The sequence below is a fragment of the Dipteris shenzhenensis genome, chromosome 2 (assembly GCF_047967505.1).
Source record: "Dipteris shenzhenensis isolate YYH24624 ecotype China chromosome 2, Dip_SZ_1.0, whole genome shotgun sequence".
Classification (NCBI taxonomy): domain Eukaryota; kingdom Viridiplantae; phylum Streptophyta; class Polypodiopsida; order Gleicheniales; family Dipteridaceae; genus Dipteris; species Dipteris shenzhenensis.
The window spans coordinates 8694232-8766320 of record NC_141597.1 but is presented as its reverse complement, the minus strand read 5'-3'; the positions used below and the strand labels follow the sequence as shown (position 1 = coordinate 8766320).

At 39.6% G+C, this 72089-nt stretch overlaps 1 protein-coding gene across 1 annotated transcript; it reads left to right on the top strand.

The window, feature by feature from the left end:
• Positions 1 to 26807: 26807 nt before the first annotated feature.
• LOC147904299 (uncharacterized) lies at positions 26808 to 31637 on the top strand. The gene is made up of 9 exons (XM_087385717.1): positions 26808 to 27730; positions 27864 to 28746; positions 28865 to 28947; positions 29098 to 29106; positions 29228 to 29316; positions 29482 to 29555; positions 29682 to 29732; positions 29850 to 29926; positions 30115 to 31637. Exons 1-9 carry the CDS (start codon positions 27451 to 27453, stop codon positions 30933 to 30935), a joined length of 2367 nt encoding a protein of 788 aa, XP_087241843.1. The 5' UTR covers positions 26808 to 27450; the 3' UTR covers positions 30936 to 31637.
• Positions 31638 to 72089: the final 40452 nt, after the last annotated feature.

Genomic DNA, 72089 nt, shown 5'->3' with positions numbered 1-72089 from the left:
TGTAATAGTTTTGAAAATATGATATAGTTTTTGAAGTGTGTTGTAATAGCACTTGAATAAATGTAAAAGTTTTGAAACTGTGATGTAATAGTTTTTGACTAAATGTAATAGTTTTTGTTAAGTGTGATGTCGTTTGTACTAACATAGAGCCCTCTAAATTCTTTAAAAAAATCCATTATTTTGGGTGGCGGGGGGAGGCAAGAGTGGAATATGATGGCAAATTATCTAGGCCAGTATATTACTTTGTCCAATATTTTATTACCTAAATTGTAGTTAGACTTTTAAGGTATTTAAAGAGTCTGAAGTCAACTATATAAAGGGTATGAATAGACAAGGTCAAAATTGCTGATGAACTTTAATCAAGATAGCAACAAAAGGTTAAATTGGATGCACAATCTCAAACCCTTCCATATTTAGATTCATCTTGGGACTAGGAATGTTTTACATCCCAAACCATAAGGAAAATAGAACAATAATATGGTGGCTAATCTAGTTATGTGCATGGTTAGTTGGAAGGAATAACCTAAAATAAGAGGATATATGCTCCATGATTGAGATGGCAAGCTCTCACTTATGCCAATGGTTCCACATGGAGATGGCAATAATCCACACGTATACTTGGTTGGTGTTTGTGTATTATCAAATTTGGATAGGGAACAAGCATATGTCTGACTCAATCTTAGCATAGGAGATTGGGTTTTGACTTTTATGGAAATTGGGGCTAAGGGGTGCCACACACAATTGAAGATGTAGGCCCTATGGTGTAAAATATTGTGCCTTCATGTTGTTTCAATATTACAAAAACAAGCACTACAACACTTACCAAATGTAAGACAACATATTAAGAAAATACTTACATTATAAATACTATTAGAAACTATTAAAAGATATTTTTTAAAATAAAGTATGCTAGGAATGGCCAAAATCGCTTTAGAACTATGCCTTGATATTCTAAAGACATTGGTGATGACTGCAATGAAGTTTGATACAAAATGGTAAGGTATGCTCATATATGTTAACAAATGCATTGATAGCTATGAGCAACAATGGGTTATAAATTGGGACACATTTCAAGCATGAAGCAGCAAATTGATTTGGGCAAAATTTTTGCCTCTTTGTCGAAAGGTGGTCATGCCATGATGGGTGTGTGTGTGTGTGATGGGGGAAGAATCCCCCCAAAAGAAAAACATAAAAAAGCCCCCGAGTGTCCCTAGTGCATGCAAGCATGACTTTGGGCCGTCTCGAGGGTCCCTAGTGTGCGGAAGTGTGACTTTGGCCCAAAGTCGTGCTTGCACGCACCAGGGCCCCTCGGGGGCTTTTTTATGTTTTTTTGGGGGGGATGCATCCCCCATCACACACACACACTCCCATCACACATACAAGAAACAAAAAGACAAAAAAAGCCCTCGAGGGGCCCTGGTGTGTGTAGGCGTGACTTTGGGTCAAACGGGGACCCAGAAAAAAAAAGCCCCCGAGGGGCCCTGGTGCACACAAGTGCGACTTTGGGCCAGATGGGGTCCGTGCACACAGGTGCGACTTTGGGCCAGACGGGGACCCCGTCTAGCCCAAAGTCGCACCTGTGTGCACCAGGGCCCCTCGGGGGCTTTTTTTTTTGGGGGGGGGGGATGCATCCCCCATCACATACTAGTGCCATCAACGATCAATTAGCCATCAACAATCAATTACATAGAATGTAATGATTATTTATCATCAACAATCAAGTACATTCTACCATGATTATTGGTGTGCATACATCATTTGTGGAACTAAATAATACACTGGAAGATTCCACTTGAAAATAAAAGCTCAAAGTTGAAAATCTAGAAGAAACATAGTTTCCAAAGGTATTCTATTACAAACAATATTTACAACTATCTCTGCACAAAATTGCTTTTGACAACCAAAATTGGTGTCCATAGTGAATACAACAAAAAATCAGATATATGGCCTAAGTTGTGGGTCTTCTCTGATCCGCCTTGCCAACTGCATGTCTTTTGCCATGATAACCCTCTTGGCATGGATTGCACACAAGCTTGTGTCCTCAAGAAGGGTTATGATTGCCACTTCTGCTGCTTCTTGTATGACGGCCAATGCGATTAATTGAATATGATAGTGGTTCCTGTATGACTGCATAATCTCTCTCACCAATCGAGTGAATGGAGCTCTTGGGATTAGAAGGTTCACACTACTTTGATACTTTCTTCTCTCTTGAAGTGCCTTCCTTTCAGGCTTTCTGTGGTGTCTTCCAGGGCCTCCTCCTCCACCTCCACCTCGCTTACTACGAGCTTTGCCTTTTCCTTTTGCTGTGATGCAATTCTCGCAAAGATTTTCCATCCTATCTAGAATGTGGAAAGTCCTAAGTGGCATTGTGTCATGCGGGTCGTCATTGTTGTCTCTCCATTTGTGCCCTTTGTTGTTGAGCCAATTGAATCCGCATTTGCCAGGCATCTTCTTGCCCTCTGGCCCATTCTTCCAATCTATGTGTTTTTTTGCGCTCTTGTTCTTCTAGTCTGCTTTCTGGCTCTTGAGGTGCCTCGGGCTGACTCTGAGGATTTGATTGCTTCCCATGATCTTCTTCATCGTCATCTGTTTGCTCATTGGTTTCTGTCCTCTCCTCCTCCTCCTCCTCCTCCTCCTCCCCTTGCCTCGTCTTTCTTCTCTCTTCAATCATTGCATTGTATACATTGGGAGGGATTGGGAGCTTTGTTCTGGAATCAACCGGTCTTCCAGTCTATTTTGTTCTTGCCATGTCAGTGATGGTGGGGCTATGGGAGATGTGACGGTAGGAAGGAATGTACTAGTATGAGAGAGTACTGGTGGTATTTGCATATATATAGGGGTATATTTATTTTGTGCATCATTATTAGTTAGCCCCCCCCCCCCTTTCCCCTTTTACTCCCCCTCAACCCCTCCTCCCCCCCCATTTGTCATAGCCCCCTTGCCGGAACCTCTCAAAATTTTACTGTACCACATGCATTGTAAAGAATGGATATTTCTCAAAAAAATTACTTAGTTCATTAAAACATTGGGTTTTTTCATTCAAGTTTAGGAAATAAGTACATAAAGAGGAGGGGTGTTTGTTTTGGGGAAAAAAACTTATTTAAGGGGTTTTTGAAATTCCCCTTGAACTCCCGTGAGGTCGCTCCCCCAACCTTTTCTCATCGCCGGCCCTTGTTGGGTCCACAAATACAAAATTTAACAGTTGTTTAAAAAACAAAAGAGCCAATTAATCAAATGTCCACAAGAAATATTGAAGTGCAATTTTAATTAACATCAAAGTACATTTGGTTTAGTGATCCAATGCTTTCCAACATGACTTCTGGTTGCTATTTAACTTCTATGTTTTTGGGAAGCTTGCGAAGATTTCCACGAATGCCTTCTTTTACTCATTTGAGTTTGACGAACTGCTCGGGCTAACTCCGTTTGCAAAGCTTTATTCCTTGCATAGGAGGACCCCACTATACCATGATAGAACCACTCGAGTATCTCATGAAGGGCATTACTTCCATTAATCCCCCCTCCATGTTGCTTACTCTTGAAATAAGCACCTCAAGCTCTATAATGAGACTTTTCCATCCCTTGTGCACTAGAAGCATTCAAGGAACCATATTGGCGAAGAAACCATGGACCATGAGCATAAAGAATGTGCTACATACATAGAAAAAACACATGAGGTAAACAAGAATAAATTGGTTGCATTTAAAATTTTGAAAAAAGCAAAGACCAAACACACCATGTAGTGAGTAATGTGTGATTCACCCCATCCATCTACCATGGCTTCAATGAACTCTTTCATGATGAGTTTATATAGTTGCACATTATCATCATCTATGGAAGGCTTCCTCAAGATCTTTACTAGATTATCCAATTCTTTCCAAACACGTATTCTCAAGGTTCTGACATGAGGATCAACTTCCAAATTAGTGGTGCAATCACATAACTTTTTCTGATAATTACAATGCAAATTTAATCGATGTTTTCCATGATTGGACAAAAACCTTCGTGCCTTAGAGCCTCCCATGGACACTTTATTTGTAAGATTTCTTGATTTTCTTGACAATTGTGCGTCTTTAATTAGCTTTACATTCCCCCCATGTAGACCTATGCTCAAGAGTAAAGCTTCGACCCTTGCTATACATGATGCCGCACTCTCCTCCAGTTTCATGTTCCATACATATACAATGTGCAAGTAAAGCAATTTATCAATGAGCCACATCTCCGCATGTAACACATAGAAATGCACTCTTTGTAATGGAATGTCTAAAATTGGATCCCAATTTTGATTGTTCTGATCTCTATTGGGTGTAGCTCTCTGATTGCAGCTCATTACTCCATTGCTCTAATACATCTGTTTGTTAGCATCATCATCTATGATGTCATTCATTACATCTTTAGCATTCCCAAAGTCTTTTCCTCTTTTTACTTGCTCTTTCCCTCTATGTATTCCTATGTTACTGCCTCGAATGTTACTGCCTTGAAGTTGGTGTGAGTGCATACAATAAAGACACGGATATGTCACATTTGCACTCAATTCCATTCCAAACATACACTTCAATGTCTTAAGATCTCTTGCCATGTGCCATTCAACTTTAAACGATCTGAACCCTTCAACTTGAAGCAACTCTCCTTTCGTTTGTGCATCTATGACACTTGGAATTGGAGATCTATGAAATACCCATTTCAATAATGAGTGTGTCTCTTTAGGAAGTTCAAACACAACAAGCCACCAAATGTGCTTTTCTGATTGCACACTAAAATCTTCCCTAATTTCCTTATCTTTAGCATGTCCGAGGGCTTGATTCACCAAAGTAATACTAACCCTCTCCAACTTGTGGCCTTTTACAACCTCACACTCATCCAATTTGATAACGAATACTAACTTTCCTTCACAATCTGAAAGATTACAAGATTTACAAGATTAGAAAAGATTTCAATAAAAATTGCAGCTCTCTAAATAATAAAATTTTAACCTACCCCATGCTTTCATGTTGTAAAACTCCACCGTTGTAGCTTGGACCCTACGTACATCCAAAAAAACATTATTATGCTCTATGTACTCAAAGGTTCTTGGTCCTTGCTTTGCCCCTTTGGTAGTTGGTCCTCCTTTCTTTTTGCTATGTTGGAAATTTGTCTTGTTTGCGCCTTCCAACGTCATGCTTTCTAAGATGTGTATAAATCCACCCAACAAATCTTGAACATCAGAATTTGTTTCTTTCCTTGCATTTCTAACATATATTGGTCTTGGTAATAGAGGATTCTTAATGCCTTGACCTCGAAGTGCATTTACAAAGACATTATACACAGCTAAGTACCCTTGCCGAATGCCAACAGCATCACATGCATGGACTACTTCCGATGGATCTACAAGATTCTCTAAATCAGTTGCAACCTCTTGTAATATTGCATGTCACAATGCATGCCGACGGGGTCCCTAAGAATAGAAATGAATTCTTTCTTCTTAACTACACTCTTTACAGCACAAAGTTTGTTAGAGGAATTTCTTCCAATAACCTCCTCCATAAAATTTCTACAAAAATCATGATAACATTAGAAAAATAAATGACTCATTTGTAAGTAATGCTTCATAATTACAAAGAGTCGAAATATACATACCTTGTAGCTTTCACCCTGCATTTCCTTGCTCCACCACCATATGCTGAGCTCTCCATTGGTTGCACGGGCTTGATCCTATGCTTGTAACCTAGAGGGGTTCTTTTTATCCTTTCTAATCTCCTAGTCAATGTAGCAAGCTCTTGTTGGATACACCAAGCCTTTTTCAATAGTTTTTTCTTCTCATCTATTAATCTTGTGATTGTCTCTTGAGACCTCTCTTTTGCAATTTTTGAGTCAACAAGTTTTTTTTGTTCTTGGGTTAGTTGTTCTTGGAGGTTATGCACGGTATCTCTAAGTATCTTTGTCTCTCCTTCCATTCTCAACAAGTGAACCTTTGCAAAGTGTGCTTCAACATTGGAATGGCCAATGCGTTTACTATATCCTAGTAAGCCTTGAAGACCATCTATGTATTGAATCACACTCGTCACATTTTCAAACAAAGGTGGAGCACCTGTCAAAGGATCAACTGGATAGAGTCCACCAACACTCTATAAGTTGACATGCTTTGTTCCTTGTTGTAATTGATCTAGTGTATCTTTGCCAGCAACCTTGTGGCCATAACTTGATGAGTCGTGGCATACTCTGGTGCAACTTCAATGTGCAAGGTGCTTTTTTGTGGCTTGTTGGTCCGATCTTCCAATGGAGCCATGAGAGGGATTTGGAAATAAGGCCTTGGATCAATTTAAAGAATAGAATAGAATCAATGGAAACAAGTTTGGTACAATGGAAAGATATAATAGGATCAATGGAAGCAAGTTGGGGACAAAATGATGAGAAGAAATTGGATTTGGGTGTTGCAAGTGCTTACAATAGAAGGAGTATGAATGTGGGATTGGAAGATGATTACAATGAGAAGGAGTAGGATTTAGATGTTGAAAAGTGATTTGGGTGCATAGGCATGGTTTGGGAAAAAGTTTTGAAGAGTTTTGGGCCATTTTGGGCACTTTTGAAAAATTTTAAATTTTTGGGCTAGGGTGTGCTCGCGAGATACATTAGATGTCTAGGAGAATGCCATTACTTGTAATTCCTATCTGGGCTACCAAACTTGATCTCTAGTGTTGTTTTATTGAAGTAAACTAATAGACTAAAATTCCTTTTGATGAAGTAGGATCGCCTTTTTTTTATTTTCACAAAAAAACGTTGTTATATTAGCATAAAAATATGTAGATGTTGTTCTTGATACTTCTAAATCTCATATAGAGATTTAGCAATTTATAAACCAAAACAATTCTCAAACATACTTCTAGATTTAGCAACATAAACCAAAACAATTCTGAGGCATACTTCTAGATTTAGCAACATAAGCCAAAACAATTTTGAAGCATAAGTCTTGTCTTCTAGATAAAACCATGTAATAACTTCTGGGCAAATAGAGAAACATGTAGGAGGTAACAGGTCATTGTCGAATTGCTAGTCCTTATATGAAGACGACTAGGGGTGGCAGTATAGCACATATGGCAAACCACCACTACAAGGCATAGGCCATTTTCCGATGGAAATACCGACGCTTTTTACATTAAAAAATTTTTTTTCACGGGCGCAAATGTCACTATAAGTGTCGCTAAAAGCATCGGAAAAGGACCGTCGCTATATAGCGACACTGGCAAACGTCGCTACATAGCGATGATGTAAACATCACTATATAGCGACACTGGTAAACATCGCTATATAGCGACGACTAACAGAAGTAAAAAAAGGGTTAGTGGGGCTAAACAGGGCTTCCTTTTGGCCCTGTTTAGCCCCACTAATCCTTTTTTTTTTTTGTAATTACAAAAGAAAGTTTTTTATAACAAGATTTCCCTTGCTTGCAGGGTGATACAAAATTGTTCTTGTGAAATGATGAGTAACAAATGCATATACATGTCGGACATATACAACAGTGTTTGTAACAAAATTACCCTTTCGAAAGGGCGATACAAAATTGCTCAAACGAGCGGATATATAAAATGCTACTACCACTACTACTCATCCGAATCCGAATCCGAATCATCTTCGTCTTGTTGGCCTGTTCCTTAGTCCTCGGCACCTGCGTCTTCTCCCTCGTCGTCGCCACCTGTGTCTGATCCTTGGCCCTGTTGATCGCTCACCTCCGATGATGGGACGCTTGAGCTTTGACCCTAAGAGTGAACCATATAAATCAAAATTAGATTGGAACTTAAATTAAAAAGTGAGATTACAAGTAAGAGTAAACTTATACCGTGCGAGCAGCCACCTTAGCCCAATCGACCGTCGCTCCCATTGCCTCTTGCTCAATGAACCACGGCTTTGTTCCTATCCGAAATGCGCGTCGCGTCTCTGCATCTATAGGAAGATGGCCCATCGCAGCTTGCTGTGGATCCAATTTACGAGAGTTAGAGTTAGCTAAAGTGCATGTAATATGTAAGTAAAACAAATAGAACAATACATTAAATGAGAAGAAGTAGACTTACCACGATTGCCTCGAATGCAGACCGTCTGCTTGCACCAAAGTGCGAAGTATCTACGACATCCAGCCATCTCTTTGCAGCCCTCCTCTGACCCTCGAACATTTCGGGATGGTCCCTATGTTGCTTCTTGAAGTACTTCCAATCAGCTTTGTCTGCCCAACTGGGTTTAGCCAAGCCCTTTGTGATGGAAGTACGCAAAGTTGATCTACGATGCTTCAGGACCAAACCCATGCGCTCTCGCATATAATTGTCATTAAACTCCACATTTGGCGGATTAGGGTATCTTTGTTTTAACTCATCGATCACCGCCTGCTTCTTTTGGGCATCTTGATACCGCCAATTGGTATTTATGCCGCTCTTGAAGTGATGACTCATCAACCTCCTCATGGTGGTCATCACTGCTTTGCCCTTTTTATCTTCTATTATCTCTCCGATAGATGTGATTTGATAGAAGAGATCCCCTGATGAGTAAGGGGGACTGACGGTAGCAGAGTCTGAAGGAGTGGAAGCTGCGCGAGCGCTTTCGGAGTGAGGAGTAGCAGTGGGACTAGGAGAGGGAAAGGGACGTAACTAATACTATGTCTCCAGACCAAGTGGAGACCTAAAGGAGCGTGAGTGTGCTGACTCGTCTACATCTCCCGAGTCAACACAACATGAGCCGCCCGTCCTAATCTTCCCTTGCGAGAGGCATGCGCAGGTGATGATCCCGCAACCGAAGGGACGTGAGGGGATGGCTGGGCAGTACGTCCACCCGTCGATGTAGGGGAAGGAATTGCTGAGGTCCTCTGAGAGAGCAGAGAGAAGAATCTCGCTGCCTCCTCATCACTCATCTGTGCTACAAACTCGTTGGGACTCCCGACAAAGCCATGCACGGCTAGCAAAGGAGTTCCCCGAGGGGTAGTCGCAGTGCTACATGGAAGAGGAGTCGGACCAAGGGTAGTCGTAATGCTAGGTCCGAGAGGAGTCAGACCAGGGGTAGTCCTCGGGGTAGTCACCTGAGAGGAATCAAAGTCCTCTGGAGCATATAGATCGTGAGCTCTCCTCCTGCGAGGCTATCCGTACTCGTCGGATGAGCGACGTGATCCCATGTCTAACATAGACACAAACACGAAAAGAGAAAGCAAAAAAACAAACATAAGCATAGGCATAGGCATAGGCATAGGCAAGAAGAAAGAAGAGGGAAAGGAAAGAAGAGGGAAAGGAAAGAGGGAAAGAAGATGGAAAGGAAAGAAGAGGGAAAGGAAAGAGAAGAGGAAGAAAAGGGAAATAGAGAATAAGAGTTAGAGAGAATAAGCTCATGCTTATGCTTATGCGGAAATAGAGAATGAGAGAAGGAGGAAATAGAGAAGGGGAAAGAGAGGAGGGGGAATGAGAGAAGCATAAGCATAAGCTTATGCGGAAATAGAGAATGAGCTTATGCAGAAATAGAGAATGAGAGAAGCATAAGCTCATGCTTATGCTTCTCTCATTCTCTATTTCCGCATAAGCTCATGCATAAGCATAAGCTTATGCGGAAATAGAGAATGAGAGAAGCATAAGCTCATGCTTATGCTTCTCTCATTCTCTATTTCCGCATAAGCTCATGCATAAGCATAAGCTTATGCGGAAATAGAGAATGAGCTTATGTGGAAATAGAGAATGAGAGATCTCATTCTCTATTTCTGCATAAGCTCATGCATAAGCATAAGCTTATGCGGAAATAGAGAATGAGCTTATGCAGAAATAGAGAATGAGAGAAGCTTCTCTCGTTCTCTATTTCTGCATAAGCTCATGCATAAGAGAAAGCTTGTGCAAAAATAGAGAAATAAAGAAGGGGGAAAGCTTATGCGAATGAGAGAAGGGGGAAAAAGATGAGGAGGAATGAGAGAAGCATAAGCATAAGCTTATGCGGAAATAGAGAATGAGCTTATGTGGAAATAGAGAAGGAGAGAAGCATAAGCTTATGCTTATGCTTCTCTCATTCTCTATTATGCTTCTCTCCTTCTCTATTTCCGCATAAGCATAAGCATGAGCTTATGCAGAAATAGAGAAGGAGAGAAGGGGGAAATGAGAGAAGGGGGAAATAGAGTGGGAAATAGAGAATGAGCTTATGCGGAAATAGAGAATGAGAGAAGCATAAGCTTCTCTCATTCTCTATTTCCGCATAAGCTCATGCATAAGCATAAGCTTATGTAGAAACTTAAGCATAAGCTCATGCTCATGCATGAGCATAAGCATGAGCTTATGCTTATGCTTATGCTTATGCATAAGCATATGCATAAGAATAAGCATAAGCATAAGCTCATGCTTATGCTCATGCGGAAATAGAGAAGGAGATTATGCGGAAATAGAATGAGTTTCCGCATAAGCTTCTCTCATTCTCTATTTCCGCATAAGCTCATGCTTATGCTCATGCGAAAATAGAGAAGGAGCTTATGCGGAAATAGAATGAGTTTCCGCATAAGCTTCTCTCATTCTCTATTTCCGCATAAGCTCATGCATAAGCATGAGCTTATGCGGAAACTTAAGCATAAGCTCATGCTCATGCGGAAATAGAGAAGGAGCTTATGCATAAGCTTCTCTCATTCTCTATTTCCGCATAAGCTCATGCATAAGCATGAGCTTATGCGGAAACTTAAGCATAAGCTCATGCTCATGCGGAAATAGAGAAGGAGCTTATGCAGAAATAGAGAATGAGTTTCTGCATAAGCTTCTCTCATTCTCTATTTCCGCATAAGCTCATGCATAAGAGAAAGCTTGTGCGGAAATAGAGAAATAAAGAAGGGGGAAAGCTTATGCGAATGAGAGAAGGGGGAAAGAGATGAGGGGGAAATGAGAGAAGAGGGAAATAGAGTGGGAAATAGAGAAATAAAGAAGGGGGAAAGTTTATGCAAATGAGAGAAGGGGGAAAGAGATGAGGGGGAAATGAGAGAAGAGGAAAATAGAGTGGGAAATAGAGAATGAGTTTATGCAAAAATAGAGAATGAGAGAAGCGTAAGCTTCTCTCATTCTCTATTTCCGCATAAGCTCATGCATAAGCATAAGCTTATGTGGAAACTTAAGCATAAGCTCATGCTCATGCATGAGCATAAGCATAGATCATGCTTATGCTCATGCGGAAATAGAGAAGGAGCTCATGCGGAAATCGAGAATGAGTTTCCGCATAAGCTTCTCTCATTCTCTATTTCTGCATAAGCTCATGCATAAGAGAAAGCTTGTGCAAAAATAGAGAAATAAAGAAGGGGGAAAGCTTATGCAAATGAGAGAAGGGGGAAAGAGATGAGGGGGAGATGAGAGAAGAGGGAAATAGAGTGGGAAATAGAGAAATAAAGAAGGGGGAAAGTATATGCGAATGAGAGAAGGGGGAAAGAGATGAGGGGGAAATGAGAGAAGAGGGAAATAGAGAATGAGCTTATGCGGAAATAGAGAATGAGATCCGCATAAGCTTCTCTCATTCTCTATTTCCACATAAGCTCATGCATAAGCATGAGCTTATGCGGAAACTTAAGCTCATGCATGAGCATAAGCATAAGCTTATGCTTATGCATAAGCATAAGCTCATGCTTATGAGCTTATGCTCATGCGGAAGTAGAGAAGGAGCTTATGTGGAAATAGAGAATGAGTTTCCGCATAAGCTTCTCTCATTCTCTATTTCCGCATAAGCTCATTCTCTACTTCCCTATTTCCGCATAAGCTCATGCATAAGCTCATTCTCTACTTCCCTATTTCCGCATAAGCTCATGCATAAGCTCATTCTCTCATTCTCTATTTCCGCATAAGCTCATGCATAAGCTCATTCTCTATTTCTCTCATTCTCTATTTCCGCATAAGCTCATTCTCTATTTCCGCATTAGCATGAGCATAAGCTCATGCTTATGCTCATGCATGAGCATGAGCTTATGCGAATGAGAGAAAGGGGAAAGACATGAGGGGGAAATGAGAGAAGGGGGAAATAGAGTGGAAAATAGAGAAGGAGCTTATGCGGAAATAGAGAATGAGTTTCCGCATAAGCTTCTCTCATTCTCTATTTCCGCAATAAGCATGAGCTTATGCGGAAACTTAAGCATAAGCTCATGCTCATGCATGAGCATAAGCATGAGCTTATGCTTAAGCATAAGCATAAGCATAAGCATAACCTCATGCTTATGCTCATGCGGAAATAGAGAAGGAGCTTATGCGGAAATAGAGAATGAGTTTCCGCATAAGCTTCTCTCATTCTCTATTCCCACATGATCTCATGTGGAAATAGAGATGAGCTTATGCGGAAATAGAGAATGAGAGAAGCATAAGCATGAGCTTATGCTTCTCTCATTCTCTATTTCCGCATAAGCTCATGCATAAGCATAAGCTCATGCATAAATAAATAGAGAATGAGCTTATGCGGAAATAGAGAATGAGAGAAGCATAAGCTTCTCTCATTCTCTATTTCCGCATAAGCTCGTGCTTATGCATAAGCTTATGTTGAAATAGAGAAATCATGCATGAGCATAAGCATGAGCTTATTATGCTTATGCTTAAGCATTAGCATAAGCATAAGCTCATGCTTATGCTCATGCATCAGCATGAGCTTATGCGAATGAGAGAAGGGGAAAATAGAGAAGGGGGAAAGAGAGAAGGGGGAATGAGAGAAGCATAAGCATAAGAGAATAAGAGGGAAAGGAAATAGAGAATAAGAGGGAAAGGAAAGAGAGAAGGGAAAAGAGATGAGGGGGAAATAGAGAAGGGGGAAAGAGAGAATAAGAGAAGAGGGAAAAAAGAGAAGGGGAAAAAAAGAGAATAAGAGAAGGGGGAAGAAGGAAAGAGTGGGAGGGGAAGAGAGGATTCCTACGCCCATCACTGCAGCTAGCTAGCTGCAGGCCGATGCAAATAACAAAAATAATAAATGGAAAAAAGAGGAAGCACTTACCTGAAATAGTATGTCCTGCTCGATGTAGTGGACTGGCCCTACAAAAGAGAGAAAACAACCCATTTTTTCAAATAAGATGTTAGTGGAAGGAGGAGATTACAAAAGCAACTTCTTGAAGGGAGGAGATTGAGGAGACAAGGAAAGAAGGAGATTGAGGAGACAAGGAGGAAGAGAAGGAAGAGAAATACAGAAAAAAGAGGTGAGTTTTCTTTCTTTCTTGAAATCTCATTTTTTGTTTCAATCCTTTCAAAACAAGCATGAAAACTAGTTTACAAGTTTAGCAATACAAGAAGAAACACTCACAAAACTAAAGCTAACAAACAAACCACCTACATTGTTGAAACAAACTCATCTCTTGAAGAACTTTCTTTCAAGAAACCAAAGAGGGAAAAGGATAGAGAGGGAGTACAAGAGGTAGGAGAAGGGTGAGGAGTGGAAAATAGAGTGGGAGGTTGCTTGGAATAGGTGGGAGGTCATCGAAAATAGGTGGGAGGAGATTTTGGGTTGCTTACTTGAGAGATTAGTGAATGGTATGAGCAAAACGCCGCGCGTTTAGCATTTCGGGTTTTAACCCACAGCGTCGTCGCTATATAGCGACGGAACAGAGGAAAGCATCGCTATATAGCGACGCTTACTGTCATTTTTTTGATGTGGCATCAAGAGAAGCTCAAACATGCTTTTTTATAATTGTCAATATGTCCTCCTCATGCTTATGTTGTGATTTTATAAGTGTAGATGGAAGGGACGAGTGGAAGCCCGATGATGCACCAACATCTGGGAGCACGAAGTGGCTTACAGAAAGGTTATACTGTCATTGCACTCATTGCAAGCGAGAAGTACGACATCAACGTCGTATTATCATGCGCCACTTGCGGATGTATGGGGAGGAACCAGAACCAGTACCCCCCGTTGGTGTTGCACATGTTGATGGATCATCGGTAAGTCAAAGCTATTTAAGTTCGCAATCTTATTGTATACCAGGAAATAGAAGATCTTATATTTACACGAAATCTTAAAACAGGATGAGAAGGGTGACGAGGGTACACATATACCTTCTCACTTTCAGCAAGACTATAGTCTCTCAGATGACGACGAGGGTATGGTCGACAGGATTCGATTTTTAGGGGCACTACATCCCACGTACACGTGATGTCAGAGTCTGAGGTCAAAATGTGAGAGTTGCAATCAACACAATTGTACGAGGGTGCTAGGATGTCTAAACTACGTGCTTGTCTCTCAATCTTGAATCTACAAGTATAGTATGGGTGGTCGGATACAAGTGTCTCGGCCTTAATGAGGTTAGCCCTTGCATTAATTTGACTCATTATTTGTATATTGTTTGTTTTGAGAATCATCATTTGGATACTGTCTTTGTCATAGGTTGCTCCAAAAGATGTTGCCTGCACCAATTACCATGCCGTCATCAAGAGATGAAGCGAAAAAGATGCTAACAACGGTGGGTATGGATTATGATACCATCCATGCTTGCCGTAATGATTGTATTCTCTTTCGTCGTGAGCATGGAGATTTGGCTAGTTGTCCAAAGTGTGGGGAACAACGATATAGAGATGACTTGCAGGGTGAGCGGATACCGGTGAAGGTCTTGAGACACTTTCCCATCATTGCAAGAATATAACACATGTTTCGATGCAAATCCATAGCGGAGTTGATGACATGGCATGCATCTCATCGGTCCACTGATGACACATTGAGGATTCCCGCAGATTGTGCAGTTTGGAAGCACATAGATAATCAGTGGCCGGACTTTGCGAGGGAGCCACGCAACTTACATCTTGGGCTAGCCATGGATGGCGTGAATCCTTTCGGGTTACGCTTGACATCTTGGTCGACATGGCCCATAGTCGTGGTGAATTATAATATCCCACCATGGCTAACAATATACAAGGGACACCTCATGCTTGCACTACTTGTGCCAGGAAAGTACAAGGCAAAAAACATGGATGTGTACATGGCACCTTTGATAGAGGAGTTACAGATATTATGGAGAGGAGTGCAGGTCTTTGATATTTCCAGAGCTCCTAGACATACCAATGATATTTTGGTCAGGGGTATCTTGATGTGGACCATGCATGACTACCCAGGATATGGAGAGTGCGCAGGTACGTGGTTGTGTCTTTACATGTACAATGAGGGATTATGCTTTTTTTACTCTCTTTTGCACGCATGTCTTGTACTAACACATTCATGCACGCGTGCAGGACTTGTTACAAGTGGGTACCATGCTTGTCCTGTTTGTGGACCGGCTCTGAAATCGCTTGCACGCTACTCCAAACATATGAGGAAAAATGTTTATGAAGGTCATGCTCGATACCTTCCGCTCGACCATCTCACACGTGGAGGTCAGCTTGATCCACCACCATCATATTTGAAGGCAAGTGATTGGATTCAAGCTTGAAGGGCGAATAGAGAGGAACCTCCTCCTAGTATGAAGAGGCTATCGATCTTTCACGAGCTTCCTTATTGGGGTCAGTTACAAATCAATCATCTCTTGGATCCCATGCATATCTTCAAGAATGTGGGGGCTACTATTTGGGCACACTTGGTTGGTTCCAAGGACTCGAGAGGAGTGCGAGAAGACTTGCGTGCTATGAATAGGATGTCTCGTTTGTGGCCCCAAGTGCATGCTTTAGGAAAAGTTGTCCTCCCGAAAGCAATGTGGATCCTCTCTACGAGGGAGGAGGCAGCGGTCAAGGCAGACATTGCCTCTTTTCAAACACTGATAGGGTACATGCGTTGCTTGAAAGGAGCATTTTCAAAGGACAATAAGCTTAGTGGCCTCAAGTCCCATGATTGGCACAAGGTCTTACAGGTATTCTAAGTAGAATTAGTGTACCAATAATAGTATGCTTGCTTGAGAAGCACTTTCCCTCGAGCATTATGACAACTCAAGTCCACTTGCTTGTGCACATAGTTAATGAGGTGGCTATAGCAGGTACCATTCATAGTCGATGTATGTTTTTTGCTCGAGCGGTTTATGAAAACTTTAAAGGGGTTTGTAAGACAAAGAGCAAGACCGGAAGCAAGCATGGTAGAGGGATGGCTTGTGCAAGAGTCATTAGTATATATCACAGAGTTTCTTGCATCCACGGATCCTGATATGCCTTAAGGAGCCTTAAGCTTAGCACAACAAGGATGATGATCGCATCGTTGGCGAGGTTCCCCAAGGAAAAGGGATTGAAAGAAAGATGAGCGAAGAGCAAATGGAGAAATTCAATAAGTTTTGTATCCTCAATAGCCCTGAGATGCAAAAGTGGATTGAGAGATATGAAGTGGCCAAAGCAGAAAGAATAAATGCAAGGACGAGATTCAGAGTAATGTACAGGCGATCATAACCATATCCACGAGATTTGGCTCTTCTCCCTACTCACATGTCATTTGATTGGCTACAACTGGCTCTATGTAAAGCCGAACGTGATGGAGAGACAATAAATGAGCGCGAGCGAGAGTTATCATCTGGATGTATGGTGCATGTAAGTTTCTTATCTCTTGACGTAATTAAGTAATTAATTATTTGTGGCAATATATGCTATCAAATAGGTGCATCTTCATTGTTTTAATGATGCTCTTTTACAGTACAAAAAGTACAATGCATTATGGTCATATGGATGACATTTCCGCGTGGAATGCATCAATTCAAAGAGAGTCACGTATGATTGTGGAGTCATGGCTAACTTCACACAAGATAGCCGAGCAAGTGCTTCGGATACCAATCTTCTCTCATCACAGTTGGATTATTGTGGAACCATACGCGACATCTATGAAATTGATTTCAGACGATTTACTTTTTTCATTCTTGATGTAAAATGGTTTAGAACTACTTACAACGGTCCCCATACGACAGTGAGAAAAGATAGTAGCGGCTCTTTGCAACAGACTCCACCAAACATTGGACCAATGAAAGTGATACTTTTGTTCTTCCCGAGCACTGTGAGCAGGTGCATACTAATGAATTAGTCGAAGCTTTCGTTTTTAAAGTCCATTGATATATATATAATTGACGACATTTGGCACCCATCTTCAATATAGGTGGTTTTTCATCCGGATCGTTTTGATCCAAGATGGTGGTACGTGATCCAAGTTGCACCACGAAGTAAGCAAATTTTTGAAGATCGAGATGTGGATATGGAGATGCCACTACCAATGCCGGATCCAATTGATGAATCTAGCGAAGAAGATGTAGATCACCATATGAGCCAAGAGGAAGATGCGCATAATGACATCGCACGGGAGGAGGATGGAGATCACGATATTGACGAAGAAGACAACAATCATCAAGATCAATCACCACACTTAAGCTTTATTGAAGAAGATGATCAAATACCTTTAGGTGAACGTACGATGCTAGAGTACGATGATGATATAGGAGATCAACTCGGTATAGAGTTGGAGATAGACTTGCTTGGCGCCTTAGACTTGGCTTAAGATGAAACACTTGATGTAAATGCTCTTATTTGTTTTTTCTCATCTCAAATTTGGACATGAATATATGAGCTTTAAAGGCTTGATGTACATGCTCTCATTTTTTCATTCTCTATGAGTTCAAACATGTATGAAAATTTAAAAAATTTTGTCATTGGAAAAAACTAACTTTAACGGCCTATTAAAAAAAAAAAAACCTCTCTGTAAAAACGTCGCTATAATATTTTGTCTCAGTGTCGCTATATAGCGACTTTTTAAAGTCGCTATATAGCAACTTTTAGCAACAGTCACTATATAGCGACGATTTACGAAACCCGCTTGTTATACCGACGATTAGCGCTAAGCGGGCGCTAAACCTCTCTGTAAAAACGTCGCTATAATATTTTGTCTCAGTGTCGCTATATAGCGACTTTTTAAAGTCGCTATATAGCAACTTTCAGCAACAGTCACTATATAGCGACGATTTACGAAACCCGCTTGTTATACCGACGATTAGCGCTAAGCGGGCGCTAAACGTCGGTACGTAAACATCGCAATAGGATCCGTGTGTAGTAGTGCACGGGGTAGAAGTAGCATCCGATAGGGTAGCACATCTAGCAGAACATGGGGTAGAGGGAGCATTCGGTAGCAAACTTGATCCAGTGCCAACTTGTTGACTTGCAAAAAAATTAAGACAATGAAGGAAAGAACCACGTTATCTAAAGTTCTTAGCTTTGTGAGGAGACATCCACATCATTGATTAGGACTAAGCCCAAAATAGTTCTCTAAAGCATGTGTGATCGTAGTAGGCCATGCTACTGTTTTTCCAAAAAGATTAAATATTTATGAATAGAAAAATGTTTGGGCATAAACGTTAAGAACTTTAAAAGCTTAGGCAAGGCATTATACCAAAGCTTCCATGCCGTGTTTTGGCCCTACTAAGGGTCTACGAAAAGTGGGGCGAGAATTTTACTAATCTTGACTGATGCTCTCTTTTCCTTTGCTTTTGGTCAAGCTGACCTACCTCAAAATGTGGTCAATCAATAATGATATGTTAAGTGTTGATCATCTTTTAGTATTTAAGAACTGTTCTTGGGCTCTCTACACACTGGAGCTTACATGCTCGCCTAACCAAAAGTGGGGATGACATGCCAAACATCAAAGCACAATTGGCCCTACGAATCCCACCTTTTGGACAAGTCAGAGGGGGCAAGACTTCTTGCCCAAGCACTTGGGTGGGGGATTTCTTCTTTAAGAAAATAAAATGCATGTCAAGTTGGTGGGGTTTGAACACAGGACCACTAGCCACGTAGTCATCAGCGTCACCTGCCAGAGCCTTATTGAGGCTTACATCTTACTTTCATTAAAAGCAAGGAAGCTAAGAGCCAATACACACACATTGGGTGGAGTGCCTCTTGTGCACAACCCAGGGGTGAGTTGGACACACTGTAGCCAAGTCCCAATTAAACTATGCTTGGTTCACGTAGTTTTGGAGGCTATGTTGCCACCACTCAACCAAGCAACCGAGTCTATATAGTCTGTCCACAATTCTCTCCCCCCTGGAGCTTTAAACAAGCTCAAGGTGGTGGTTTCTCTTTCTTTCCTTGACTGACCTTCCCAAACTGGGATGCTAGTTTGAGCAGTGAGGGAGCAACGATGCGCCCTCTTCAACACATTAGGAGTTTGCTATAAGAAGAGTGCTTGAAATGACTAAACAAGACTAGACAAGCGAATGCGTAGACTACCAAGACCCATATAGAAGGGCAAAAGGTTTAGGGAATACGCCATCATTTAATACGTTGCTCCTTCGTGCTCCAAAAAAGCCAAGGAGAACGTATGCGTTGTCCATCTAGAAACTTGTAGCGAGTTGGCACGCATTTGTGCGCTCATGGCTTAAGGAATTGATGGTGAGAAGCTGGTTCTCTCAGGTACATGACAGTTTTTGTCAAAAAGATTTGGAAGGAACGAATGCTTCTCATAAAAGCTCCGTTTTGAACTGAACCCAGTCCCCCGTAACGCATGCCCATATGCATGTGCAATAAAATGACAAACACAAAGCGGAAGACGCCGTGAAAATTGCGAAACTGCATCTTTCGTGCGCTGCGCATTTGCCTGAAACTGCAAGATTTTTACAGAAGAAGCGAAGATTTCCATATTTAAATTCTATATACATACCATATACAATGCAGTTCAGTTTTCTTCCTCCTTGGACCCCGACAAGGACTCAGGGGTTGATACACGAATTGAGTTCCTGTCAACCCCTTGCTTTGGAGTTGTTGAGCAGTGTGGTGTGGCCTACAAGCTACTACTGTTCTCAACCAAAAATCTGAACGCAGAATTACTTACAGCACCGAACTTTCCGTCTCTCTTGATAGCCTCCGTATGTTCCCTTCCCACCACCGAACTTAGTGTCTCGTCAATGTTTTCAAAGGCCTCCGTATGCCTCGCGATGGCGTTAGAATATTTAGCGCTGCCGGGACCCCCGTCCCTTTGAAAAATGTTTCTACGAAATCTTTCTGATCGTCTCTCTGACTTTGCTTGCTTCACTTTGTACATCATAACATGGAAGCATACGAGAATTAGCATATACTTCTGCTTCGCGCAAAAACAATTCGGATGTGCGTGTGGCCTACCCCTGCATATGACCTCATAGGGCCCCTTTTCATAGCTGAAGGCGCTTAGCAAATTGTTTTAGAACTCATTGTCGGTCATATTTTCCAATTTTTGGCCCTCGTGAGATCTCATTTAAAAAAGAGCACGCTCAATGAGGTGTATCTTGCCAATTCTCCACAAGTTCATCTTACCTAATGGGGTCCATGAAAACTAAATCTCCATAACATTGCGTAGGTTTATCTAGAGTTGTTGCATTAAGAACAAGTACTAAGTCCTTACGATGCAAATGGAGTTTTCTTGAATAGCAAAGAAGATTATAGTTGATCATACAAGTTAAGGAGAAGTAACAACAATGAAACATGCTATTATACTAGATCATACCATAAGAGTTTTTGAGGGAATGAGGAAAATGGAGAGAAATCATGACTTAAATACTCAATATGAAAAGTTTGAAAAGCACAAAAAGCTCAAAATAAAAAAACATAAACAAAATGCACTACTAGCCTTTCCATCCCACACCTTTGGAATCGTGTCCCATCCTCGATATTACTAGCTTAATGTTAAACTACCATGGCCTTTTGGGATGGCACAACATGCCTCTACTCCCACGACTACACCTAAAAATATGTAACATATGACATGGGTTCAATAGAGGGCATTTTTAAATCTTCTAGATATATACAAGAGACTTGTTTCAACTCCCAAAGTAAAAAGTGTCATTCTTTTCTTCTTTTTTTAAAAATAAACTTGCCGGCTTCTATTAATCAAAAAAGGAGGGGGGGTTAGACCCATACAAAATTTGGCCTAAAGGGGAGTTTTTCCCCAGGCCTACGCTGTGAGCACAGGATGACCTTCTAGCCTAACACGACTTGCTTTTCGACCTCGTAGATTGCATGACTGACCACCGGGTCCAGTGAGTTGAGGACTTTACCAAAGTCCCTGAGAAGCGTCTCCACCGTTGCCGTCATTGCCAGTACCCTAAAGCCCTGTTGGATTATGTGTTGGAAGGAGTTTTTGTTGTGGATCTCCCAGGCTCCAAGGATCACTGCTGTGCAGAGGTATTGTCATTCTTCTCTATATAAAGAGAAAGGTATGTAGGACCCATATGTAAGTACGGGTTTAAATACTACCATTGAATGCACGTTGAGCCAAGGATTTTCTGGTAGTAAAGCCCCCTCAAGCCCTCTTCTATTTTGGCCACCGCACTCATATAGCATTAGGCTCAATGCACACGACTCAAATAATGGGCGATTGGAGGCTCGGTTTGGAGGCCTGCGCATCTCTCGAGGTAAACTTGGAGCGCCACTAATGCTAATATTGGCACCTCCATTCTAGAGGTTGCTGATTTGAGCATTGGTGTACAATTATTACTCCAGCCAATTCTCATTCGTTGTGTGGCTCTGGATATCTCCAAAAAGATTAAGTTGCAACTTTGCAAATCTATTTAAAGTTGTCGTGTTGCTATGTTTGCTTCAAGTAATTCATGTGATAGGAAATGGAGCAGTTAGCTATGCTTTCTTTTGTGTGTGTGCAATGGCTCTTAGAGGTAGTGCACATGCCTCCCATCATGTGCCAGTAGTTGAGAATGTGCAAAAGTCTTGAGGGCTCTCATGTGCTAGTTGGCAATTTGTTTTGTTTCACTTGATAAGATTCATTCTTGGATTTGAAGTTTGTTTTTGATGTTGCACATTTTTGATGTGTGAGTTGTGCAATTGGTTGACAATTTTAGTTTTGCACTCAAGGGGTTGAGTTTGCATTGATTGATGATTCTATGATAGAGCAATTTAATAACCCTTGCATAACACCCAATTACACACCCTGGCTCAATGGATTTGAGCTTCGGAGCAATTCTCTTAGGGGCAGTTCCCATGCTGACAATGGTGTGTAACCCAGTTTGTAGCTAAAGTCCGTACCTTTTTGTACACTCGCTAAAGAGTAAGTTTCAACACTATTAGATATACACAGTAGTATCCATTCTAATACAAAGATACAGGGGAAGGGGAGCCTATGTCAAGCCTTTGTTGGTACTTACAGAGTTGCTCAGCACGAGCATCCCTATCATGTTTGCAGGCAAAGGGAGGTTGGAGATGACAATGTAGAGAGAGATGATTTTGTAAGACTAAAATGGTGCTAGAATGAGCGAAAGGAGGTGCCATTATGTGCATTAGTGTGTGTCAACATGCGAATAGCTTTGTTTAGATTTTTGAGCATGGCCTTTAAAAACAGCCACCAAGGGTGCATTGGAGCATCGAGGGCAGTGTGCTCTAGCTCATAGAAATGCGATTTCGATATGCAGCCTATAGCTCGGTGGAGCATGGCGTGCGCATAGCAAGGGACGGCGGACGAAAGGTGGGAACCGCCAGAGGGTGGTGTGTGCGCCATAGGGACCGGGAGAAGTAGAGTAATAGGCAACATATTGTTGGGCGGCCAAACGTCGAGGCCCGCGGGGTCGGCGAGGTGACCGGCGGGGGGCAGGAGAAGAAGGTGGACCGCACCTGGGACACGTGGTCCCCGCCGGGGGCAGCGGCGCGGCCTCTGCGGAAGGGTACAGTGAATGCGGACCCGTGCGGTCAGAGATGAGCTGGGCCCCGCCCCTGATAAGTCCATAGTCAGACTATGTATCTCTCTCACTCCTGCTTTTGGCTTATCTTTTCCGTCCGGTCCGCCGCCGGACAACCTGTTGGCTGTCGCTCTCCCCCGTATCTATACTTCTTCCACACCACGGCCTCCAGCCTGCTCCTCTTGACTACCCCTCCCGCCTTTTACCCAAGGTCTTTTACATCAACCGACCGTAGGTTAGGACACTACTTTCAATCCCATCACGTTTTGTTAGAGTGCGTTCTCCATGCTTTGCCACCCATCCATCAATCAATCAATCAACTCCACTCCCATCCTATGCTAAATAAAACCCAACCTCTGGCATAATGGGCCCATGCTTAGCGTGCATTCTCGTATGGTTGAATTTCTAACTTTTAGTGTGCATTCCTATGTGGTCTTATTATGTAATCCTTTGTTGAGCTTGCTCTTTCTCTCAAAAGGAGGAGAAGTTTTGCCATTCTTGAAAGACTCTCCAAGGCTTAGTAGATTTCAAGGATTCCATTTTCAAGGCTAACGTCAACCTTTTTGGGGATGTTAGCCTTAATAATAGGAAGTTAGAATCTTTTCCACCAATGAACTTGAGAGCTCACTTGAGATTTCCAAATGACATGAGCGAGAACTTAGTGTGGATCCCAACTATAGTTTAATCATTTATGATCTTATCATGATCCTGGTGGTTGAAACTTGTTATAGTTTAAATAATAGTCCGGTTATTGAACTTTTTATAGTTTAATTAGGGGAAATTTTTATTGCGAGCTTTTTGCCGCGAGCTTTTTCGGGAAATCTACAAGCTTTTGTTAGATCCCCAATCACACCACCATTAACCCAACACACATGCACACACACACAAAATGACTCTTTTTAGGCATGGATAAAAATCTCTTTGTGACTTTCTAGCAACACAGGAATGCACTCTTACATCCTAGTTTGTTGCCTATAAAGTTGGAGCTAAAAATTATTCCACTAACATTGGCAATTCGAGTAATGTTAAGTGCCTGTTCAGGAAGATGCTTGATTTCAGGCTCGTCTCATGTCGGTTTTCACCAAGTGTTGGCTTTATCTAAAAATTTTGGACTGAGCAAGGTGCAAGCATTAACAACGCATTCTCGTCTTGCCCAAAAACCAGCCCTATTTATACAATGGAGGATTTTGAATAGTTCCCATGCAGAGAGCCTTGGATTCTACCACTGATACTAGATATCAAATGAGCTCCACTATCATTGTGCTTTGCAATGATATTAAGTGTGATGATCGGGCTCCAATCTAGAAGCTACAATTGGTGACAAAATCACGCACAAGATGAGGAGAGGAGGGATCATAGCATGACAAAACGATGCAAGCAAAACCTTGGAAGAGGGCCACCACTATGTGGTGTTCACACAGTGTGGACAAAGACACAAGCTAGTTTGTAAATTTGCAAACCTCTACAATTGATTTGTTGCTCCAACGTGCCAAATTCTTACATTGGCTACTGCAATCTAGCATAGTTTTGACTAGGGGAAGGGACAACCTTCCTTGCTACTAGACAACCTTCTCTTGTAATAAATTTCAGCCATTTCAAGGAACACTCCTTTGGCGAGTTGGGCGTCCCCTTGGTCTTAGTGTACGCTGAGGATGCATTGAAGTGCTCTAACAATATCACTAACAAAACAGGATCCAAATAGGGTTCAAGCAAAAGGGGAGACAAGGGAGAAGCTTAAAGATGTGTGAATCACCTCTTATCATCCCAATCACTATTCAAATGTTGGTAAGGCTTAGTGCACAAGCCCCTATTGGTCTGTCAATGAAGTTGCATTTAGATTTAATCTGCGTTCACGAACAAAAACTATTGAACCCGATGAGGTGTTTGACGAGCTGCAGGGAGCTCTTTGCCTGCTGTAGAGGCCATAGGTGGCATCGTTTCATTAGGTAGGAGAAGCCATCTTGTCAAGTCTAGAGTGTTCAATGCGCATTGACGACAATAGCAAAGCCAGCAATGGCAAAGCCAAATGGTAGCTTTCGATTGGTTTCAAGGGCAATGGTGCTCTGGTGCTTCAAATGGCATCCTCCCAAAAGGAGGTTGCCATTCTCCATGCCAAAGGTGCTTCAAATAGGTGTGCTAGCCTCTACCATCGTCGCATTTTGGGCGACGTGTGCACTGACCCTAAGGGTTGAAGCAAAAGGGGTAACAAGGGAGAAGTTGGAAGACAACTCTTATCAACCCAATCACTATTCAACTCTATACTTGTTCATTTTTTATGCTAGGTAGCCTAGAGGCATGTTCTGGATCTTTGAGTCCTATAGCCATGTGTCATAATTGGAGATGTGGATTTTAAAAAGATCCAATGGTGTAACATTGTTTATTGCAAAATTAGAGGTGCTAGCTTTCTTGGGCTAAAGCATCGAGCTTTAAAAATCAAAAGCTAATGCAATTAGGAGCACTTCAACTCTTTCGTTAGGTGTTAGCTTGGATTTCTCCAAGAATGTTGCTTCTGTTGTGGAGCCATCATAGCTTCATCATCACAAAATGCTCTCCCTATAACTACGCAAGGGAATATTTGAGTCATTCCCATGTGCTGGACCTTCAATTTTACTGTGAGTGTAGGAGGTTCTAAGAGAACTCGTCCCATGAAGTAAATACACAATCTGTGCTGTTGAGAATCATATATTGAGGTGAGGATTGTGGCCTTATTGAGATCTTTGCGGAGGCTTGAAGAAGAAGACTGAATATTAGAGTCATCGCAGAGAGCACAAAGGGCATCAATTGGGAAAGGCGATGTTGGGAAACTAAAGCGATCTGATTTCAAGACTTTATTCGGGATAGGCAAGTCAATACGGGTACTAGACCTTTTTTTACAAGATTCTAGAGAGGAAGCTTGGAACCTCTTGACGCAACTGGGAGACAGGGAGAGACTGCTACGGAGGAAGATCTTGAGGACGTAGGCAAGTAAGGATGGCGGGCTTGAGGCCTTGAGATAGAGACTACTGAAGAGGCAAAATTGTAGGAGATGGCTGAAGGTCGAAATTGTTGAGAGGCGATCGACGAAACTCGACATATGGGACAACGTGCGAGGCTCTGAAGGCAGGGGAAGATGAACCAGCAACACGAGGGCTAGAGAAGAGAGAAACGGGAGAGCAAGGTTGAACGGGAGAGCATGGACGAAAGGGGGAGGCAGGGTCGACAACAGCGAGTTGCTCACGACCTTCCTCCTTCAGAATGTGCTCTTTTAGATCTCTCTGGATTGGGTTCGAGGAATGTAACACATTTAAAAACTAGTATCGTGCTTTTCCAATAGGACCACTACTTGCAAGCTCTCTCTGGAGGAAGCGGTAAATGCAACACATCAAATGTGTCGTTGTGGTCGGTCTCACTTGCTTGTAATCTATCCTTACAATACTAATGATTTGTTGCTCAATAATACCATATTTTAATATTGTTTCCATTTCAGACGTGTTTTTTGCATCTTTTCAAAAAGTGAAGTAGACGTACATACTTGGTGCGTACACGAATTTGGATGCTTAACTTGGAATACAAACACGTCCATTGAGATTTAGGTAACGTGTCATTCTCTTACATATTCGCGATACTCAATCTCGACGATTCCAATCTCGACGCACGGGGAAGGGCCCGTTCCCTCGGATTATAACTCTTTGGGGAAGGAAGCATGCCGCCTCCCCACCTACACACTGTGTAACCGGTTATATAAAGTATATTATATATATATATGTTTTGAATTTCACCTTGTTTGTTGAATTTTTCTTTTGCATGTTTAAAATTCTTATATGTTTCTCTATTGAGGTACTCTCAAGAAGGGAATACTTAAACACACACGATATTTGCTCGGACCTACTATTGCCTGCTTACTTTATAGTCAAGTATTTCCCTTTCTTGACTTCGAAAACTTACAAAAATCATTTTTTTTTGTTTTCTTCCATCTCCTTGAGCCAAGTGTAACGAATATGAGCCCTAGATTGATTTTAGCCCTTAGGAATATGAGCCCTTAGATTGATTTTAATTAATGTCAATCATGAAGGTTTTATTCAAATAGGGTAAAAACTCATGGGTGAAAGCACATCTTTGCTTTTTAAACTCAAAAAAACAAAAAACATACAATTTTGATATTCTCAACTTACTTTTTTCATTTTAATTTATAACATTGTTAATTTAAATGGACTTATTATAAATTCTGTAATTCAATCCCCTTTGCCCCGTAGGGGGCCTACGGCACCCTAGTTCAATCCCTACTAAGTCCCTAGCATCCTTGTGTCACTCTCTCTTTTCTCTCCATATCCCCTAGCATCTCTTTCTCGACCCCTCCCTAGAACTCCCCTCCCCTCCCGGCTTCAAATAATGCTCTCGCCTTTCTTCCCCATCACCATCTACTCCTTGCCTCCCCGCTTCCTCTTTTCCCCGCATCCTCTCTTCCTGCTTCCTTTTCCTTATCCTTCCTTCCTTTCTGTCGCACCTCCAATGAAAGCTTCTTTATTTGTCCAGCAACTGTAGCTTTCGCTTCGAAGAATCTCCACTAGGGTGTCCAGCAAGCACTCTACTGTGCTCACATCGCTGCCCAACTTACCTTTCCCAGCGTTCCCAGCCCAGCTCGTAGCTCCTCTCCAAAGGTAGCTCACTCCCTACGGCAAGAACTGAAAATTTTGCTGCTCATCTGATCACCTTGCAGTCCAGTGGCCGAAGAAACTATATCTTTAGCATCACGCAGTTTGTTCTCAATTTGGCTGCATCTTGCAAGTGATCTTACTTGACAAGATAAACTCTTCGTCGTCAGGCTCTCCTCTCTCCGCTCGAGGTTTAGCGTTGCTGCTGTTGCCATCGCGCGTCTGCGGAATCTCGGCCGGCAGCCGTTGTTGGCCTTCCCTAGGCCAAGCATCGTAGAAAGTAAACCAGCATCAGTATCAGCAATGAGGTCTATGAGCAATTGGCTTGCGTTTTCTTTAGCTCCGCAATGGTCTGTGGACGTGAGGCCAGATTCTGGTCACCCTCATCAGACCTCTCCAATGAATGCGGGCTATTCTGCTGCTCAAAATTTACCGTCTGCGTCCATTGGCTACAGTACCACCTCTGACTGCTATGAACTATCCGCAGAGAGCGGATCATTCGGCTCGCAGATGCTGGATATGCCGCTAAGGCCCGACGGCTCTCTGTGTATGATGGATGCCCTTACTCGAACCAGCAGCGGAGGTAAGCTTCGTGACCAAGCATTCCTAGCACATGGATTCTTGCCAAATTCTTTCGGTGTTGCTTTTGATTTTGCTCTAGCTTCGGAAAGACTAACTCGCCATTGGGTCTTTGCGCACCCCTTCAACCCTGGTAGATTGGCAGTTCAAGAGTCTTGATCCGCTTGCGATTCGCGCTATGCAGTCTGATTCCACAGTCCAGCCTCAATATCTATTGAACACGGACCTGGCCAGCTTCGCCAACAGTAATGGTGCTGAGCATTTGGGGGTGAGCAATATGGTGTATCGAGCGAAATCGGAAGATGGCCCAAAGCTTGAGGATTTTCTGGGTGCTGCATCCCTTGGAGGGCAATATGCCGAAAACCGTGACTCCCAGCCGTCCTGCTTGGACAACATATACTATGGACATACCTTCGAAAGAGAGGGCTCGCGCATTAATGTAAATATGCCGTTTTCCACGGACAGGGCCAGAGAAGTGCCTCCGTCGTTCCACGCTTATGGAGCCACCGACTCACCTATCTCATCCCACGATTACGACACCCCTTCTGGAGCTTTAGATATGCAAGAACAGAAGGTTTGCACTGGCTATCAGGCCGAGTTGCAAGCCCAAAACCTGCTGCACCTTCCCGTTGATCAGGCTCATAATAATGTTTTCTCGGATTGCTCCCTGCAATTGCCTCAAGGTCCTGGAATGGTGGGCAATGGCAACCTGCTCGGAATTTCTGCGATCAAAACATGGCTCAGGCAAAATCCAGTCCCATCCTCAGAAAAAGAACCGGTCAGCTCGCCTTGTCTTCCAAAAGCGGGTCTAAATGCCGTGGGCGATTTGCAGTCGCTCTCCTTATCCATGAGCCCAGGGTTGCAATCCAGCGGCCTTGTGGTTCAACAGCCTGTTGATACTCCAATCGCTTTGGAACCAAGGAAAAGGGGCTTAGCCAAACTTGGAAACCGGGAACCCGCTCCTCGCAAGTCAATTGATACATTCGGTCAGCGCACTTCGCAATATCGAGGCGTGACAAGGTTAGTACACTATGCATTTAGCATAGTTAGTGTAGCTGCTCTGAAACGTTTTGAGTTACAGAGGCTAGACGCGCTAGTTTTGATATACAAGTTCTAACTCGAGCTCCTCTTCGTCCAGGCACAGGTGGACGGGGCGGTATGAGGCTCACTTGTGGGATAATAGCTGCAGGAAGGAGGGGCAGACTCGTAAGGGTAGACAAGGTAGAGTATAGCCAGAAGAAGTGAATCCACAGTTTTTATTGGATCGATCACTTCATGTTCTTATTTATCTTTCTCATGGAAATTTGTTTAACGTTTTGTATGGTCTCATCTGCTGATGGGAATGTCGCTGCCGAAACATTTTTCTTCCAGTTTACTTGGGTATAAATCTTCTCTCTCCATTGTTGATAGTTACATGAAATGTTTCGTACTCTTAGGGTTTTACTAATATTTTGCCCCTAACCAATTCTAACCTTCGAGATCGTTTTTCTTTATTCTTTAGGGGGTTATGACAAAGAAGAGAAGGCAGCCAGAGCTTACGATCTAGCAGCTCTAAAGTACTGGGGTCCCTCTACTCACATAAATTTTCCGGTGATTTTCGATCTCCTCGAGATGCTTTTGCTGGTATCCTTTACATGGCAGATGATGCTGTCATAGCAAGCTTTGAAATAGAAGATCTCTAGGATGCAATAGATCGACTCGCGTATGGCTTATCAGCTTTTGGCTGTATTTTTCGTTGGATTCCACTGCATGCAGCTCAGCAATTACGAGCAGGAACTTGAAGAGATGAAGAACATGACGAGGCAAGAGTTCGTAGCATCTTTGAGGAGGTAGGTTGGCACTGTTGCTGGTTGAATAGTGTCGTAGTGCCCCTTATTCAAATTGCACACCTGGTTGTTTCTTGCAATCTCTCTAGTAGTACGTTGAAGATACTGTTTATTGACCCCTGTATTCAGGAAAAGCAGCGGATTTTCAAGAGGAGCCTCCGTATACCGAGGAGTGACAAGGTTTTTGAAGCTTTGTTTGACTGTTTTGCCTTTTACATATCATGCATGAGTCATGACCGGTGCCTCGATCATGTCTAGGCATTCTTGTTCTGTCAGTAATCTCTGCAAATGCAACAGGCATCACCAGCACGGTCGATGGCAAGCTCGTATCGGGAGAGTGGCTGGAAACAAGGACCTGTATCTGGGAACTTTCAGTAAGTGTCGAGGTCAATCACAGCTGTGTGTAGTCACATGCACATTTACCTGTACCTGCACACAAGACATCCATGATTCCATCCGGCACGCCGCACGGCTGTATCTTTGGGCTGTAACAGTGTAACGCCATTGCCCATGTTTTGATTTCTCCTATTCATTACGTTTTCTTTTATTCCAAAATCCCCAGGTACTCAGGAGGAGGCGGCGGAGGCTTATGACATTGCCGCAATCAAATTCCGAGGCGTAAATGCTGTCACCAACTTTGATACAAGTAGATACGACGTGAAGCGCATCTGTTCAAGCTCTACGCTTTTGATCGGGGAGCTAGCCAAACGCAGCAAGGAACTCGATGGTGGAGAACCCAGTGTGGAAGAGAGTCACCTAGACGAGGATACGACCAGTCTTCAGAATGCCGAGAGCAGCAACAATGCTTCAGAGGCGCCCAAGAATAGGCTGGAATGGTCAATGCAGTACAGTAGCCAGAACGGGCAGGACGAAGAGCACTATGGTGAGCAAGAGCAGGAAGAGAACGAGAGCAAATTGACAAACTTAAATGATGCTACCGGCAGCAACCAGGTCAATCAATCGCATGCAACGGTAGTGCAAGATTTGATAGGGCTAGACCCGTCAAGCGGGGAAGCCAACGAGCCAAATCGCGAAGCCGGGGGTGGGTTGTTACAACATCCATTGAATGCATCCAGCCCTTCGTCACTGGTGAGCAATTCAGCCAATCCATCATGCTCGAGTGCAGTAGAGAGCCCTACAAACTCAGGGAGTGAGATTGACGACGGCAGCCCAGAAGCAGAAGCAGGAGGGTCTTTGGAGATCGTTCTGCAGGGCGAATTCTCAAAAGCTCTGGATCTAGCAACAGAACAGCCGTTCAAAGCGCGGGCAAGTTTTGAGAATGTTGGAGGATTGACGCCTTGGATGAATTCCAACGTGCAGACGATTGCCGGAAGGCCTGTAGGGGGCCACTTACCGGTGTTTGCAGTGTGGAACGAGACCTAGGGAGGGCAAGAGAACCAGGGTTTTGACATTTGTTGTTGACGTTGCAACAGATGCAACCGATCTCCCGCTGTGATCCAAAACCGAATGAAAGAGGTTGCCCAAGATGGACGAAGGGCGACTGGGAAAAGCTGGGTGGCGGTGAGATGCAAACGGATGATCGGAGACGAGAAATCTGTTTGCATTTTACACCTTGCTTGCATGGTGTATGAGGATGAACTTAGAGAGGCGGATGCCAATCAATCGTCCTCAGGGGCTCCCTTTTCCAAAGGAATGAACAAGCGAGAGAGGCCATGAGTGATCTTTTTGCTTTCTTTTGAATCTCAAGGCTGAGTCGATCGTTGCAGAAATGCTGCTGCCCAAGAACGAAGGTCTGAGGAATCAAGGTCTGAGTAAACAACTAATTCCATTAGCCTTGGCTTTTGTATTCCAACAGATAAAATGTGGCGTAGCTATTTTTGACTGAGATCCTACATCCTTCTTTTTTGCGGAGATCTCATCTGAGCTACTGCTCTACCTAGAGTCACTTCCTCATACAATTCTAAGTTATACAACCATACATAGTTTACCTGTCCAGGCATCATCCCTGCCCTTGTAATTTCTGCGAGCCATACCTAACTAAACAGAATGTGTCACGCCCTTTGATATCCATTGCTGCCTTTGGCGCACCTAATTTGAATTTTCTGTTGTACTGTTTTGCCTCAAGTATATATCGACATGATGTTTTAATGCAAGCGTTTGCATACATCCTATGGTACAAGTCGCTTCCATAGATGCCGAGAAAAGAAAGGACAGACATAACAAACGAAAGGAGGAATCCATCAACAGTGCCATGTATCCAATTATTTTAATTTAGATTATAGATCTTTCATACAAGTTAAGACACATGACCTGTGTAGTACGTGTGATTGAAACAAGCCATGTGTAAGCCTTCTACACATGACCTATGTAGTACGTGTCAATTATCTACCCTTGCGATCGTAGACAATTCCGTGGTACATTACAAGTTGAACGCCATGCTTTGGTCGTAAAACATACAAGTTAATGCTATGCCTTGATTTTGAAGCGGGAAAAAAAGGGCAAATCCCATACAATCCAATAGGAATAAAAAGAAAGGGCAAAGCGCAACAACAATGCTAGATATAGAGACCAAAACTCAAATCTTTGGCTAGAATCCCGACATGTTCCATCCATGAATTAAAGTTATCCTTGGCTGCAACTCCTCACAAGTAGCCCATCTTGCCTAAGAGTCTAAATCCATTTATGATAGGTTGAGGCAATGAAAGCTTCTTGCATCTTCTAATATTCAAGAAACAAGAAGACAATTGTGAACGAGGGTCATCCTAAACTACCAAATTGATTCTTCCAAACTCATATGTCCTTTAAAGGAAAGCTTACTAACCCAATGAGTGGTGTCTAAAGCCTTTCTCCAAGCTGTAACCATTACAAATAGCACATTCAGGGCCTTAACAATAGAACCTAGGAAAAAGATAGCAATTCTAGTAGGGGAAGCTCCACTTTCCAACTTGAAAAACCATTTGGCAATGAACCCATGGTTTTAAAGAACCTACTCTAACATTCCATAGCCACAACGTTTCGTTCTAAGTCAGGTACCCCAAGCCCACTGCCTCTCTGTATCTGCCATAACAACCCATGAGATGACATAAGGAAGTCCTTGAGATCTTTAGCAATCCTATTCTAATGACATTGATTGAAATTCCCAAATGTAGCACTTGAAAAATGAATAGACAACATATGCTTTCAAAATGAGAAGCCTTGCTTCAAAATACGAACCCGTGCATCCTAACCAAGTAACCTAGATCTCCAACAAGCTAGTTTAGAATTGTGGAGCATCTGGGTAATAGTTAGTCACACTAAGCACTATAGAAGAACCCAAATGATGCTAGATAGAAACAATAGATCTCTAAAGAAAGGAGTATTTTCTCAAAAGGGCAGATGACTTTGACCACTCTACCCAAAGGAAGGCAAGTGAGTCACTCCCAAAAAGTTGTACACTCCAAGGTATTAGACAATGTGCGACATAGATACTGTTGACATTTCTAAAGGAAGGACAAGGTTTAAAAGCCTTGATATATTGCTTAGAGTATATGTCGAAAGGGGATCCTTAGTATAATCATTGTGCTCGATGATAACAAACATAGAAAAGTAGGATGGTTGGTATAAACCGCCATGATCGGCTTGTATTCTGACATTTAAGAGTGATGGTATAGGGGTTGGACATCGACATTGTGTATGCTAAAAGAAAACATGTGGGACTGAATGGGGTTCAAAGAGCCCCATTCTGCCCCACTATAAGCCAATATAATACGATGTGAGATATATTACACAAGAATTCTCAAAGGAGCATGAAAATATATATTGCCAAGATGTATTACAAAAATTCCTAGGATTACGTTTCATGTCTGGGAACTACTTCCAATAGCGAATCCGTAAAAGGCAAGGGAAAAGGATCGGTTATTGTTGCAATAATTTGAGCTTTCTATAATCCACACAGACTTAGAGCTTCTTGTTTTTCTTGGAAATAATAACTATCGGAGATAGCCATGTAGCAAGATGAATTGGTTGGATAAATAATATACCCTTAATCTAGCACTTCTTTGACCCTCTTGGCATAATTAGGGTATCTTTGCTATCTATCTGAAACCATATCCTTCTTGAGATTTGTCTGATGCTGATAAACTATGGATTGATGCCTATCATATCTCTATAGCTCCAAGAAATATCATCCACAAATGAAGCCAATAAAGAGGCTCCCACAAGCATTCTGCCTCATCAAAGTCTAGGGCCAGTTACCACCATCCATTGAGATAGATTCCTCCTACTAAGGCATTATCAAATGTTGCTCTACATTGATTTCATTGCACATATGAGAGTCTAGAGAGGATGACTAGGAACCACTATTTGACCCTAAACTTTTAAGCATAGGCATCGGCATGGATACATGAATTAGTATACGAATTGGCATAAATACCATCACAAATATGGATGTAAATACCAATTGGATAAAGCCCCTACATAAAGGGGGAGGTCATATAGGAAATCCTGGCAACTATGAGACAATCATTAATGGAGCCCACTCCTGCTTGAAGGTAAAATCAACAATTTGGTAGAAATCCAAGGCAATACTTGAAAGTAAAATCAATAACTAGTAGAAAGCTAAGGCAAGAGAGCCAAAGGATAGACTAGCTAGTTTCGAAAGGCACATAGTACAAACACTCATGGAAGAGATCTCCAATTATGTACTCATGGAAGAACCACACTCTGTGTACTCGTGGAAGAGATCTCCAATTATGTAGGATATCCTAATCAATTGCTTTGTATTGTTTTGCATGGCCTTTACACAATATCAAGGAGAACTCTCTAGTAAAGCATGTACGAGGGAACCTACTATAGAGTGGCCATTGAGGCTATTAAGCCCATGCAAAGTCAACCTAATAAGTAGCCTCCTAGTTAGATGGCCATTCCTATCGAGATCACCATGTACCCTATCATACACCTCGACTCCAGCACACATAACTCTACTCTGACATCGTGTACCCCAAAATTGTTTACTACATTGCAATCATCTAAAGGACATGTGATGCGACAGCTAATGAAATGTTAGGTGTACCTAATAGACCAAAGAGTGCTCTAATGGATGGATCTGCTACATGTATTAACCTCTAGAGCATATATCCTTTACATAAGGTGGGTTAGTGAAAGACTAGGCATTTATGCTTTAGGGGAAGTAACCCCTATCGCATATAGTATAGTTTTACCCACATATCATGAAAGACTAGGACTATAATGCCTAAGGCATGAGGAGGCTTGGTCCATGGGAAATCCAATTTGAAGTTGAAGAAAGCTTTGATGGAAGGACATTATGGAGTTACCCCATATAGTAATCTCTAGAAGTAGAGCATATATCCCACATATACTAGGCATTTATGGTATAGGGGTTCTAAACCGTAGAGCATATACCCACCTATAGTAAAATACTAGGCCTATAATGCATAAACCATGAGGAGTCCATTACCCCATACCATTTCATGGGTTGGCAAAAGATTAGTAATATAGAGAGCCTAGAGCACAAGGAGACCCATGAACACAAAGATTAGGCATATAGAGCCTAGAGCACAAGGAGGACCATGACCACAACACCATTTTATAGGTTGTGTCCTCATTAAGGTGGAACACAACATTTTATAGGTTGTGTCCTCATGAAGGTCTCTACATAGAGGATTGGGGACATGGAATCAAATCACCCACAAATTCTTTGCAACAAAAACCTCCGCATTCAGGAAGAAAAAAAACCCCAAAGCTTCAAGAAGGCCAAGTAGAGAAAAAAGAGAAGCTATATTTAATACAGAAGTATGAGGGATTTCATTAGGAAGGTAGCTGATGTAATAGTTATGAATTTTCTAGGAAGAAGGCAATTGGTACTTGAGAATGTAGCTAAATATAGGAATGTTGAGAAGTCTATTGGCATGCTCACTTCAAGTCATTTGATAATTTGCAAGGATAAGAAGGTTGATCAAGTTTCTAAGGAAGTTGGAAAATTTCAAATGTTTACTGTATCAAGTAGATGAGTAAATCAAAATAGACTATCATATATCTTTCAAAAAGTACCCCATGAAATCATGTATTTTAGTGCAAGCACTCTTTTCTAGCGAGCCTAGATGGATTCTATTTCTATTCATTTTTCAAAAAAATCCATTTTTGCAAGCATCCACATTAACATGCATTGGTGTAGCATGTTATTGCTTTAGTATGATTGCATATTTTAGTTTTTCCATTAGTAAGTGTCATCTATTAGTAATGGTACTCAGTACCATTACTAATTGAGTACTATTAGTAATGGTACTCACTACTTAGTAATGGTACTCATCTATTTAGACTTACTGAGTACCATTAGTAATTACTAATAGTTTTTCCATTAGTAAGTGTCATCTATGTAGGCTTACTGAGCAATGAGTACCTATGAGGAAATTTGGCCATATTATAGCATGGAATTACCTTAAAGCAATGGAACTGGATTTAAAAGTTAGTAGTAGGGTTAGACAAGCCTAACAATGGTTGGTAGGGTAGGGTCCAATCAACCTAATTGAAGGGAATTATAGCCCCTAATTAATGCCTCATTAGGGAGCAGTGCACAAAAAGGCACTAGTGAAGTCAACAAAAGGGAACTCCAATGCTCAAAGTCTTGCCAATCACTTCAAACCATCAAAAGTGCATGATGGCACTAGATAATAGGTTTGATGGTATGGATTATGAAATGGAGTCTTCTTTAAGATGGCCTATGGCTCGCCTCAACACCCCATTTACATGAAACTGCATAGAAAATAAGAATGAGAAACAATGGTGCAACATTATGCAGCACCTAAACCATTTCAAATTTTGTTAATTGGGTGTACCTTTCTAGGTGTGAAATCTCAAGTAATGTTGTTTTGAATGAACGCTTGCTTGCATGTATATGTAGAATAAGTTTTTGTTCCTTTTGAATAGATTGCTATATCCTATACAATCTAGGATATTTTCATATGAAAAATGGCATTTACAATAGTTTTATGATCTCATTCAAGATGAAAATTCCTTGGGGGATTCATGAGGGCCAACTTATGATATCACATGAGTGTACCATACAAGTTTTTTGAGATTAGGGACAGGGCCCTTTTTGTTTTCTCTCAATCTTAAACTTAAGTTAGGGTGCCCATGCAATTTGAGGGGGGGCTGGGGCAAGGGAGGGGGAGGAGGGGTTTGCAGGGCATTGCTAATTCTTATTCAAAACATGCAAAAGAACACGGATACATATTTGATGACTTACCATTAATCATGTACCATGTGTATGCATGAACTACACCTAAACTATGTCTAGTTTTAGGGTAAGGTAGGAAAAAAAGAGAGGTGAATATTAGTTTATTGGCAAATATCTGAAGACGGTCTAATTTGTATCGACCAGATGTTGTCTAAATTGTCTTATGGCCTAATCTAAATGATTGTGAAACAACTTAGATTTAAGGAAAGGGACGAGCATAGTAGATTTTTGGTGGTACCCTTATAAGCTTAAAAACGTTTCTTTTATCATCCTAAATGGATTGTATATAGGGGGTTTTGTTGAATTTAATGCACCTGGGTGATGCCACCATATTATTATGAGTGAATCCCTTTAGGGAAATATTCATAACAATTATTCAAGTTGGAATGTGTAGATTAGTTTAGACACCAAGTATGTCGAATTTTATTGAGCAGCACAGAAGATATGTATCAAGCATTTCCAAGTTACTGATATGCAATATATTCCTTGAACCTCACAACAAATTGCTACATCCGACCATCCTTTGGCTCAAATGGGCTTTCCATCAAGTTCATCTACTTTGCCTAGGACTTTGTAGTGAGCTGCAAAGAATGGTCACATGAATTTAATCAAAATTTTGCCATGAGCCCTTTGAATATTTCTAGTTACCTTAGCAACACATATATATAATCTCACACACACACACACACACACACACACACACACATAATTTTATCCAATCACACATATATATAATGAGAATCTGAGCAAGGCAACCTCTCACTCCAAGAACTAGAATGAATTCTCAAAATCACATGTAAGGTTATTACTAGTGTGGCACTTCCAAATCGTGATCAATATATGAAAAAAACATTTAAACTACACAATTCAACATTTTGAACTACAAAAACATTATAGCATATTTGGGTAATTATATGAAATATCACTCCTCATTTTTCCCCAGACCCATATGAATGCATTTGTACCCACATAGGATCTATGAAGACATTCCTTGTATAGAAAATTTATGAGTTTTAATGTCTTGAAAATTGTTCAAAAGGTTTCACTCTAGCTGTTTATTTTCTAAAGAGCATGATTTTTACACTATTTGTGAATATCAATTTATTTATACTCAAACATTAATGATGGAATCATTGCTTGCTACTAGTGCCTTTGATGCACCCTATTGATGACCTCTTTAGACCAAGTTTGGGTCAACCTTTGGCTACCTTCGTGTAGTATGTGTTGTTTCTAACTTTCACGGATTGTTTTATGTGTACATATTTTAGAAGCATAAATGAACTCATACTTTGCATAATAAAATATTTTAAAAGCATAATGACTCATCCTTTGAATGTAGGCGTGCAATTGTGACATGAAGCGTGTAAAATGTGCTTACAATAAATGAAAAGTTTGGAGCATGGGTTCATTGGAATTGATGATCGAGGAGAATTTGTTGATGATACATGACAAGTTATCATGTGTAGAAGAAAAAATATAAAATTAAAAAAAGCTCTACTCAAGTATCCTTTTCAATCTAGAATAATAACATATGGGGGGACAAGTTAAGGCCCTTCAAATCACATGGCATAAAAATGATCCAATGGAATTTGTCTCACTCTCACACTCATTTGTGTTCATACTCCATTACAGATTATGATTGAAAGAGTTTATTAATATCATTTTTTGGCAAGAGAATTTACTATTCAATTATCTTGTTTTCAAGGTATAGTAATGCTAGTATGCATTGATATTGATTGCATCCCTATTTTCTAAATGATCACTTATAAGCATTCTGGTACCTAATTTTATTCATTTTATTAAAACTTTTGTAGAAAACGATTGGACGGAGATAATAGCGTGCGTGCACACACACAAACACATGAATTTTGCTTAATTAATTGTAGCTCTCTCTCTCTTTCACACACACACACACACACACACTCTCTCTCTCTCTCTTTCATTTTTCTATTTACTTGCTTCCCCAAACTCCCCCCCCCGCACACATACTTTTGAACTACACTTTTATTAAGGTTCTCCTCCTTCCCTGTTATTATTTTTATTAAGGTTCTTCCCCTTCCTGGTTATTATTTTTATTTTTATTAATATTCTACCCTTATTTTTATAGTATTTTTACTAATGTTCATGACCTCATTATAGTATTCTCTCCCTTAACACACACACACACAAAATTCATGCACATATGTTTCCTTGTATTTTTAGTATACTTTATTTTTGTAATACATATTGATGTAATATAATCACATTTTCTATATACATATATTCACACTTTAATTCCTCCCTTTTTTTGTGCTTTTAATTGTAAACACTCGTGCTTAACTTAACACCTAACCTAATCATTACATTCTAAATTGTTTTTCAATTTGTCCCCCTCTCTTTTTTTCTACCCTCTAAACCTAACTAACCTAACCGCCTTCTTCTATTACTGCCTACGTGTTAACATGCATGCACCACCCTACGACCACCTTTCCCTCGTGTGGTGCCCACTTTGTTTCTTGGCTAACGCATCCTCTACCTGCTCTTGAAGGACACACTATTTTTCGTGTTTCTTTGCACCTACCTTACACCTATGACCTTGGCGACTCACTACCTTGCATGACCTAGAGCTTTAAAGCCACTGCTAGCTCTTTCTTCTCCTATGCTACTCCTTCAAAGCTTCTACATACAACCACCTTCACTCCCCTTGCTCTCAAGCTTAGTCTCTTGTTCTTGTGACCTCCTTCTTAGTCTCTTAGTTGCTTTCTTCATGGCCATGCTATAGTGCCGCACTGGTCCTCCCTGCGTCGATAATTGCAACTCTCTCTAATTCTTGTAAACGCCATTGGGGACTACACAGTGTTGTTCACGAGACTTGCTAGAGTTATTTGTTTGCGTCCATTCATTTGTTGGCTGGTGATGCCACCTTGTGGTTTTCGACCTTAATTCTAGTTACTCTAGCCTAATGGCAGAAGCCTTGATTCTTTCTTCATAGGATGGCAAGGTAAAGGATTGCTTGTTCATCTCTCAGCTTGGTTTATGGGAACAAGCCTTTCTTATGTATTCCCTTCTTGTTCACCCTCGCTTCCCTTCTTTATTTGAGCCCTTTGCAGTGCTTTCCTCCCTCTTAAAGTGTTTGCCTTCATGATTTATCTTACAGCATCATCTTTGTTACGTACCTTCTCTTGTTCTTACCCTTACCTCTAAGCTCGATACTTTGGCCGCTACGGTAATGTAGCTCCCTCAGCCTGCTCGCTGGTCGTTGCTTTGGCTTGTTGATGTTTTTTGTCAAAGTTCGTGGTCGTTGTTTCATGTTTAGAGGCTCTATGTGTTGTCGAGTTGCCCGCTCTCAGCTTGTTGCATGGCGCAACGTGTTTGTAGAGTTGCTGCATGGCAATCTCTTGCATTTTGACGAGTCAACAATTTGGCTGACTTTTGTTGGCTCTTTTTTTTAATTGGTCCTTTGTTTGGCTGTTTCTTTGTTTTTAGCCTTTTAGTCACACACACACACACACTTACATGTCAAACTTATTCTTGTTTTTTCTCTTAATAGTGCTTTTCCTTTCTTTACTTTATTTTACTTTATTGAAAAGCTTGTCTAGCTAATTTTTATCATGTTTATATTTTATTTTACACTTGGTTAATTATTTAATGAATTTTACTATTGACGTTTTTTCTTTTTACAAGTTATATATATATATATATAAGCTTGCTTACTTCTTTCTTATAGAACTTTTTTGTCTTGCTCTACAATATGTATAAGTTGTGTTGATTTTATTTTCTAGATTTCTAAGTTGGCTTTTGTATTTACTGTAATTTTTAAATCATTTGCTATTTGTAAGAGTTTGGTTTTTTAAGTGTCTCTTAGTTAACTTTTTTTTCACTGGTTTATTTCTTCTTATTTCTTAAATTTATACGCTTATTTTATTTTATTTTATTAGGCTCCCTTTATAATTCTCTCTTTTGCTTATGGCATTATAAAAGGCTTTCTTTATAAGACTCTCGTGTATATATCTTTTCTTACCTTTTAGTTTTTATTTTTTTCTATTTTATTAAGAAAAATCCTTATTTACATTCCAAGTTCCCCTCTTTTTTTCACACAATTAATTCTTCTTTTTAAGCTTTTTTTAATGCTAACATTATTTACTATATTTTATTGCTTACTTTATTAAATTAATTATGTTATTTTTTCTTAGTTTTACTAATACTTTTTCTATAGTTATTCCCTTCATTTAATTGTGGTTAATCTTTCTAGGATGAGGATTACCCTCCTTATTGCTTGATTCTTATTCCTAAATTTAAGGGTGTGGACTACCCCCTTCAATAATATTTTTTGTGATGAGTCCCATGGCTGGTCTCAATTTAGCTCTTTTATCTCTATTAATTCTAGTAAAATTTCCTTTAGGAGGTTATTCATTTATTTACGTTAATTTGAAAAGTCTATCAATTATGGATATGGAATACCCCTCATGTGACATGTGCTGCTACTTTTGCATTATGCTCTTATGGTATTTTCAAAAATTTACTTGTGAATCTATAAGGTTGTCTACGTTCCTTGGTAAAGCAATAACACACCAGGGGATACAGGCATTACCTGTCTACCCATTTGAAATGATGATATTTTAATACCTCATTTTTCTTGGATGGTGGCAGGTAAGTAGAGCCACCTCGGAGCATGGACTACCGGATGGATTCGACACTATTTTACTGATTCTTTGTGCTTAAGTTTGCAAACTCTATATAAAGAAAAATTCTATTGTCAATCCTCTCGCTTTCCATACAAAATTCTTGGTTTACAATATTGTCAAAAGTTACTTCAATTTAGTCTTCTTGATGAATTTCAATCCATTTCTCATATGCATCTTTTTATAATTATCCAAATGATTGAATTAATTGTATGCACACACACACACACACACACACACACACACACACACACACACACACACACACACACATACAGGGAGAGAGAGAGAGAGAGAGAGAGAGAGAGAGAGAGAGAGAGAGAGGCAACAAGTAAAAGGGGAGTAAAGCTCCCATAATATACTAATATTTCAATCTCATCTGAAAAAAAAGGGGTTTCTTTTAGACTCCATTGAGGTGGAGTGAATTTTAATCACTAGATTTTAATAGTCTTGCAAATAATATTCAAGTGGTTTATACATGGCTATAGAAGTTATAGAACTAGCAAAGGGGTGAATGTATGATTAGGCATGCCAATCATAAAACAAATTTGAGGGTGGGCAACAATGGGCACTAGTTTGTAGGAGTACAACATTGATGACAAGCTCATGATGATGACATGTAACAACCCATACACTCATTGAATTTTTAAAGCGAAGGTATGATGATTACATTGGATGGCCCCAATTTTCAACCTACCTTAATGTTTTACTAGTCACCATTTCTCTACAAACTCCTTAACTACATAGTACTACTTCAGATGTCATAAGATCCATTGTGCCACATGGAGGTTGCATGTATTCTTTTGTAACCCCACTCCGCGTGTTAGTTCTATTTTATGCATGGACACCCTTGGACTGGATTTTCACTCTTACCAATATGCACCTCTAAAAGTAAATGTACAAAAATACCTTAGCCATGGATAATGGGTTTTGAACATCTAGACTTACCAAAATTCGGTAATAACATCTATAATAGTATCAAAATGGCTATTGAAAATACTCTTCAATGCTTCTAGAAGCTTTGAAGCATTTTTGGGAACTCACTAATGCTATTTTGATGTTACTTTTAAAGTATTTAAAGCAATACTGAAGTTTGAACATCCATGTCTTTTCAAAATTTTTGCAAGCTTAAGATTTCCACCCTCTCCATCTTGACTATCCCTCTTACAAAGTTTGTACACTTTTCCCTTCTATCATCCCTCAATCTCTATAGGCCAACTCTTTTCTCTAGCAAATTATTTTTCCCTTCTAAATAGCATTTCTTTTCTCTAATAGGAACTTTTCTCTACCAAACAATTTCACAATTTTACCTTTCTACCAGCTCTCTCTCTCTCTTAACCTCACCTATGTAACAAAGAGTCTTTAGATTCTCAAATCTCTATAGAGTCATGTGGTAATTTTACCCTTGTACTAGCCAAGGGACGATGAGATTTCATCTTGTTTTTCATTGTCTCTTTGTTTTCTACCACCCTCCCTTCCTTTCCTTCCTCCCTTTTAGGTTTCCCCCTCTTTCTTCTTTTCCATCCCCTTCCTTTCTAAAGAGTTTTCTTATGTACTTTCTTCCTAGATAGATTTCCTCCCTCATATATTGATTATTTCCTTCTCTCATCTTTACAAGTCCTTGGGAGGAAGATTCTTGATTCTAGAGGGAAAGATTGTATGTAGTTATATTAAGTGTTGTTTTAATATTAGATTTCTTGCCTCCTATATTGATCGCTTGGTCACAAGTCCTTTATAGGAAGGTTCTTGATTCTATAGGAAAAGTTGAAAACCCTAGAGCAAGCCATAGGATAAAGCACGAAGTGCTTAGATAATTGGTTCTCATAGGTTTGTCCTTGTTTTTATTTTCTAGTTCATCATATTTTATTCTACAGACATCCTCCCCTAAATTAATGATCTGACCTTGTAGGCATGGAACTCCATTGAAGCTATTCTCTTTGATCTCATTCCACTTGCATAGACCTCTTGGAGTCCCTTTGGGTACTCATCTTACAGTTCCATGCAAGTAGAAGTTAAGATCAAAGAGAAACTTCAATGGACTTCCATGGTTTCAAGGTCAGGATCATAAATTTAGGGGAGGATGTTTGCACTACCCCCAACTTCAAAATTTTTATAGTCAGTATGGAGAGGGCAAGTGAAAGATGTTTGAACTTTGCATACTTGCTTGATTGTGTTTTGTTGAATGGGTTGTATGATATCAACCCTGTGGCTTGTAAAGAGTATTTCAAAGACCCAAGAATGCACAACCAGATTTGATATTTGTCAAGGTTCAGTGGTTGATCTAGTGTTTATATGCACCATATTTATATTATGAGTTGTTTGCTTCTATGCATTATGCATGCATTTAATTAATTTTAAGAATTATGTGTTGATGGTTTTGTTCAATGTTTAGTATGTAAACTCACATGAAAAAATCCTTCCTTATGCATTTAGTATCTATAGATCAATGGAGCATCGCATTTTCTTTGAAAAGCTAAAAGTATCAATGCACCCGCCATACTTAGCACCTAGAATGTTTCTTTCAAGAAAATAAAGACCTTGAATCTGTTATTTATGCATATTTCCAAGTTTTATTTTGCATCTTTCCAAGTTTTATTTTCTCAAGAAAACTATTCTAGGGGTTGAGCTTCGTGGGCGCCTTCTAGTCCATGCATGCCTCATGCTTTGATTCATATAAAGCATTCCTTAAAATAGTTATTTTCTAAGTTCCTTGGAATCATATCTAATTGAAAGGATGGTACTTATAAGCATAGATCAATTGCCTCCAAAGGTGGACCACAATTGAGTCATTAGAGGAAGAACTTAGTTTTTCCTGATTTCACTATAAGTATGTTTTGCCCAAACCAATGCTTGGGGATGTGCCAATATGTAGCCATCAAGTTTGGTCCTCATAATGTTTCTTGAAAGAAAATAAAAACCTTGAATCTTTTAAGGTTTTTATTGTGAAGAAACATTCTAGGGACTGAACCTAGTGGCTACCTTTTGGCATACACCACATGCATTGTTTCAATTGAAACATTTTTTATAGTGATACGAGTATGGACCTCACATGCTATTCCCCTCATTAGCTCTTGGTAGTCTCCTTAAAGGCCTTGATAATGGTCTATCCAATCTACTACTAAATCCTAACTAAACCATCTAAAAATACTCAGAAAATAGTGTTCTATGTTGAGGTGATTGGTGATCTCCCCACACAAGACTTCCCAGTCCACCTCAAGGGGATGTAGTACAAAATAGAGGCTTTTCAAAGCCCATTTTTGATATGCAATAGTGCACATCAAAATGGGGCTTCGAAGAGTAGCTAATTTATCCCCCATCTTCTCCTTGATGTGGAGACAAACGAGGATTGAGGGTACTAGAACCAACTAGGAGACATTAGTAGAGAATAAGAACATTAACTTGATATTCTACATCACAAGAGCTATACTTCTCTCTATCTCGTAGCAATGGTTGTCCATGGACCCATTTAGTTGAAAACATATCTGAGCTAGCAATTCTTCTTGTTCCCCCTTCATGAGACCTCTCATGCAGAATGCTAGCATTACCTGGTGACATGCCATCACTTAAGGGGCATATATAGATTTGTAAAAAGGTGCATATCATGGATGACTTTTTCAAGCTAGTTTTGTTAAGAAGCTAAACTTTTATATTGGCATCGAAATTTTGTATGCCCTAATAAAAATAAGTGTTTGAAACATTCGCCACGATTTGAAACTTTTATGCAAAAAAACTTAAAGTTTCACCAAGATTTACATTTTTCCCTTCAAAATTCAATAGAAAAAATGTAAAAAAGCACTACATTCTACTAGTATTGTGAAACTAAAAAAATGATGTTGAAAACTTTCGTCAAGATTTTATATTAATATATAAGCATAGCTTCAATAAAAACATCCCTGGTGCATACTCACATGAAAATGTGGCTCAAGATTCAACAAGTGACACCACCCACACAACAGATGACTTATGAATCTTGAGCTGAATTTTCACGAGGGTATGCTCCCTTTTTTACATTAGGGTGACTTCAAGTGCTATGCCTTTTAAGTGATGGAATGCCAATGGCCATTCCTAGCATTCTACACAGGTTCCATGATGTGAGAACTGGAAGAATTGCTAGCTCAAATATGTTTTCAACTAAATGTGCCCATGGACGAGCATTACCATGAGACAAGGAGCATTAGTTCTTTTGTGATGTAGCATATTAGTCCTCCAATGTTAATATCACTACATCCTTTGCTATCATCTAGTTGGCATTGGACCCTTATAAGAGAAGATATGAAAAAAGGCCTTTGAAAGGAATGGTAAGTGTCATTTGTACATCAAGTGAATGACAAGATCTCGACTTGGATTCCCATGAAGTACATGTGTAGGTACTAGGATAGACTAGGAAGAAAGCTCAAGCCTAAAATAACCATGTTAGAAATTGCTATCAATGTGCTTCCCTTAAATCAGGAAACGAGTGCTTTGATAGTCCCACCTAGATGATAGCAAAGGTTTTTCTTTAATGATTTTAATAGTTTACAGTAATGTTAATTTGTAGGATTTAGATCTAGTTGATTTGGTTACCAACTTGCATGTGAGTCCAAAAGAATCCATTGTACCTAGAGGGCCTTTTGTGTTTTTTTGCATGTGTTCAATGGAGACTAAAGCCAATAAGGTATTTTGTAAGGTTCTTACCTTGTAATTCTATCTTTCCTTTCTTTTGGCTACATCTTCCTCTCCTTATTTTTGTTATATATTTATCTCATGAATCTAGGGTTGGGTAGCATGTAGCGACTATGGTAGGTTAGGCTAAGTTGTCCTTGGAATAGATTGATAGAATATCCTCTTCATTGAAATATGTTTCAATTTCTAATGAAATTCTAACAAGGTGCCCTTGAGGCCACACACACATGCACATGCACACACACACACACACGTACATGCACACACACATGCATGCACATATGCATGCATGTATGCACGCACACACACACTCATGCGTGGACTTGCAAACATGTGCAGTGCACCCATGCATGTATCATATAGCCAGAAAAAAGTGTTCAAGTTTTTATTAGTAGTAGAGTGAGTATACTTGTCAATATAAATGTTTTACCATGTTGGTGTTTATATAGACAATTATAGAGTTGGCTATTGCAATGCTTCCTTATTGAGACTTATATCCATAATTATTTTGACGCTTTTCATCTTTTTCAAAAAAATGTTCTATGTTGCTTTCGTCGACATAAACATTTATAATTATGCAAATAGTTGTAGTGAAGTTGCACACTCACATATAGCCGTGCTAATTTTACAAGTAGTTTGCCTCACATATGCCCTCGCACGCCAAAAACTGACCTACAATCATATAGTTTAAACTTAGGATCTGTAGATCTCCATGAATGTCTATGTGGGTGTCCATTGTTGACAAATGAGGTTCCATTGTTGTCTACATTTCAAAGTGAAGCTCATTTATGTAAATAGAGAAAGAGCCCATAACCATGGGTAGTTGAATGCACACAAGTAGCAATAGTGTTGGGGTAGCTCTCATTTTATGATAGTGAAGGTAGTGAAGAACATTGCACTTTTTCCTCCTAAATACTTTGTTAAGTTTTCTTATGTGTGTGTGTAGATATCAATTGGGACACCTACTCTCTATACAAAAAGTAACTTGGCAAATGACATGCAAATATGTCTCTCTAATTAATTAAAAAAAAATTCCATTGGCATTAGTTAAGTAAAGAATGGATGGAAAGGAAAGAGCGACTCTACAATTGTTTCCATCGTGCTATGTCTATGTTTTGCAAAGTTTTGGCTGTTCTAAGATTCAAAAGTGAGAGACTCTACCTATATATTAGACGCACTCGATTTCCAATGAATTTGCTCTAGGATGGCATCTCTTAGACCTCCCCTACCCTATCACAGTACTTTGTTTGGTTGCTTTAAAGGTCAACATTATGCTCCATAGCTTGTGGTAAGGCTGATGCAATTAAGAGGGAAGTTGTGAGATCATTAGAAAAAAAGGAAGCTCATTTTGGGGCCTTTTAGGGTTTAGAAAAATAAGCTCTCGACCAATGAGAAGAGGGCCAACGTAATGCTGAAAAAATACCAAAAACCATGTAAAAATATAAAATAAGTCATATTCAAAATCTTTTTCTTTTATTATGTCTGACATACGCAATGCACTCGGAGCGGGCCAAAACCCCCAAAGTGACCCTGGAGACACAGAAAACCGAGGATCGAAAAAGGGCAAAAATGCCCGGAATGGGGGATTTGCACAAAAACGCGATTTGGCCAGTGCTGGGATGTCTAGCAATGGCCAAATCGCGTTTTTGTGCAAATCCCCCATTCCGAGCATTTTTGCCCTTTTTTTAATCCTCCGAGTGTCGATTTTTGATGTCTCCAGGGTCGCCCAGCACTGGCCAAATCGCATTTTTGTGCAAATCTCCCATTTCGGGCATTTTTGCCCTTTTTTGATCCTTTGAGTGTCGGTTTTCAGTGTCTCTAGGATTGCTTTGAGGGTTTTGGCCCACTCTGGATGCACTGGTGATGTCAGAGTCATCAAATATTGCACAAAAAATCAAGGATCTTATATATGCATTTAATGTGAAGGTTGAATACTAGACTGACATTTTTGCAGTAAGTATCCGTATTTTATGGCATTTTTCATATTTTGAGTGCAACAAAAAGAGAACAAAAATAGGTAAATAGTGAATTTCTTAGAGGGCCCCAAAATGAGTTCCCTTCTTTCCTAATGCAACTCTTCTAATGAGGGTAAAATTTGTCCTTTTGAAGGATTAATAAGGATCCTCTCACCCAATATGAGAGTGAATCAGTGTGAATTTCCCAAAAAAAGGGCTCTTACACATTGGTTAGTTCTATTTGTTTAAAACATTAGCCTTGCAAAACCATAGTTAATTGGTCATTGTGGACCAAATCAAATGAGCTAGTTATGACTCATTCTCCTTTGCATTCCTTGGTGAAAGAAGGGGCACTAGCCTTGAGATCTTATGGAAGGTCCCTAATGTGGTAATGTAATTAGGCCAGTGATTAGAGCCAAGGCGCATACTTTGGTACTACATAGAGCAAGTTGCTTAGCCAAATACACCAAGCATGCAACCAAAGATTGCCAATGATATTGATCATAACTAGTTATGCTAGAAGATTTGCCTTAAAAATGCTAGAAGAGTTGTCTTAAAAATGTCTTCTTTTCTTTTTTGTTTAAAAATAAAATAAAATAATAATCTGCTGAATTTATTAGAAGGGGGAGGAGGGGTCAGCCCCACAAAAGAGAAATGACCCAGGGGCTAGCCGCACTGGCCTACACTATAGCAGTGAAAGTCACCCATCTTCAAGATGGAATCCTATATCTTTCAAGGCTTGACTAACTATGGGATCTTGGTTGTAAGTCAACTAGCTGCAATCCTTTAGATACAATTTAACATATGCCAAAATGGTAGAAACTCTAAACCCAACATGAACTTGATGTTGAAAGACTGATTTGTTGTGGACCTCCCAAATGGCTAAGAACACCACAGCTCTGATAAACGGCCATGCAGGTGTGAGCGTGGAGGGTAGTTTGCACGGATCCTCTCAGAGGCTATGCACCATCTCAGGCCGAGTGCGAATCTGTGCACCAGCCCTAAGTGTTCCTTGAACCACTTCTCCACTTCGACCACAAGTCATCTTTTTCTTTTTGGGAAATTACACAAACACCCCCCCCCCCCCCAACACACACACACATATGGAGAAATAAAGTGTGGGCATAGTGCTACAATGGGCACGAGCATTTTGCACGCATAATTGCATATGCATATTCTTTCCCTCACACCATGTGTGCCGTGGCACTATTTTAGGTGTTTGAAGTAGTATGGACAATAGAGGCTTTTACAATATGTGGAAGGATGGATCTCCCTAGTGCAGATTGAGGACACATTTCAGCTATCCCTAGCTGAGCTAATTTTCTTGGCTGGGATTATGAGTCAAATACCATCTATGTGGCCGTCTAATCTATACTCCTTAATGGCCTCGACACTGCAGGAGTCAGGGATCTCGCTAAAAAAACTGATAGCGAAGCGAATGGATACAATGTGTGCAGCCAAGGAGAGCTGGCATCAAAGATATGACGACAAATGGCTGAGGGAGGACTTGGAGACAATGTGGAGGGGTAGATTTGGACAAGTGTGGAGAGTCACTCCTTATAGCCGGGTCAATTTTTTCCTATGGAGGATAGGAGGGGGGCACTTCCTAGTAGATAGCCTAGTCCCCTGGCTACAAGTCGACGAAAGATGCAAAATTTGCAAAGCTGGAGCGTAGACTCTTACCCATCTTTTCTGGGGATGCCCATGGGTGCGGAATCTCTGGGGAGCTATCCGAGCATGGTGTGCCAAGGACCTAGGGCTGGAGTATATCTCCAAGGGTGCTGCCATCTTCGGAGCAGACGTCAGGACAGATAAGTCCATTATGTGGGATGTTATTAGATATTCAACGCTTCATAGAATATGGTTAGCTAGATGTGAGTCCTCTATGAACAAGACTATTGTGTTTTCCCTGCCATGTAAGAAGGCTATTATGGATATAGTGAACCAAACGAGATGATTGGTTGCTAGCTGGCCTGCCCGTCTTGAGAGCATTTTGTTTTAGTTGTAATCTGGTCGTTTTGATTAACATATAAGTAGACCTATTTCAATCAGAAAAAAAAAAAGGCTTTTACAACGGACAGCCTGATGAATTTTAGTCCAAAAATGCTCTACGACTTGTGAAAACACATCTACGAGCTTGAGGTGAACCGTGAGAGGCACTTGATTGTCCCAATGATGATGGGGTAGAAGGTCCACCAAGTTATTCACGCCATGAATTTTGACAAAACAGTACTGAATCAAGCTTGCTGCTCGCTCTGTGCTTTATCGAGGATCGTGATTCGTGAACCCCTTTCAGTCGTCCAGCACTGGATGATAGATCCCCGATTTAGAAGCTCCTCCAGTCCTCATCACCCTTTCCTCCCCATTTCTGTAGGTTCTCCATTCTGATCATACAATTCCATCTCATCAACTCGGTCGTTCAAACTTCAAATTCTCGTGGATCGCTTGTGTGAATTGTCTAGTTGCGTGCTCTCGCAGGCTTCAGTTTACACTACAGCCTCTTCGCCTGCATCCGTGCTTAAGGTCTCTTTCTTTTGTGGGTGGTACCCCGGTGCCCATATGATGATCAATCGTACTCCTGCGGTCGGCGGCACGGAAGACTGGAGGAGTCCCTTAGATTTTGCACGAGCGAGGCGTCCCATCAGCTCGTGACTCTGATTGCAGCTGCGTTGCAACTTACTACTGTTGTGTACCAAAATCTTTATAATAAGCGCGTGTCGCATATTGTGGTGCTTGGCGTGAGTATGGGAGGTAATTGACAGTGCTGAGAGAGTCTGGGACTCTGTAGTCTTTGTGCGTAAAGTTGTAACGCGCTGAGCCTTCAGTGCTCTTCACTGCCTCGACACTCCTCCTAAATCAGCCGCGCCCTTTCGTTTCCACGTCGCTGTTGCACAAAAGAACGGCTTGTCTGCATTCCGCAATTTGCAGCCTCAGAAACACGGATCCTTGCGCTGCAAGCCAGCCAACAGGAGAGTGTAGTGGCAACAGCATGTGAGAGCAACATCCCTGATGGGTTGTGTCGAGTGTCCAGATGCTTTGTATTGCGCAGATACCCCGAATTTCTGTGGGAATTCCACCGTTGTTCCTGACTCCTGATGAGTCAGCTACCCGCCCATTCCTGAGGCTTTCAAAAGCTGCGAAAGCGAACAGTTAATTCAGCGGCCAGTCAGAAGTTGGAAGGCGATTGAAGTGACAAGGCCTTTGCGAAACAAGTGCTAGCAAGCTTGCATGTGCTGCGAAGAAAAAACCAACCAGCATGGCTCAACGAGATCTGTCTCGTCTCGGAACACTAGTCAACAGCTGCATGTCGGCCCGATATACGCCCTCGATTGGAACGGGGAAACAGTTGAAACCGGCATCCATCCCAATGAAACAAATACTTCAAGAACGTCTGAACTGCCAAAGACAACCAGGAGAATTGACCAGATTTCTTATCTAGTTAGATATTCGGGTGCGAGCGTCTAGGGAGGCAGTCTCTCTGTCGAAGGCAGAAATCGAAACATCACATGCTAAGCTAACAAACTGTACTATTTGGGAATGTACGAGGCTTTAAACCATTATCCTTTCCAACTATGTAAACTGCCCATATTGTGTTGTTCTTAAAGATCTGTGCATGCAATGCTCGGCTGGTGGAAGTTTTTGGAGATGGCACATCTTTCTAAAAACTTCTTCTTATTCTTGTCATGCCAACATAATGTGTTGAAAAAAAGTTGGAATTTTCATGGAATTGCAAATACAATTCCTAGCCAAAACTTTAAAGGCTAAGGTGCCATGCAAATTATAAGCAATGTTTCTCAACATAAGTTTCTCATGCTTTTCAAGGCCTTATATATTTTAACAGTCTATATACACAAGCTGGCTTAATTAGTAGAGCTAATTTCAAAGCTAAATCTTTAGTTATAACAAACATATTACTTTTTAGGAATGTTGACAGTGGGGGTAAATTTGGGCTTTGATGAAAATTTTCAATTAAATACTAGGCTCCATATCATACAAGGTTTCTTTTGTAACTTATGCATAATGTCAAGGAATGAACTTGAGTTGCTTTAGGAGGGCCAATCATATGTATAACACTAGTTAAATCACTATGTTGCCATTTGGCTCAATCAAAGTGCATATGAATATGAAGAATAGAGGCCTAAGGCTCACTATCGGCATAGTCACATATCTAAATCTTTTTTTTTTCCCCCAAAAAATGGATATGTATATTAGCAAAAAGAGGGGGGGTCAATCCTTGACCTCAAGACCCTATACAAAAATTGGTCGTGAAGGGGGACAAGCCCCAAGCCCTATGCTGCATACAGCTCTACTCTACCACTAGATTTGCTTCGACTGCTAGCAGGGCCGTGTTGATCACTGGGTCTTTGGATGCGACTATAGTAGCAAAGTCTTTCAGCAGGGCCTTCACTTTTCTCACGATTACCATCTTCCTATGGCCAATGCTAATTGCATGGCAGAAGACTATGTTGTTGCGGGTTTCCCAAATGGCCATGAGGCTGGCAAAACGAATAAACATATCTAAATCTTAACAAAATGATCCCTATAATGAATGATAGCCCCAATATAGCATATGTTCATGCAAAGTATTGGTACACGTTTTCTTACATAAACATGTTTGCAAATTCAAACTAGAACTTTTATAAGCTCTTTGGATGGAGGACTCATTTAGCATTTTTTCCAATTTGAACACCATGATATGTCTATACTAGCTTAAGTCTATTAACTTGGACCAATATATCATCACGAATCAACATGAGAAGCATATATCTTTATGACTAGCATACAAAATGGTACATAACCATGTCTCATTTAGTGCTCGAGGGGACTACTCCTTACATGTAACCATATCATGTGAGTTTATTAGAAGGATGTTTTCAGCTTACATATATTTTTTTAATAATTTACATAAGGGAGAATCTAATATAAATTTGTAAATAATTTACATATTTGTAGAGAAAAATAGTATAGATCTATTAATGAAAAATTTACAGATAAGTGATTTTAAAAATGGTCTTGAAACATATGTGATATGGAGGGTTCATCCATAGTGACCCCCCTGAGATTAGTAATTTAGTTACTAAACATGCTTTTTTTTTTGCATGGGTAGCATGCATTTCCAAATTTCTATGCTATCAATAGTTCATTAGAATTTTCTATAAGCATAGCTCTTCCACACTTTTTATCACGTTCTACATACAAAATTGTAAACCCTCCTCCTACCACATGCAAAATGTTGCATATATGTCCATTGTGGACGGTCTCACTATGATATGTCTTTTTCTTTACCCTATTTAATTTATTTTTTTCATATTCCTTTGGTTGTATAGATATGTCCTAGAAAGGGGTCAGGAAATTTTCTTATTTGTGAAGGAGCTATGAATTTTTTCCTAAACTCTCAAAAGAGCTATGAATTTTTTCCTAGACCCTCAAAAGGGCACTTTTCTATTCTATAGTACTACCAAACTAGTGTTAAAAGACTTTTGGGACCACACCACGTGTAATAAAAATGGCAAATCAAAAAAACTTTGTGTAAGGGATTTCAGATCTCCACATGCAAGGAAGGTGACTACTAGTACTTAGAGGGCTACAAGCAGCTTGTACCCTCTTTTCTTCTAGTTTCTTATGAATGAAAATATTGAGACAAGCATTAATACGCACCCAAGTGAGTTTGAAATTGTGACTCCCCTTCAAAGGTTAAGTTTTGATAGCCGGCTGATAGTTTTGTAAGAGTAGATGCAGTAAAAAGGTTTGTGTGGCCTTAAATGTTTTCAACTAATTGGAAAATTTTCCTTGTGCTTAGCTTGGGCCTTGCACCATACTAACACACATAATTCATGATACATTAGTTTGACTCTCGATTTCACTCTTCTAACATTAAGCATAGCATGTTTGCTCAAAGAGGGGATTTTTAAAATTGATTTATGTACATACTTGAGGGAATAAATATCCAATATGACTATTCTATGTGAATGTGGAGGGAATATTTAAACTCAACATTGAATCATGTCAACTTATAGAAAGAGGTTGATAAACAAGTAAAAATATGAAAATTTTCAACATAGGTGTATTTTATGTACATGCTTCCTCATAGGTGCTATATGCACTTTTAGGTACACGCTTGCTCACAGGTGTTGTATGCACTTTTAGGGGTATTTTATGTACACGCTTGCTCACAGGTGCTATATACACATTTAGATAATGAACAAGCCATAAGGGATTTTATGTGATTATTCTATGTGAATGTGGATGGAAATAAATCTCCAATATGACTATTCTATGTGTGAATCTAGAGGGAATATTTAAACTCAACATTGAAGCATGTAAACTTATAGAAAGAGGGTTGATAAACATATAAAAATATGAAAAAATTCAATATAGGTGTATTATATGTACATGCTTACTCATAGGTTCTATATGCACTTTTAGGGGTATCTTATGCTCATTGGTGCTATATGCACATTTAGATAATGAACAAGCCCTAAGGGATAGGTAGCAACCAGAAGAAGGGGGGGGGAGGTGAGGTGAAGGGGGGAATACAGTTGTTTTTTATTTCACTAATGATAACGAGGAGGCAAGTTAGATAGTGAAGACTCACCCCCATCGTATCCCTCCCCCCTCCCCCCTTCCCTGTGAAAGGTTTGTCTTTTGTTCACTAGTGACTATGGAGACTTAACTCCTGCTTCTAGAGAACAAAACTAAGAGCACATTTTCCCTTAATTCCAATGCAAATGGTCCACAATGTGCATAGCTAGGTGTCCTTATGGTAGTCAAGTTATGGATTGCAAGGTCCTATTTTCATACTTGTGGAATTGACTATACAAGACTATCATGTGAAAAGTACAACCCCACTTCCATAGTTAGGTTGAGCTTCAATGCAAAAAACACCCCCTCTAAAAATGAAATTGCCCACTTTGCAACTAAACATGCATATGATTGAAGTTTGTCCCACAAATAAATCATGTGGCCTAAATTGGAGTGTAGCTATCCAAACAAATGTATCATTTGCATTTCCTCTTACCAAATGTGAGGTCATTCAAGAGTAAGATTAAGAATTGTATAGGTCTAGGTGTCTCTCCTTCATAGGTTTCTTATCATAGTTTGGGGTTGAGATTCAATGCAAAAGACACTACCTTAAAAAATGAAGGTTCCCATTTTGCAACCAAACATGCATTGAGGTTGAATTGTGCTCTACAATAATGAATCATGTGGCCTAAATTGGAGCATAGCTAGCAAGCTACACACAAATGTATTGTGTGCTTTGGCTCTTAGCAAATTTAAGGGCACTAATCGGTCTCAAATCCCAATAAGTTCTACTAAAGGATATCATAATTTCATAGGGATACCTTATACAAGCAAGTAGTACTCCACCACACTCCCAAGAGAGGTATTGGCTTACCTCTTTCATGGGTCTACACATAATAGACACCACACTCCCAAGAGAGGTATTGGCTTACCTCTTTCATGGGTCTACACATAATAAAATTATGTCGGTGAATGTGAAAATAAAATAAGAAATGATACAAATTTTCTCCCCAACAAAAATTGCAAGTCTTGATGTATATGAGTGTGTCATAAAGTATAAGGTAATAAAGAAATATTTAGAGTTTCTAAGCACCCAAACCCAGGCTACAAGAGATGATTATTACTCCTATGGAAAGTGAAGTGAATATATTTTGTTTTTATGGAATTGAACTAGGGAATATGTGTGTGTGTGTGCACATGCACATGTGCACATGTGTGCACTTGTGTGTGTGTGTGTGTGTGTGTGCATGCATGCCCGTGCATGTGACCATGCACACTTGCATGGGAGCATGCACACTTGCATGTGTGTACATGTGTGGATGTGCATGTACTTGCCTGCATGTGTGTGGGGGGGTGCACATTTGCATGCGTGCGCACGCACACATGCATGCATGTGTGTGTGTGTGTGCATGCATGTGTGTGTGTGTGTGTATGAGAGAGAGAGAGAGAGAGAGAGAGATTTAAATTATGTATTAAACTCATAATCTCCCCAAATTTATTTGGGCATATGTGTGGACTTATGATTCTTTTAGTTTGGAGCAAGGTACCTGAGAACATGCTACCTTGTGCATAGATCATATCTTTCATTAGTTGACATATGCATGTATGCATCTAGGTTCATTATTTAGAATAGGGGTCAAAAGGATATTTTCACCCCATAGTAGACAAGCATAGCTTCAATGCACCCACACTTCTAGCTCTTTGACTACTAAGGTTCATGATTATAAAATGGGGAGGGGTTAATATGATATGACAGTTGGAAAATAAAGGAATTTTGTGTGTATGTTGTGGAGGTGGTGGTTGGGGGGGGGCGCTCTCCTTCGAGCACATGTACTTCCGTTGGAGCAAAGCTTCATTTTGAAGACCACATGCTTCCACATGATCTCCTGCTAGTTTACCCTCTGCTAATTTACCCTTCCACATGATCTCATGCTAATTTATCCTCTCCTCCCTTTCTTTTCAACCCCTTTCCTTTCTTTGAAATTACTCAATTGATTATTTCTTTTGGTTCAATTTTGGAACATGTTTGTATTTAATAGAATTATGGAGTAGCATCAAGAAGAGTCTACACCTAGGAACAAAGAGAGAGTTTAAGTGTCTATAATGATTCCCCTTAAAGGTATCTACTAGTAGTACTATCAAGACTATTCTATACCTAGGAGCAAAGAGCGAGTTTAAGTGCATGTAATGATTCCCCTTAAAGGTACCCCTTTAAGGTTACCAAGGCATCTACTAGCTAGGCATTTTAAGACATAATACTCAATCATGTAGGATGTAAAACCAAATATTGATGTTAAACAAACACAATTAAAGCCTCATACTAGTGTAAAACTACATATTAATATTAAAATAGTGTTAAGCAGCATTCAATGCCTCTTTTCAAGAAGTCTGCCCCACTGAAAGAAGAATTAGGAAAATATAAGATTATGTATAAGACCTTGCTTTCCTATCAAGTATAAAAGTCTATAATTTAAAGTTTGGAATCATATAAGAAATTCTCAATGTCCAACCTAAGTTTAGGTGGTGTACAATATTGTTTTGAAAAATAAAGGCCAAGAATAAGAACTTATAGAAAAGAAATTGTCAAAAGTGCATATGGAGGAAGTATATGTCACCATTATGCTAAATAGAGTCCAAAATGAGCAAAAAGATATGACTATATAATTTGAAAATGTGATAATGGAGTCCAAATGAGAAACGAGAGATGATTATATGATGCGAAATGCAATACCAATTTGTGGAGCTTGCATTGGGCCTCTAGGAAAGGGTAGACATCTTCTCTAAAAGTAATAAAACATCAGATAAGGCATTAGAAAATGTGGATTTGAGAAGAGAACCTATCTAGAATAAGATCTTATGAACATCCAATGTTCTTCAAGTTGAAGTTCTTGTCTTATCCAAGTTTATCTTCCATATGTGATGGATTGGCCTATATAAAATAGGGCTAAAAGTTAATGTCCCACAAATGGAATAAGTAGGTAAATGACACCATTACATGTCAACATGGAAGTGAAGATCATGATCATGTAGCCTCAATAAATAACATAGCGCATGGAATGGAGTGACCATGAATTCTCCCAAATCTACAAATACAAGCCTCCTATAAAAAGACAATATTTTGTGTTGTTCCATATGGCAAAAAGAGGGCCAAAGTGGTTGCTCATGAAGATATTATAATTCTAAGTTGGAAAAGAGAAGCACTTCCAAATCAAGGCTATCCAATAGCTATAAGACTTAGTCTAACAAAATGCTCGGGGGGGTCACTATGTATAAACCCTCTATATCACGTGCGTTCAAGGCCTATATTTAAAATCCCTTATCTGTAAATTTTTTCATTAATAAAATGTACCCCTTTTCTATACAAATCTGTAAATTTTTTCCAAAACTATTTTAAATAGTCCCTTATATATATTTATTTCTGAAAATTTTAGGAATAAAAAATATCCTTCTGTTGAACTCACGTGATAGGGTTACATATGATGAGTGACCCCCCCGAGACAAAATGGGTTGTTGACCATGGAAAAATGTTGACTTGTTATGAACAGGGATTGTCATATACAATGTACTATGCACTACATAATGCATGTTAGTAAATGGGTCTAGATATGCCACTATGAGAAGCACCTGGGCTCTATTAAATGCATATTGGATTGGTGCTGCATGCCTAAAGTTGGCTGTTATTGAAAAGACCATATAAAATCACCATGTCCAGCACATAACCATATCCATAAATGGGAATTGCTAATGGCATAAGAAAAAGCATGTTGGATAAGATTACTATCCTTAGATATGGGTTGTCTTGGCTTCTATAAGAGGGCAATGGATTGCATAGGCATCCAAGTCCAACCAAATAAAAGATGATAACCAAGCATAAATTACTCCCAATCGAACCAATATTTGAAAATGATAGATGGTTGCAATATAAAGTGTTATTCTATGTGTGTAGTAACACCAATAAGTCATTGCCACATGTGTTGCATTCCACATATGATTGATTTTTCCTTTTATCTCAACTCCTTTACATATTAGAACCATTTGTTTCTTGGAACCATTGTTATATAAAATCAAGTATGCGAAACAAATAAAGACTAGTAACATGTATTTGAAATCAGTAAAGTATATAATTGATCCATAGTAAAAATTAGAATAGTCCATTTAAAATTTAAATGGTTTTCATGTTTTTGAAAAAAGACCTTGTAATTTCTATTTTCAAAACAATAACGAGAATGTCAATGGCATTCCAAATGCAAGGCTTGTGGTGGGAGGAGAGTCCTGATTAGACCAGGCCAGCAGCCCCCCCAAGCAGGTCAAAGCCAACAAGCAACACAAGCAACTGGGAGGAACAAAGAGAAAGATTTGTACTCATGGCAATGGCAGTAGTGGTGGTGTTGGTGGTAACGACACGCTGATGGTGGTGGTGGTGGTGGTGGCAGAAGGTGTTGGTGCTAGAAGGTGGTGGTGGAAAAGGTGGTGGTAGCAACGTGGTGATGATGGTGGTGGTGGAAAATGTGGCAGTGCTAGAAGGAATCGTCAAATTAAACCGAGGAGTGCACTCTTGGAAACAAAAAAGTACGCTAACGAGTGCTAAATAGCATGATGAACTTAGCACCTAGCACTCTTCACGTACCATTGGCCCCAATCCCACCTCTTAAATCTTGCCCTTCTTTTTCAATTCAAAATTCCTATGGTCACTTGTGTTGCCCCTTTTTTAATTATCCTTTGTTCCCCCCCCTCTTTTCAATTCATCTCCACTCTCCTCCTACCTTGAGTTCCCCATCTTCCACTCTCTTGCTTCCCTATGTTCCCCACTTTTTCCTATTCAACTCCCCTCTCATGTGCCCTGCTTTCTTCTCATATTGCTAGAAAAGTCCAAAGAATCCTATGGAAAAGAGACACATGACTTTAGATGAAGAAAATGCAAATGGAGCGTCCCTTTCAAAAGATGTTTTGTTGTTGCGCAAAAGAGTTCCATGACTTTTATAGCCTTAGCATGATTGGAAAGAATCCGTGAAATATTTCTTTTCCATATTTTTTAAACAAAGAGAATTGGTTGTCTATGTTTGAACATGCAATTACAAAGTCCGGCCAGAAGGTGAAGTCTCATTGAGTTCATCCTAGTATAGCACACGAACTAGTGTTGCTCCAATATAAGGTGTACTAGGAACCTTTAGAAAGACATGATATTGGGATTGCCTTTGCAAAGGGGGTTGCCTTTGAACACTACAAGGCATCATCCATTGTAGACGACAAGTCATGGCTTAGAATCAATGGGCACCTTATGTCGAATATGATGGAACAACATGGCCATATAGGTGGAAGCAAAGGAGGAGATACAGGAATGTTTCCATAAAAGTCAAGCCCTCATGTGCATCTCCTCTGTGCCTCCATGACAAAGCTCATGTATATGCCATAAAAATTTGATTGCACTTGTCAAAAAACAAGTGGCCAATCTACAGACTTAAGTTCATGCCATGCAGCACACCCTTATGAAGCTACAAAGCAAATGCAATATAAGCAAGGTTGCATCATCACTGTTAGCTCCACCACAGATAGCACAGGTGCAAGGCACCCTAGAAAGACTCCAAAAAGAACAAGAAGACTGTAAGGTAGTTGATGCAGTGGAACACTAGGTGCTTACAAAAATGTAGTATGAAATGGAGCTTAATGAGAACTTGCTTTTGCATATTATACAGTCATTGATCTTACCAACAATGACAAGTTAACGAGAAAACTTAAAATTTGCAAGGAAATATTCATTCATGATATCAATTCTAATAATTTGATAGGTATTGTTCATTCATTGCTTCAAACAATAGTTGGTAGCAAGAAATGGACATTGGAAAATGCATATTTTGCATTGCTAAGTGGTCGTTTTGATGTGGTAGTCCAATCGTGATTATGAAAAGGGACAACTCAATGAAGCAAAGCTACACCTAGATTTCTACTGGGAAATGTTGTATGCCACGTAATCCAAACAACCATATGTTGTTGTTCCATGCCCCCTACCCTAGTAGTAATGAACAAATTTCTCTGAAGAGTTGACTAGTGCTCATAGTGTGGCCTATGATTCAACAAGGTTATATTGGATTTGTTGACGCTTCCTTGTAGACCCATATACCAATTGTTCAATTTTTTACAAAGGTGCCATACTTGAGGCCATTGTGTACATATGAGATACAGTGAGGTAGTTCAACTCTAGAAGCCACCAAGATCATGCTTGGGTTACGTATCACAATGACTAAGATGACTTTGGCTGTGTCAAGTATGCATGTCATCTGCCAAATGTTCTTTCCCCTTTGTATCCCAGCAACAATTAGAACTAGCCTAGTACATGCTAGTATGTCTCCTGAAAGTATGGAACATTAGTCTGCACTACTAACACTACAACACATAATGGTGGCTAAGTAGTACTATTAGCACTAGTATGATAAGTAGTAGTATTAGCACTAATGCTGGTTAAGTAGTAGTATTAGCACTAGTATGACACTACTAATTACTAGTCTTACAAGTATGGTAGTATCATACATGTGCTAATACTACTAGCTATGGTAGTACTCATTGGGAAAAAAGGGAGCTCATTTTGGGGTATTTTAGGGTTTGGGAAAAATGTTTCAGCCAATGACGAGAAGGTCAACGTAACGTAGAAATTTCACAAAAAAAGGCAAAAATATGAAAAAAAAAGTACTTCATGTTGCTACAAGCATGTGGCATTAATGAGAAGATTTGTTTTTTATTCTTTTACGGTTCGCTTGTCCCTATATCACAAGAGATGTGGACCCAAAATCGAAATAGAGCTCCATTTTGAAACCTTCCCACCTGGTGACCCAAAACAACCACCCACTTTCTCTTGTTCTCACGCGCCATTCTCTCTTCAACAAACATTCCTCTACTTTTGCCACCGCGAGCTATTGTATTCTCTCTTCGACAAGCATTCCTCATTGCATTACTATTGTTGTGATGCTCTTAAACTTTCAAGACAATAAGCTCCTTTCACCTTTTATTCACTTGTTCTCAGTTTCATTTAGTTTTGTTAATCTCTTACTATTTTGCCATGTGTTTCTTTGACTTCGTAGGTATTAGAGTGAGGATTTCAGATGGCAACCAAAAACTTTTGTCATGCCACTAGGAAACAGTCTATCTCTCTACTTGGCAAAGATGTGGATGTACAAAGTATCTCTTTGCCACAAAGGCCTGCCTCACTAATCTCATGTGTAGAAGTTTCCAATACTTTGACCGTGGACGATATCTAGAAAAGGATAGCAGTGGTGAAAGAGACGGTGCTAATGCAACCCAACAAGTAGAGAAAGCAACAATCAACTAACAATTTTTTGGCTTCTTAGAAGGGAAGAGTGAAATATTTCAGAGTAAAAAAGGAAGGCACAAGATGCATAACAGAGGTTTGGATACAGCATGTCTACATGCATCGAGAACTTGTATTACGAGATTATCATGCTTATCTTCCACACCATAGACCCAATTGTAAGTGTATTTGTATAATGAAATAGTTGAAACACAATAAATTTTGCTTTCTATGACATACAATATCTTTGTACTGCAAAGGAGCAAAAGCAAAATTCAATGCAGAACAATTTAGATAATTTAAAGCTATTCACTCTAGGTATTACTTGCAATCCAAAAATATAATTTGACATTTGATGTATAAATTCAAAATGATTACGTATCATGTGTTTTTCTATTATTGCTTAGAATCTTTCTCTTCACTTTTTTGCAGTGGAGACTCCAACATATTTCGATATGCTAAGCCAAAGTAGTATCAAACATCAAAATCCAACACGAAGCTTTATTCGTTTTTTTGGAAAGATTGAGAAGATACTTAATTGGATTTTGGGTCTTTCACTACCATCTTATTGTACTATGATTGGTTCAAATCTGATACCAAAGAAAAGAATGCTACGATGAAAATAGATAAGTATGGATTCCAACAAGTCAATACAACAAGGAAAATGAGCTCTTCAAATCTTGATGACCAACCCTTTGTCATGGTTGCACATGTACAACAAGTTTTTTATATGCTTGACCCAAAGGAGCAAAATTGGAGTGTTGTGCTTGATCACATTCCAAGAGCAGGGGCAGAGAGTGATTCCATTGTTGATTTCTCTATGTCTAGAGATTTCTCATGCCCATCATCATTTCCACATGATATATTAGATACTTATGATGGACCTAGAGAGGGAGAGGAACCAAATTCAGATGACTTGGTGAATATTGGAGATGATGGTGATGATGATGATGTAATCGATGAGGATTAATCAATCATGTCACTTGGGTGATTTCTTTAAAACTTGTTACAATAGAAAGAGAGAGAGAGAGAGAGAGAGAGAGAGAGAGAGGAAGATTTTGTTCATGGTTGATCTTGCCTTGTATTTGACAAATGTTGGCTTGAAATTTGAAATGATACCTGAAAATTTAGGAGAATATTTAAAGACTTGTTGAATATTCAAGATAACGGTGATGATGATACCATAATTGATTAGGATCAATCAATTATGTTAGTTGAGACTATTCTGAAACTTTTCAAAGTTACATCATGTGGAACTCATCTATGTGTGTGTGCATATTCACAGAGAGAGAGAGAGAGAGAGAGAGAGAGAGAGAGAGAGAGAGAGAGAGAGAGAGAGATGTATGCTTAATAAATAACTTTTAAAATGAATAGATACTACAATCCTGGATAATGTTTCTCACCATTTGGCAAATGTTTGGGCTAAGAGGATACCAAAAAATTTAGGAAAATATTGTAAGAGAACTAGAAGAGGATCTAGATTTAATCAAGATAGACACTTTCTTCTTTGATAGCCCACTCATTATCATCATTAGGATATGAAAATTACCAATGACATACCATGGAAGGCTATCATTGTCAACATCAACTTAATAATTTGAAGAATAATGATATATAAGGTATTTAACATTCCATACTTTCTTTATTTGCATTATTATTTGGATTGATTTCAATATCTTGACATTATCTTTGTGTGACTTATTTTTCTTATTTTTGCTATTAACTTTTTCTAGAAAAATTTCCAAATAATGTTCATGATGAAGAAGTTACACCACTGGTAACTAAAAAAGGAAGAATATCAAATGATGATGCAATGATAAAAAGAGAAAGATATCTTAGAAGGGCATCTAGAGAGGCCAAGAAAGCAAAATTTATTGAGCTGGGACATTGTATTAAGGTGGATGTAAATGAGGAACAAGTTCCTTGTGGAATACACAAAGATTCATATGCTTAGACAATAACTCAAGCCATCCGTAGGCATATGGATCTCTCATTGCAATCAATTAAAGTTGTACAGATCATTCAAAAGGAGGCAGTGAGAAGATATGTTGATGTAAGGCTTGGCTTTTTCTTGATATCTTTCGATGGTCTTACTTTTAAATGTTTAGTATTTAAAATTTCTTTTATATCGATGAATACTTTTGTGTATATTTTATTGTATTTGCAGGCTCAATATAATGAATGTAATATCAGTGGAAAATGCTGGAAAACTAAAGTCTCAAAAGAATTCAGAGTGAACAAACAGGCTATATGTTTATTTAAGTATTCTATTAAAAATGTATTTACTTGAACATTGATTTTGTTGAGTTTTTATTAATGTGTTGTTTGTTATGAGTTGATGCTATGCTTATAGTTCTTACTTACAGGATGGAGAGATGATGCACAAAAACCAACATGGCTACCAGATGATGTATGGGAAATAATAAAGACACTAGTAAATTCAAAGGAATTCAAGGTACACACACACACACACACATATTTTATTGCAAGTATCATATGTTCTTTCTTAATTCTATTTAACTTTACTACATTTTGACATTATTTTTTAGAGATCTAGTGAAAGAAATAAGAGAAATAGAAAGGCCCAAGAAATGTTACGAATTTAGGTCGAAAGGGTTATGCTGGAATGAAACAAGAACTTGTAAGTTTAATAGTTTTCTTTCTTTTCATAATTCATGTTTTTATAGTAGTACTCTTTGATAAATCCACATGCATGACAAATATTTTAAACATGTAGATCTCTTGACTTTAAAGGTCTCCTTCATATTGAGAGGTGTTTTTAGAAGCTCATACCTCAAAAGGATATGGGATGAAAGGAAGAGGAATACTATCTGACTATGCATTGTCTAAAGAGACCAATGGTGTTGTTTCATTAGAGGTACTTCATGTTCTCTTTGTTTTATGAATAGAAATTATTAATAAATGAAATTTAATATCAATTTGATATATTTTATGTTTTTAATTGTGTAGGATCCTAATCCAAATGACAATGGGGATAATAACATTTCTGGTCCAAGACTTTTGTACCTACTAAAAAGAGTACTTGTGGCAAAAAACAATTTGCAATTGGTGATTTAGACCAAGTGATACATGAGAAGACTGCTGAGTTGCAAAGAAACCTTCATGAAAAGGATAAGGCTGTGGATGCCTTGCAAGAACAAATTAATGATTTGAGGAAAACCATTTTTGGTCTACCTTTGGCAAATTCCATGCCTACTTCATGATAATTTTCACAAAAAATATGATTCATGCTCACACAGACACACATATACACACATGCGCGCGTGCCTGGAGATATTGTTTTGAAAAAGTTTATGGATCTTTGAGTAGAATAGAAAGCATTCACATGAAGCATTATTAAGTATCATATTTACTTTATTTTAAAAAGGTTCATTAATCAACAATTAGAGTAGAAAAGACAGCAGCACAAACTAATGGCATATGTGTTTTTCAAGTAAGTTAAAATTTTTTATTTTTCTTAATTAGTATGGCAATGACCATAACGTTCTTGGATATTTTTCATAAAGATATTTTAAACAAATATTATACTAATGATCTCTTGAATGTATCTTTGTAGGTTGATGCTTTTCAAAGGGGGCAACGAGTAAAGACCTAACATAAGGACTCAAAAGACATAGTTGGAATAGGGACAATACTTAGTTTGGATCCTTCATTTAGAGTTCATACTATACCAATAAGAGTTGGTTATGTAGCAAAACGAGTTGATGATGCAATCGTTAAGGATGCTTATATATTTAAATCAAATGATGAGATTCAGACATTGGGTCAAGCCGTAGGCTTGAATGTTGCTCGGGAAACTCTTCATGTATTGTCTTTATAATTTTATATTTTATTTTGTTATGTAAAACTTGTATTATTTATTTCTCAATCAATTAACGAATAATATTTGTTATCAAAGTAAAATGTGTGTGTTATAAAAGGTAAAAGTTATTCCTTAGAATTTTAGATGACTTCTTCACATTCTGTACTATGAGAACTGATGCACTTAAGACTTTTGATTGATCTTTCACACTTAGACAATAAATTTCATTCATGGATACCAAGTATCAAATGTAAGATTTTAGTCATTTAAGATTCCAATGTCATGTAACTTTTTGGCCCATTTTAAAAGCTAGTAGAAGCTCAAAAAAATTTGTCCATTTTAAATGCTATTGTTTATTAAATAAGAAATGGCAATTGTGATTCCATTTCTTGCCATTTGTAACATAATAACTAGCATTTTGTATGTCACTTTATTATTATTTTCAACATGAAATCTTACAAATTTTAAGTCATCTTTTGCCATTTCGAATATAATAAGTGACAATTTTTATGTTAGCTTTTGCCATTCAAACATAACTTTTATGTCACCTTTTGCCATTTCTTTCACATTTGGTCTCAAATGTAGTGCCATTTCATGCATTAAAAATGGAAAAAATATATGGTACTTTTGGTTGCTATTTCAATTATGGAAATGGTAAAACTATATGGCACTTTTAGTTGTCATTTCATACGTAAAAATGGCAGAATATATGGCACTTTTGGTTGCCATTTTAGACATCGAAATGGCAAAAATATATGGCACTTTTGGTTTCCATTTCATACATAAAAATGGCAAAATATATGGCCACTTTTGGTTGCCATTTTGCATGTGGAAATGGCAAAACTATATGGCACATTTAGTTGCCATTTAATACGTAAAAATGGCAAAATATATGGCACTTTCGGTTGCCATTTTAGACAAAAAAATGGCAAAAATATATGGCACTCTTGGTTACCATTTTGTATGTGGAAATGGCAAAGCTATATGGCACTTTTAGTTGCCATTCATACGTAAAAATGGCAAAATATATGGCACTTTTGGTTGCCAATTCCAAAAAATGGCACATGTGGAAATGGCGACAAGAAAGTGCCATTTAATAATGTAGAAATGTCACTTTTGGGCTGCCATTTCTACCTAGTTTTGTAGTAGTGCCGGTGAATGCTATTAGAGGTGGAGGTGTAGTCAATCTACTTGTCATATGGTGACCTAACCCGAAGATTCAATACCCCTAATCCTAGTAAGACCTGTTATGTAAATAAGTTCATTTTCTTTTCAATAAATGTACATTTTAAGGTCTACTTGTGTATGTTCTCTCTATGTGTGTGTGATTTATGACGTCGACCCTCTCTCTCTCCCTTATTCTAACTTGATGCATTTTAAAAATAGTTTTTTAAGATCCAAAAGTTAGGGTTTTACATTTTGTGGGGCACCACCTAGGAAAAGGTTGCATATCTATATCAAACATTCATTATATGCACATACAAACTATTTGTAAGAGACACATTTTATTTATAAAAGAGAGTTTTAATCTATGTATGGAGTGAATAAACCTCAAGAGAGCTCTACAATTCTCTTGAAATTCAAAATATCTCTACTAATCCTTTAAATCGAAAATATATTTTTAATACGCATAAGCTAGCTATTGGATGAGTGTTTGCTGGTAGTTGGCAAAGTAGAATCACCTTTCAAGAGAGCATAGGGTAAAATTTTAGGATTATTGAATTGCATATTGTTCCTAGTAGTACATATTAACAAAAGGGCATGTGCATTGGCATTCCATCACTCTTAGGCATTCCTAAACACTCTACTAATAAGGACCTATTCTAATAATTGTGTAAGCACTTGTGTAATGCCTCACAAATATCCACCACCCTTATCCATTTCTCTACTCTCCTTATAAGGACATATCCTAGTTGTATTAAGCACTTGTGTAAAAATTCACAACATATCATAATTATATTAAGCATTCATAGTCCCATTTTTGCAACTAGGGCAAGCCATGAACAAGATAAAGACGTCTTCTTGGACCCTTGGGCATCTTTTATGGCATTTACTCCATGGACACCTTTAAAAGCATCTATCCAACTAGCATATATTTGAAACCTCTTTCATCAATATAGAAAGCTTGGTGAAATATATATAAAGCCATAGTGTGACACTGATCCCTAGAATTATCTTTACAAAAGAATGAATCTTAGAGACCATTCATAGTCGCATTGTCTTCTTTTTCATTTCAACATTTTTTGTTTTTTCCTAATTAAAACTAGCTAAAGGATATTAGATATTGAATTGGTCACTTCCCTTCTAGGAGATAATACCATTATTTAAAGCTTCATCTTTGCCATTAATTAAATCATTTTTTATTGGATTCCCCCCTCAAGGTGTGTGGCTTGTGATCCCACACCTTGAGTATTTATAATATTTTAAAAGTAATGCATGAGCCGAAATACATGGATATCTGATCCTCTCATTGCCAAGGCATGTCCTTGCCTTTAGCCATTCTTTTCTCTTGTACATCCTTTAATGCATACTTTTCTCTTCTTCACTCCTTTACTCATGATTGAGTCTATCACATCCAAAATACATGCCCAAAAATAATGGGAAGGCTTTAGAGCACTCTTCCTTATTACATTTTGAAATAGGCCCTTGGCCGCTATTGTGGGGGTTAAAGGTCACTGTGCCTTCACCCCAGTTATGTACAATACTCAAACACATATATAAATGAATGAAAAAGAAGATTAGGGTGGTTCTGCACCCACCAAACTTGTGTGGCTCTCTATCTCTCTCTCTCTCCTTCTTCCGTTCTTGCTTTCGTTGAGAGCACTCTCAACTGGTATCAGAGCCCGAGTGATCTAGCTAAGCGTGCGTGAATGCTGGAAGCCCAGCAGCTCTGTGGGAGGAAGGAAAAGCTCTGTGGGAAGCTTTGTGGGTGACTTTACTTGCATCCGAGTGTGCAGAGACCTTGGAGGAACCTTTGGAAAAGTCACTTTGGCTTTGCGAAGTGGTTTTGAGAGCCTGTTAAGAGCTTTCAAAGAAAAAGTCGTTTTTTGAGCTTTTCCCTATTTTGTTCGACGACAGAGACTCCATATTGACTTGTAGAGGCAACTATTGCTTGCTTTTGGTGTCCACATTACTTCAGGAGCTTGGAAACACCTTCATTCTTGAATCTGGGATCATTTCAGTGGATTTCTGACTCACTGTGTCAATTCCTGCGTTTTTTTCCCGGGTGTTGGAACTCAAGTTTGGAGCAACCATTTGCAGATCTGTCAGTTCCGGTGGACTCAGGAGGTCCTAAAACTTCTATGTTGCTCATCATTCGCACTCCGGTGGAGTTTATAGATAGCTCTGTTTCCGAAAACGTTTTTCAGTCCGTGTGTTGGACCCAGTGATTGAGACCACGGTTTCCAAAACCGTCTATCCCATTGCGTTCCGGATGCCCAAAAACCCCTACCTAGCAGTTCTTGCGTGATTCGGTGGAGGATTTTTAGAGTTATAAATCTCTGTGTATTCGATTTCGTCTCTCTGTTATGCATTTTTCATACTAAGGTTTTGAAACCTTAGATTTATGCCACATGGTAGTGGATAAGTGTTGACTCCCATTTCTCACTCATCGGTTGGGATTTTGGAGTTCTGACAGAAGAGAGATATTTGCAGATTTTCTTGTTGATTCCGATTATGCAATGGCACCCATGTTTTGAGGCATCTCAGGTTCTATTTTCAGTAGCGCTCATTACCGTGAGACTATGATTTCTTGAGCATACCTTATGCAGATCACTCTGGTTGCAGTTTGAGCAGTGTGCGCTCATTCGTGGTATGCATTAGGTTGCAGTGGATGATTTATAGGCCATTTGGATGCATTGCGGTTCTTGTTGGATGTGCTGATAGGCCCAAATTGCCTTGTGGGATGCTATTTTTTTATGGACGCTTTGCACATGGATGCTATTTTATGCTGAGGAACAGCTTTGAAACATTGCAGGTGATGCACTGATAGTGCTATGCTCTCTTGGATGAGACATTATTGATGCATATGCCAGTGGACAGTGTTTATGCTTGAGTCATTTGGCACTTATTGGCATTTTCTTTTGGGCCAGATTTGCTCATATGGATGCATAGTATATGCACATGAGTCAGATGCTTTGAGCTTTGAGTTTTGGTGATATTTCACTCTATTGTGGCATACACATTTGGGTGCACCTAGTATTTGGTGTGATTCTCTCTTGCAGGCACTAGCATTTGGGATTTTGTTTCATTTGCATCATGGCATTCTCTTCCACGTCTGAAAAGGAGTTTTTCAGCATTAAAAAGTTTGATGGGACAAACTTTTCTTTGTGGAAAGAACAAATAAGGGATGTGCTTATTCAAAAGAAGCAGATAAAACTCTTGGCAGGGATTGAAGCTAAGCCTGCAAATATGTCTGAGGATGATTGGAAAGAGTTGGATGCATTAGCAAAGTCTACTATTAGACTTCATCTTGCAGAGTCAGTTTATTTCACAGTAGTAAATGAGCAGACTACGGAAGATTTGTGGAAGAAACTGTGTGCCACTTATGAGAAGGAAACTGCCTCTAATAAAGTTTACCTCATGAAGAGGTTGTTTGAGCTGCAGATGAAGGAAGGGGTCTCCATTGCTTCTCACTTGAATGAATTCAATATTATTTTCAGCCAACTTTAGGCTCAGAAAATGAATTTTGATGTGGAGACTAAGGCAATATTTCTCTTATGTTCATTGCCATCCTCATGGGATACCTTCCGTACAGCTGTCAGTAACTCTGCACCTGGTGGAGTACTGAAATTTGATGATGTTGTGGGTAGCTTGTTGGCCGAGGAGATTAGACGGAAGTCTAAGGATGGCAAGAAGCAGGATGCAGCCTTAAATGTGCAAAGGGGCAGATCACAGTTCAGGGGGAAGTCCCAAGAAAGAGGGAAGTCTCGTAGCAAATCCAGGGCACGGAACATTGAGTGTTACCACTATGGCAAGAAGGGCCATATGAAAAAGGATTGCTACAAGCTGAAAAGAGAGCAAAAGGATAAGAAAAAGAATGCAAATTGGGGTGCAAATCAAAAGGAAGAGAGTCCAAGGGAGGACAAAGGAAAAGTGAAGATCGAGGAGATCAATGCAGTCACACATGATAGTGACAATGATGTTCTCTTCATGTCTACTTTATCTGCAGAGTTGCTTACCACTTCAGATGATGCATATTCCCAGGATTGGATTTTGGATTCTGGTGCTTCATTCCATGTTACTCCCCATAGGGAATGGTTCTCCACTTATGATAGTGGAAAGACAGGTTGTGTGCATCTTGGAAATGACTATGCATGTGACATAGTGGGAGCAGGTGACATAAAGTTTTCTTTTGCAAATGGGTCTGCATTTGTTTTGAAACATGTGAGACATGTGCCTAAGTTGACCAAGAGTCTTATTTCAGTGGGTCAGCTAGATGATGCTGGTTTTCACACCACTTTTGGCTTTCAAAGTTGGAAAATTCAAAAGGGCTCTATGCTTTTGGCTAGGGGTGCCAAGTGTGGGACTTTGTATCCCTTACATGTATCAGGGGTATTTGATCATGTTGTTGCAATAACCGAGCAGCCAAGCACTTCTTTGTGGCATTAAAGGTTGGGGCACATGAGCCAGAAAGGAATGAAACTCTTATGCCATTTGGGTTATGTACCGCATTTGAGTTTCTCTGATTTTGAATTTTGTGAGCACTGTCTCTATGGGAAGCAGACTAAATCAGCCCATAAAAGAAGGGGAAAGAAAGAGTTTGAAATGCTTGATTTGGTGCATTCAGACGTATGTTGTCCCATGCCTACACGGTCATTAGGCGGGGCTGAATACTATGTGACATTCATTGATGATGCAACTAGGAAAGTGTGGGCTTATGCTATAGCTCGGAAGAGTGATGTGTTCCAGGTATTTCAGAAATGGCTGGCCTTGGTTGAGAATCAGTCAGGTAGAATGCTTAAATGCCTACGGTGGTGGAGAGTATCTCTCTCATGACTTTCAGCATTTCTGTGATACACGTGGGATTAAGAGGGAGCTCACATCCCCTCGTACTCCAGAGCAAAATCCAGTTGCAAAAAAGATGAACCATACCATTCAAGAAAGGTTGCAATGCATGCTTTCCAATGCAAGTCTTTCTGGTGGTTTTTGGGCTGAGGCAATGAAGACTGCAGTGCATGTGATCAATAGATCACCTAGTAAGAGTTTGGATGGTGGTATTCCTGAAGAGGCATGGAGTGGCAAGAAGCCCTCTTACTCTCATTTGCGTATATTTGGGTGTGAGGCATATGCACATGTGCCAAAAGAGCTTCGAAAGAAGCTAGATCCTAAGTCTAGGAAATGCATCTTTCTGGGTTATGGTGAAAGTGGAGAGATGGGCTATCGTCTCTGGGATCCAGAAGCAAAGAAGATCATATGCA

Excerpts from the sequence above, each read along its gene's own strand:
- LOC147904299 (XM_087385717.1), top strand. The coding sequence starts at position 27,451 with ATGAGGTCTATGAGCAATTGGCTTGCGTTTTCTTTAGCTCCGCAATGG. Across the intron at positions 27,731-27,863 it reads TACTCGAACCAGCAGCGGAG|ATTGGCAGTTCAAGAGTCTT; the intron begins GTAAGCTTCGTG and ends CAACCCTGGTAG. Across the intron at positions 29,556-29,681 it reads TTCGTAGCATCTTTGAGGAG|GAAAAGCAGCGGATTTTCAA; the intron begins GTAGGTTGGCAC and ends CCCTGTATTCAG.